Source organism: Rousettus aegyptiacus, unplaced genomic scaffold, assembly GCF_014176215.1.
Source record: "Rousettus aegyptiacus isolate mRouAeg1 unplaced genomic scaffold, mRouAeg1.p scaffold_m13_p_15, whole genome shotgun sequence".
Lineage (NCBI taxonomy): Eukaryota > Metazoa > Chordata > Mammalia > Chiroptera > Pteropodidae > Rousettus > Rousettus aegyptiacus.
Window position 1 is genome coordinate 47,737,787 of NW_023416290.1, and position 72,089 is coordinate 47,809,875.

The following is a 72,089-nucleotide window of genomic DNA, read 5'->3' on the forward strand; positions in this document are numbered from 1 at the left end:
GCTGCTGATCCACACCGGTAGCAAGGATCTGGGTGGCGGAAACATGATGATCTAGTCATAGCTTCACAGGTGGTGTGAATCAAATGGGGCTTTTCGTTGCTATTGGTTTTGGTCTCTATGTCAGGAAGCACATATCTTGGTCAAGGTTGGGTCCTATGGTCAGGATTGGGTCTGATAAGCCAAGGAACATTGACTTTTACATCAATGGGAGAAAGTCAGTTCCCCCAAAGCAAAATTAGGCTGGCGGTGCCATGTGAGGGAGGGGTAAGGGGGCAATGGGCACCCAATGGTCCTGCTGGGACGCAGGTGGTAAAGTGCGCAGCTGGAATTTGAAAACAGTCACTAAATCAGGTCCCTTCCAGGCTGCCTGGTTCTGCCACACCTAGAGTGCGGTGATGAATCGAAACCAGCAACCAGCGCTGTGCAAGCCATTCACAGCTCGTTTTCAAACACTTCTGTCTACATTAAAAGGGTGAAAAGGCACAAACCAAAAGCATCCGGCAATCATTACCAGACGATTACTGCGACAGGACCAAAGGCGTCAACACAAGAGAGTCCACTGCTATCACATTATTCACTAGGTGGCCTTTCCGGCTGCAGTCCCTGTCTGGGAGAAACTGTTTTCTGTCCTGAGAGAGCTCTCTTTTATACTCACAAGGTGAAGCCTTCTTTCGTTCCAGTGAAAGGACCTCTTTTTGCCCTTTCAGTCCTACGCTACACCTTCCACCGCTTACAACTCTCCATCAAAGCCCACGACCCTCTCAGCTCAAGGTTCCATCTGGTGAGACTGATAAAACAACAATAACCACAAGACAACAGCAACATGAAAGCATGACCATTTCACGAACGTGTATTATGTGTCGGCGCCGCTCTAAAACTCTCCATGCTTCATCTCATTTACGGCACGGTATGGGCTTTTCATTCCCTGGAGTCCCTTACCTGTGTAATTGCAGGTGAAGATTGGCCACAGGAAGGATTTGAGTGAGGTTTGGTAAGGTGGAAGCAAAGTGTCCAGCATTATGTTCTGGTCATCATTGGCTAGAGGTGATGAGGGGCAGCTGTGGAGATGCTGGTGGGTTCTAGTCTATTCCTGAACTGTCCTGCTCTGTGCCCAGCTCCCCATCCCAACTCCTGGCCCTGGTCACCAAGAGTGACCACAGACTAGGGTTGCCAACACAGGAACACAGTATAGTATGTTCCATGCAATATTTGAGACTTATTTGTACCAACCTGGCCCTGGTCACCAAGAGTGACCACAGACTAGGGTTGCCAACACAGGAACACAGTATAGTATGTTCCATGCAATATTTGAGACTTATTTGTACCAACAAAAAATTATTTGTTGTTTCTCTAAAGTTCACATTTAGCTTGACATACTGCAGTTTATCTGGTAATCTGCCATAGGCCTACCTCAGTGGTTTTTAATAAGAAGTCACAGAAGCTGCAGCCACAAAGAGCCAAAGACCTTCCATAGACGTCTATAGCAGCTAGATGTATCTAGCTTCTGAAAAACTCCTACTCATTCATCCCTGCCAGGGCTGCAGGCTAACAACTGTTTTCTGCTCTTTTCAGAATGTTTTTCCCCAGATTCCTCCCACGGTTGAGTAAGGCTGAGTCGCTATGGTGCGTTCTTTATCCACAGCACTCATACGTTTCTACGCCCTGATTAAATGCTATAACGCTCATTCTGACTTTAGGAGGAAGGAGCTATTATTATTATCTCTGTTTCACAGGAAAAGAAACTTTGACACAAAGAGGTAAAGTTACTTGCCCAAAGTCACACATTTGATAAGTAGAATTTAAATGCAGACATTTTGCTTTATTAGCTGGCTTAACTACCATAATATTTTGCTGCAACAGAATATATATAGGGAGAGGTATTATATAATTTCCATAATAGTAGATAGATATATCATGTATTATATATATCTAGTATATATGATCTATACACATATCATATAGAATATATACTATATGACAACTATAGTATGCATTATAAGTAGTACATATCATGTGTAAATAAACCATGCAACTGATTAGCTATAGCTATAGATAGTCAATATATAGAAGTTAGCTTTAGGTTTTCATAGAAACTGATTTTTCAACTTTTTTCACTAATGAATATCAAAATGTCACCTGCATATAATTAAAAAAAATACACACACACACACACACACACACACACATATATACATATATATATATATATTCTCAACTGTATGTGTTTGGTATTTTGATATCTATTAGTGGCAAAAGTTGAAAAATCAGTTGGTATAAAATTCTGGAACTAAACTGTCACATAAACAAAAAGGAATGGGTGAAATTGCTTCTTTATAATATTTGTAACTAAAAAAAAGAAAAGAAAAAGAAAAAAGACTGAGCTCATTAAAGGATGAACAGAGAAGTTAATAAGTGTACTCAGTGTGGGAGTGTTCGTGAGACAGTTTAAGGCTGTGAAACGAATTCAATGTTTAGAAGAAAATGAGAGATAATTCCACTTAATGAGTATACAGCAGACTAATTATTGTAATGAAATATGTGTAATTAAAAAGAAATCTGTTTTCTAATGATTTTACTGACTGCGAACCAGTTTGAAAAACACCGAAGATAGCTAAAGACAATACATATAAAGGCTGCAGGGAAAGTTTACACAAGCAGAGTAAATATCTGTGTTTATTATTGTGAATTGGAGCTAGCATTCTAGCAATCCTAGTCTCTTTTAACATAATATACCCTGATTTCTTAAGGCAATGCCCACTCGAAGAGAGAAGAGAGTACTTGGAAATTAAAAAAAAGTCTGAAGGTAATCATCTAAATATGTTTAAATAGAAATTTGGAAAAAAATACATTTTAAAATAAATTTGTAGAAAAATGTAAAGTTATGACAAATTTCTTCATAATCTTCGTGCTAATATCCATTCATGGAATCAAAGCCCAGACAGCCCTGGTTTACAGTGGGACTTAGGGATGATGGATGAGGCATACTTTCGTGTTTCACGTTAGCCACACAACCTCACGCAGCTCAGTGGACAGGGGACAACAGAACAACTGGAGGAGAGCGGAAATGGGAGTTTCGAGCCGGGGCTGCAAAAGTGACCCGTTCTGCCTCTGATTCCCCTGAGCGTGTGATAGTGTGTCCATGAGTTTTGAACGTGGGGAGTGTTATCAGACGTATCTTTAAGAAATTATCAATCTTGGGGAAAACCCAGAGTGACTAATTTTCTGGTATATCCTGTCCTTGAAGCACCCACTTTTCTCACCTCCTCGCAGACAAATGAGAGCTGGAAGGGGAGGCATGCTGGGGCCAGCCTGTGCCAGATCGGGGGGCTGTCTGTTTTTGAAAAGCTGACTGTCAAGTTTTTGAGAAACTTGCTGGCTGCTTATTAAACATAGCCATTATTAAAATTTAAATTAGATAAGCTTACAAGTAAATAATGTATACTAGAAATGAAGATAACAAATATTCAACAATTAGTAATTATTTTAATATTTTTTATTATCTATGCTCTTGAGGTTATCTACATCTGTCATATTGGTGCAGCGGGTAACACTATATATTGCTACACAGTTCTTCATAACTCCATTTTCAGTGGCTTCCTGTTGGTAGCTTGAAATTGATTGTGGTGGAAATATCCGCACCACAGAAATCAACAAGTGCTACAAATTAGAGTCCCTCCCTTACCCTCCCCTCCCGCCCCCCCTCCCCCCCCCCCCCCCCCCCGCCGCCATAAATGGTTGGTAAACATTTACCAGCATACCACTGGGTAGAAGCCATAATGAGAACTGAGTCACGTCATATAGATCCTAAGTCTGGAGGATGGTATTAGAGCTCTGGCTGCTGTGTGGGGTGGAAGAAAGTGATAACAGGTGAGTCTGCAGTAAAAACCACAAAGATGTGGCCTATACAGGCTGTCATTCTTCAGAAGCGAGGCAGAGAGAAATTGGAATTCTGGCTAGGAGCTATTGAGATAAGATCTTAGAAAAGCAAACAAAACCAAAAATGGTGTAAAGAATTGGGTGAGTGTTGATACTACAGAAAAATTATTGAACTAAGGAGACTAGATGTTTGAAAGTGGCTCCTAGGCATGAACAGGGAAGAAGCAGTAAAAAGCAGAAACAATGATTTCCATCTTTGTCCTAAATCACTTCAAACAAAACCTTGCTTTTCTAAAATTATTTCTTTTCCCTCTGTTCAAAGCTCTTAAATCTTCAATGTCTGATCTCACATTAAAAAGGAAAGAAGCCAGATTAAAACAATTTACACAGAGCTATGATTAACATTCTTTAACACTAGAGCAATGTTCACAAACCCACACCATATACACATACGGGTTAGCTAGAATAGCATTCATTGGGGAAAAACTATTAGGGATAGAATTAGCAGCAGACATGAATTAGCAGCAGACATGTAGGTTCCCAGTTGCGCATTCATTATAGCAGGGTCAGACGTAAGATTCAGATGACCCTAAGTCTTGAGCCGTGAACTTTTGGGCTCTATGATTAAAGAAGCACACTGGATCCGTCCTTGTGTATTTTCCTGCTGTGAGGTGTTAGAAACTTGACTTCAGCTTCATCCTGCCAGTTTCGTGGTCATGGATAGTGGGAAACAGCCTCTGCCCTGAACACTGGGGTCCAGACCTTGTAGTTTTAGTTCTATGACACTCCAAACGAGCAGTAGGAGTGGCAACATCAGGGTTTATGGCGGGAAAAGTGTCAGTCCTTCATCAAAGGTTGGAACCCAAGCCTCACTCATCCTAAGCACTGGGGCATAGCCCCATACTGCAGAGCTCAGAAGGCCAGCTCCTTTGCTTGGAGGAAGGTCTGCAGAGTATCATTCTCGGTCACATTTATCCTTATATCTCATTGACACATAGCCTGGATCCTCCAAAAGATTCTGGGAATGTCATAGATGAGTTCATTAACATATTGATTAGTCTGTATTAGATAGAAAGGTCAAAGGTTTTTTTAAGCAAAAAAAAAGTCTTCTAGGATACCTCATCCTCCTACCAGAGCGAGTATTAACAAATTAATATCCCTTTTATGAACACCTACAATAAGAATAAAAAGTTTCTTTTTTTCCCCCACTAATGAGAAAAGAAACTTGGTTATATTTATAGAGAGGGAAAGACTGAATGTAAAGCAGAAATTGAAAATTGAAGAGAGAGAAGGAAAAATTAATGGATTGATTTCCTAAGGGAACTAACTACAAAGGGGAAATAATAAAAAGCAGAGATAGGGCTCAACTTTGGCTAAGGAAAGAAACACTTCTTACGAAACAGGAAGGAAGAAGGAGAGTAATGGTGATGAAGCAGAGAAATTCGGATGTGGATTTTATTGGGTCAGCTAATATTACTTGAGCTCCTAATTATGCAATGTGAATAAATCCCAGCTACTTCCTGCAGTGTGGGAGAGGGGACGGAGGGGGGCAGAGTGAAGTGTGATTCCCAGCAGAGCTCTCCCCAAAATCACCTTCTTTCCAAATTCTCATTCCTGAGCTTTCCATATTCTTGACGGTAGTGAGAGGTTTATAGATTATCTAATGAGTTCTGAATGGGCCCAATTGAAAACCCCTGGTGATCTAATTAACAGCTCACATTGGTATCTGATATCTATGTCTCTTGGTACCGCCCCTGAACTTCTCAGTTTAACATCCTGTTGCACAACACTAGCTAAAGGATAGGAGACAAGTGAAAATACAATTTCAATCGGGTGAAGTGAGTGTTCTGTGTGGAGTAAGCGTATCAGGTTGTAGAAGCACATTGGGTGGGAGAGGAGACCACATAATCTTCCATGGCCAGAGAAAAGCTGCCATAAAGAAATGCCCTTATGACCCAAAAGGAATTACCCCCAAAACATGCGAGGTAGAAGGGTAGCAAGAAAAAATGTCCCATTTGAGAGAGGAGAATGTGTAAAGGTCTGGAGGCCAGGAGAGTTAGAATTGTAGGTAGATTGATAGGACCAGGGAGGTCAGAGAGCTCATGGGAAGCTACGCCCCAGAAATACCTTGAATGCATTCCGGAGAATTTGGAATTGATCCTGAAAACAGCAAGGAATCTTACAGAAGCTTTAAGTAGAGAAGGGACTGTGATCAATTTTGTGTTTAGAAATCATTCTGACAGCAGCATATAGAAGGGAGGGAAACGAGACTGTTGAAATATTCGTCGTGATGAGGGATAGCATCCTGAAATAGAGAACAGGGGGAATGTTCCTTCCAGAGAAGGTAACATTTAATACGTGGCATGGGAGGAGCCACCCAGGGACACACCCAGATGCTTGTCTGGGATAACTGGATTGGTCGTCCTGATTTCCATGAAACAAGTATTACTGGTTAGATGCTCTAACCTTCTTATAAAGTAGGAGGCGGTAGGGAAGGTTGGAATCGTTTAGATTTGCTTTCATTCTTTGGGCTTATTGTCTACTTGTGCCAGGCATGGAGACAGGGAAAGTGAAAGAAGCCATGGAATAATAGGGGAGAGAAATGGGGTGGGGGGGGGCGGGGATATGGAAGAAAATAACAATTGGGAATCCTGCAAGGCCCAGTCAAGGTTAGATAAGATGAATTAGTAATGGAAACAAGAGTCTTGATTATGACATTCTTACGGCAACCTTGGACAATGTGAGAACAGAATCAAAGAGGCAGATGAAGATGGTGGGTTGAACCCAAGCTGAAGAATATGGGCAGTGCGGGTAAGTTTATAAGAAAGTAGAAGATGGGAGTCAGTATCTGGACTAATACATCTCTAAAATTCCTTACCATGTGCACGAGATGAATAGGGAAGCCAGAACAGGGCCAGTAAAAGAATAAGGAAAGAGGAAAGCCTCAAGGCCAATGGACTGAGAATGGAGGAGAGTGAGGCAAACAGGATGTAGCCAGCAGAGAGAATGTCAGCGTTCAAGGGAATGGCAATAGCAACATTCCAAGGAATAAGGGGGATCCAGATGTTGGGAGGCAAGATGGTTGAAAGTGTCAGGAATATGAATGTTACAGTAGAAAAATGAGGCCCAAAGGAAGGCTGGAGGAAGAAAGAGTTGTGCTGGAGGTCAGTAAACCAAGGAGACAGGATAAAGAGCAGAGAAGAGAAACCGTTAAGAGCTCGCCGTCAGTCGTGTGGAGGAAGAGGCAGAGTGGGAGGCCGGGTGGGGGGACGAGTGTTTTCTTCCTTTGGTGCCAGAGGTGTTGCCTGCAGAAGGAAACTGGTATTATCAGGAGAAAATAGGTTTGTGCAGTGGTCAGGAGAGGAAAACGCATTCTAGGAAGGAATTCATTTGCAAGAAAGTAATACGTTGCAGTAACAGAAGAGGCCTCAATGACTTTTTTTTTTTCTTCATTTCACTGGTCATTGTGAGAGCAGATAGAAAATGGAAGGCAAGGAGGGTCGGAGATGGCCATGGTAAATAGCAAGGAACTTCCCAAAAAGGACATGATAAAAAGTTGTCCCAGAGGTGGCAATTTTTTTAAACAAACACAATTGAGGCTCTTCTGAGTCATTGCACTTCTAGACACCCCAAAGTCATTTTAAGTTTATTCTCTAAAATCTGGGGTGGGCATCATAGCTACTGAGCATCTCCACAACGAATTCTCTGAAGAGGTCTTCCCTTTGGACGTTCCTAAGTGCTTGCTGAGGAAATGTCAGGCAGAAAAAATAAAAGAGACAGAAAGATCATTCTCTCCCAGTTGGAATCTGAACACAGAGAGGGTTCATTAATGAAACAAATCGGTTCAGAAAACTTTAAATTTCCTATTAAACAAATATCACACCTTGAATATCAGAAAGTGATGAGTAAGAGGTGAAGAGAGGAGGTGTATATTTAAAAGGTTTCACCCACACCCTGTTTTGTGGTTTTTAACCTGATGTTGCCACCACACCTATGAGTTTCGTTTATTAAAATAATGAAGAAGTCGAATGACTAAAATCTGCTGAACGGTGCATAGTAAACACAGTCCCTCCTCAAAGGCTAAACCTGACAGACGAGATCAGTATTCAATTGGGAGAACGTCTGATGAAGTTAATATTTTTTCCAACCTGGTCTACGTGTGTATGCTGGTGTGTGTAGTTTTGTTTATCTTCAGCTGAACTTGGAGAGAGTTAATCTCATCTTTTTTATTTCACTTACACAATGTTGACATTAAAACCGAAGACAAAATGGGAATAAATTGGGGCAGGGAATCTAAAACATACATAAACATTTTTAAAAATCTTTTGTGTTTAAAAGGCAACAGCAGTTCACAAGTTTCAGGCAGTGAAATCATGATCGAAGCTTTATGTGGTAAATACAACTTAACACAACATTGTGTGTACACAAGAACGTGATATGTGCATGCATAAAAATTCAAAAAATAGCCGTCAGCAGATTAGCTACCATTTAAGGAGCACTTACTATGCGCTAAACTCTTTTCATGTTACATCATGTAATTTGGGCGTCCATACTCGGTGGACACTCATCCCCAGGTCACAGACGGGCACATCGCACTGCTGGTGCGCAAAGCAGCAGGTTACCTGCGCGGCATCCTCCCTCTGCCAGTAGGTGCCGGAGCTGAGCCATCTGACGCCAACGCGACATTGTCCTAATGACGTTTCAAACATCAACTAGAGTCCCATCTAAAGCAGGTCCACTCCAATTTTTAAGTGTGACCGATGACCTTGATTTTACCTTCTGAGTCACGGCTCCAAGACCAGTTTGCAGTTAAATTGAGGAAAGTGAGGTAGAGGACGTGTGAAAGTTGGGGACAAGACAGGTGCAAGAGAACAGGTGGAAACCTGGAAGAGGGGTAGAAGGCCCAGACACAGAGAAGGGCGGCGCGGCTGGGCGCGGAGAGCCTGCAGGTGCTCAGCGCGAGGGCGGGCGGAGCGGACCAGGAAAGCAGAGCAGGAACCGCCGCGCCAGGTGGGGCCGCACCTTCGCACGTGACGCGCGCAGGCGCCGGGGCGGTGGCGCGCTCACCTGGCCCCACGTGACGAGGAGGGGCGCCGCGAGGCCCGGGGCGCGCGGCCACGCCCCCTCCCGCGCGGCGCTCGCGGACCCGGCGGACCCCGGCGGCGGGAGCCCGGGAGCCGGAGGCGGGCGGAGGGCGCCGGCGCGCGGAGACGCAGCAGCGGCAGCGGCAGCGGCAGCATGTCGGCCGGCGGGGCGCCAGTCCTGCCGCCGCCGAACCCCGCCGTGTCCTTCCCGGCGCCCCGGGTCACCCTGCCGGTCGGGCCCGACATCCTGCGAACCTACTCTGGCGCCTTCGTCTGCCTGGAGATCGTAAGTGGGGCAGCCTCGGCGGGGCTCGCGCCCGGGGACCCGGGACTGGGAGCCGCATCCGCGTCGCCGCCCCCGGCCCCCTTCCCTTTAACGTGGCCCTCTCCCGCGTCCCTCTCGGTGCCCAGCGCAGCGGGCCCTCTTGCCTGGCACCTGTTAGCGCTGGCACCTGTTCGCCCTGCTGGCGACTGAGATGGCCCCGAGAGAGCGAGCCGGCGGCCCGTTGGGACCGAGGATCGGGGACTTTGAGAAAAGGGTGTTCGGGTATGGGGGCGCCGTCAGAGCCTCCCCCCCCTCGCCCCCGTCGGGTTGGCCGGGGCCTGCGCTTAGCTGGAGCTGGAGCAGGCGCTCTCGGCCTTGCCTGTTGCTAGCCTGCCATTTTGTTAGGTGGTGCTGAGGGGCGGCCGTGGAGTGGGGGCGCGGAGGCTGTCACCATGTGGAGAACGCGAGCGGGAGGTACCAGGAAGAGGAGGAGGAGGGCCGAAGACCTGGGCATTGGTCCTCTTTGCCTTGATGAGTGATCTTTGGTTTGGGGAAAGGAGCAGGGCTCAGGAGACAGGACCGGAAAAGGTGAAGGATGTACCTTGCCCTTGGCAGTGTCTAGTCAAGTGGCAGTGAGAATGGCGAGCAAAGGGTACAAATGTGGCTGTCAAGTTCATCGCTGCCTGTGTTTGGGCCTTCTTTCTTCCGGGTTTACCTATACCTCTCCGAACACTTTCTCGGCACACTTGCTTGGGCCTAAGTGAAGGTGAGGGCACCTGGCCTGTAGTGCAGACTTCTTGGAGGGGAGACTGGAACTTTTTTAAAAGGAATTTTATGGAGCTGGAAGATTTTGAAGCTCTCTGTGAACCAGGGGAAATTTTGCAAACATGAATTGGGCAACCCGACGTTGCATCATGCCCTGAGAACGACAAATAGAGTGAAATGTCAGTGGCTTCCCTGCAGGCAGGTTTTGTTTGCTCGGTTTGGGCTTTTCATATCTCTCCCCTCACCCCGCCTTTTGAGTTTGCATAACCTGGATTTGGGTCGCCTTCCTTTCCGTTTTGTGCTTGTGGGGTGGAACACCTTGTGAGCATTGGTTTTCTGCCCTATTATGCCAAGGTGTCCAGGGCACCCTAAGTTAAGTTTAGCTCAGATTTGAATCTGAAAAAGGAGACAAGTGAGTTACAGGTTACGACGGCAGTAATTAGATCGTGACTGGCTAGGCGAGGCTGGTTTGGGTCTGAGCCCACTTCTGTAGCGTCTGAATGCTTCGGAAGAGGCACAGGAATCCATGGGAGGAGCCTGGGGAGTGGATGGCACTGGGCTGGCTGCCCTGCTGTGTAGACACATTGAGAACAGTTAAGACCTGGGCAGAAAGATTGTATAGGTTCTGGGCTACTTTAGTTTCACGTTCCCCAAACACCCGTTTTCTGCATACCTCTTTTAGAAGTTTCTGCCTCTCCACATTCCACTTGTTCTAGAATTTACAGAATGTTCTCTGAAGTATATTCACTTTCAAAAGTTCCGTACCTACCTTAGCCGCACCCTAAGTAATAATATCTGTGAATTCTCAAATCCGATATGCTGATTGTTTTTCTAATATTTATTCAAATGTATACTTATCTTTTTACATATATATGTAAAGATATAAAAGATGCATATATGGAAATATATGTGTGTGTGTATATATGCATAGAAGGCTAATACATCAAATCAAATGCCATCTCAAGAATCACCAGTGGTCATGTGACGGTTTCAGAAACACTGCCTAATTCTGAGAGAAGAGAGTGGAAAGTGAGTTATTTTATTCCTCTCCCCCACCCCCATATCTATTTATTTAGCCCAGTGGTTAGTGCTCTGCTCTTGCTATACTTAATTACTGGGGCAGCTTTTTAAAATACTGTTGCCAGCCCAGACTAATTAAGCCAGAGTCCCTGGGGGGAGCGCCCAGAGTCAGCTAGGTGTTTGCAAAGCCTCCCAGAGGTTCTGATGTACAGTCATGGCCGGGAACCACCGAGGGAAGCCTCCACTGGGGCTCTGTGCCCAAGACAGCTCCCCTCTTGCAGATGGGAATCCTCTCTCTTTCTCTTTGCCAGAATTTCTGCCACCCCCATCCTAGGAGGGACCCCAGACTCACAGAAGTATCCAGTTAGTTCCTCTTATTTCTTCATTTCCTCTAGCTGCTTGTTCCGAAACATGTCTAGGACCCTCATCCAGATAGAACAGCATTCCTTCCAAAAGCCATTTTAGTTTACTTTCCACTATGGCCAGACATCCCGATAGGTTTAAATCTTAGGCCTCCATTACCTCTTTTATTTGAATATCAGCCTCTCTCCTTCCCACCCTGCTCCCCCCAAAACTATAAGGAACATAATATTCCAATGAGACTAGTCACCTTAGGGAAAGAAACAAGAGACCACACTGGAGCCAAACTGTGGCTCCTTCTTGGCGCTCATCCTTCTGCACCACTCAGAGATACTGGGTCGTGTGCTTTCAGAGAGCAGAGATGGAGGTCGCCTTGGTACTTGTCTATCTAGAATGCCTACACTGAGCACATGCACAGCGATGAGCTAAGTAAACACTTTGAAGCACCTTTGGTTCCTGCTGTCTTCATTTCCCTCTAGTTTTCTGATTCCAAAGTGTTCGATCTCCCACAGCCTCGCTTCAGAAGCTCCGCACCCTGCAAATTAAACGTGAGAAGTCACCAGGAGAGATCGAAACTCTAGGTGGTCTCCCTTATGGGGACCAATTATTTTAGTGTTTTCCAGTGTTTCTTAATTTTAACCTTTTTTTTTTTTTTAAATCATTTGTCTTTGTAATTTCTCTCTTTATGTCCCGTTGCTGTCTACAAACCTAATAGGTGAAAATGGCATCTGACAAAGATGGAATGAGCTATCAATCAATAGTTGGCAAAGTTAATGAAACCATGATCTTCAAGTTCAGTTTTCGCATTAACCAATAACTTTGCTCAAAGAATTCAATCCCAAACCCCTTACTGTACCCCAGTCTCTCAGGTGAGAGCCGTTTGTTGGGGGAAATAATACAATTAGTGCTCACCTAACAGCATCAGGTAAAGCAATTTATAGTACTGGCTTTATAAGTGGAGGATATGGCAGCCTCACATGCATAGGGTGTTTTTCTGAAATGGGTGTGTTCCGCTCCTAGATACCCAAGTTGTCAGCCCCTCATTTTTGCACTCAGCAATATTTACCAACGCATGCTTTCCATAGAGAGTTTAATGCTAACTTAGTTTTGCAAAGCGAAGCCTTTTAGTTTAGGATGGAAAACATCACCTTCTAAAATTATCATTTTAAAAATCTCTCAGTATTTCCTGAACTAATGTTTTCTAAGTCATTCATCAGGAATTTATCGTCTACCTACTGTGTAAGATGTTCTCCTGGGAACAAAGATGTTTAGATCCCTCCTCACCTCAAAGATCTTAGAACCTGGTTAAGAGGATATGCCCCCAAATAACTACAAACTGAGAGAAGAAAGATGTAAGTATGGAAAGTGAAATAGAGCTAAAGCATTTTCCAGGCAGCTCTATATAAGAAAATGACATTGGAGCATCTGTACATTAGGCCGAAAGAGATATTTTAGGTCCCTGTCCTCAATGAGCTTATCTTGTTTAATACACAAGAAAGAGTGACAAAACAGTATTAAACATGAACGAGAATAAAATATTGAATTCCGTGTGTTTCACAGTTTCAGAATTTAGGAAACTATGTTTCCCGAGATATTCATTAACATTTTATGGGACACACTCTAGGATTCTTACTCACATGCTTTTAACTGTAGTGTTTTGGATGCCACAGTAATTTTCATTTATTCAACAAATAATGAAGAACCTGGTATATATCCGGCCTTATTTTATACACTGAGATATAAGATAACATAGCTCCTGCACTTAATAGAAATTCCTATATAGTGAAATACAAAGTCAAGAAGGCATTACAGTGCTGGATTTGAAGTGATGAAACTGGTTTATGAAAATTACTGTCGAAAACAGTGTAGACTACATCTGGCCAAGGAGAGGCTAGCACAGGTGGCTTTAATGGGATGGTGACATTTGAGTTTAGCCTTAAACGATGTGACATTCAATAGACAGAAAAAGTGGGACAGAGAATTCCAGGTAGAAACGAGGGCATGTGTAAACCCCAGGGACAGGAAAGACATGGCATGAAGGTCCTGGGAATGATTAATTTTTATTATTGGTGTTTTACATGACTCATGAGAAGATGGAGAAAAAAGAAGGAAAAATAACACGTAAGGTTCAAGGTGTTATTTGCTGAGAAATGATAGGCCAAGGTGTAGAATTTATTCTGTCTGTGATAGGGAGCTGCTGAAGGACAGAGATCAACTTGATCAGACTGTGTTCTAGAAATCTTTGAGTAGTGAAGTTTGGTTATGAAAGAGATTGAAGGCAGCGAGGCCGGTTAAGGGGCTTACCGCGTGGTTTGGATGAGGGATGATGAGAACCTGAAGTAGGACAAAGGAAAGAAGCAGAGAAGGAGAGAGACAGATTTGAGGCTTAGGGAGTCAAGCAAAGATGTGAAGTTTGACACGTCCTGAAACGATACCAGGCCAAACTTAATTATACGCTGTAACTCAGAGGAATTACTCCAGAAAGGCAAACGTTAATGAAAAGACGATGGAGGGGCTGTGGAGCAAGCACGCGCGGGCACGCAGGTACATCTATGGACGGCGTCTCAGGTTCCTGTCAACTCAAAGCACTGACTTTAATTGGACTGGCAGATAAACAAATTTTCAGATGCATAGAGTTTTCTTTTCTTGCCCAGAAAATAAATTTTGGTTGCGGAGGGAAATTGTGTGTTTGCAGTGGTCGGAAGAGAAACATATCCACGTTTCCCTCTCTAAAATGGTTTTAATTCTCTAAGTAAGATTTTTCCTTCGCCTCTGGGCTAAATGGCTACATCTCTTTGAAAAGGGTCTTTAAAACTTCGCCAGTGATTATTTTCAGCAGTCGTTAGCCCTGACTGGCAGCCCAGTAAGAAATATGAAGAACTGAAATAATGGAAAACTTTTCACCAAGTTGCTGAAAACCTTGACCTTGAGCTCCAAAGGAAAAGGTCAAGGAGAGGAGGTTTGTTCTGCGGAGCTCGATAGAAACGTTGCTCCTGATACCAGAAGTCATGGACGCGACATATCTGCTTTGAAAGAGGTGAAGAGAAAAGACTGTGTAATGACAAAGGACAGGGACCAGGCTGGTGTACCCAGTATCATGCATGTGCAGTACTTAGCAGACGCTATTTGATTGTTTTGTAAGATAAACTGAACAGTGTGTGGAAATATCCTAGAGAAACTTGCTCGAGTGGAGCAGGGCAGCCCTCTTAAGTCTTGTCCAACCCTGAAAATGTCGTGATTCTTCTCTAGGAATTTATAGTTTGGCCTGAATTTCCTGTGTCCTATTTTAAAAGAGAGGGGCCATGTCCTTCCATAGCCACTGTATATGACAGTCTTAACTTTTCTATACTAGCTTTCAGAAAGGAGGAGGATAAAAGGGAAGGAAAGAGGCAGTGATTTGTACAGTTTTGCTCATGTCAAGGCATTGGCATGCATGAACATTTCTAACCTAGTTACCTACAAACATGAAAAGAGGATTTTAAAAATCAAGGGAAATTATAAATAAGAATAAAAAGGGGCCAGAACATATTTCTCCCCTGTGATATGTGCTTCCCATTTGAGGGCGAGCATCAGCTATTTAAGAAACTGAAATGGAAGTTTCAGTCGTATGGGGAAGAAGAAAGTATAATTCTTTATACTTGCAAGGCAAGAAAAACAATACAAGTTCTTGGAAGCAAAGGGAAATAACATATACAGAAAGGGCTATAGGATATTTTGTACAGAGGCCTCTTCTATATATGTCATTTCTCGTTGCTTCCCAGAACTTGTATTACTTTTCTTTCCCTGATTTAAAAAAAAAAGAAAAGAAAAGAAAAAAAAAAACCTTGCCAACCTGCACCTCTAATTCAGAACTGCGCCAGGGCTGGTCCAAGACCAGGAGGGATGGAAGTCAGCACGGTGAGAGGGCAGATGGGGATTGATGGAGGAGAGCAGGAGGGGGTGGGGCAAGGCACGAGATAAACACTACCTTGGTCAAAAGGCCCAGTGGCTATTACAGTAGAAGAGGCAAACCGAACAAAAATGAGGCGTCGTGAGCTAGACTAACAAAAGGTGCCAACTTTCCCACAACTTTCCACCCTCGTCTTCCGAGTTCTTGTACTCAGTGGCGGGTGTTACCAATAATAACTTGAGCGTTGAGAAGTACATGTTCTTGCTTCACTAGATTCACGCCTATGTTTGAACACCCACCGTGTTCCCGGGGATGAGCTCGGCCTCAGACGGCAGTGTTCTCCTGGCATTTCAAGCTGCGCTCGGGCGCATTGTCTCCCAGAAGCATTCAGTTCATTACGTAACACTGGTTGGTTTCCGATCGCTGCAAAGAGAATGCAATAGAGCATCTTTTGTAGAAAGCACTGTCCTGGGTTCTGAACATTCAGAGATGTTTGAGGCAGTGTCACCCACTCCGATTTCACGATCCAGTGGATGACACCTGCGTGTGAACTCACGATTTTAAACCACTTGGCTATGAACCAGTAGCCATGGCAGCGCCAAGGGATGGCATCCAGCCAAGGAAATCTTTCTGGAAGACTTAGCATCTTTCTGGAAGACACGGAGTTTAGTTGGCCAGCAAAATTTTGATGGCAGCGTGACCTGCAAAATGGGCTCTGTGTTCAGGGGATAAAGGAACAGAGGCCGGAGCGCAAGAAAACAGTGGTAGAGAAAGGAGCACGGCAGGGGCCCAGGTGAGCTTGGAGAGGTAGTCAGCAGTATTCTCTAGTACTGTTACCACTTGGCTGTAGTCGCATTGCGAATGAATTTACTCCTGTAGGCCGCCTCGTAAACACATCTGTCAGTTATTGTGTGTGTTGAATGAAGTATGTTCCCAGTTTAAAAAATAAATCTTTCGGAATACAGGTTGTGTATTAAATGGAGTTAATTGTAGGTAATCGCTTTGCTAGGGGATCAATTGTCAAGCATATTAAACAGTTCCTTAACCGTGTTGTTTAATTTACAGGCACCCAATAAATCAGCATCTGTTAAAAACAGGAGAGGTTATCAAGTCGACAAGGTGTTCTGAGCTTTTGGAGGGTCACAAACCCCTTTGTGATTCTGATGAAAGTTGTGGACCGTGCCCTGAGAAAAATGCATGTGCTCTTATCTATCCAATTTGATGTCATTGCAGAAAATCAACTTTCTTCCCATTCCCACAAAGCCAAACTCTGGCAAAAGGATAGAAACCCTGCTCTAGAATAAACGCTAAAGTCTGAGGGGGGTAGAATGGCGTAATATTAAGAGCGTAAGCTCTGGAAGCCAATTGCTGGGTTCAAATCTCAGATCTAACCTTCATTATGTAATTCAGGACAAGTTATTAATTATCTGTAAAATGGGAATAATAATAGTAATTATCGCTCCGTGTTTGTGAGGATTAGGTTGGTACAAATAAAGCACAGAGCTTGAAACATAAGAGCTTGATAAATGCTAACCAATATTTCAATTATCCTCATTAGCTTCACCCTCTTAATCAAACTTAACTCTATAAGCCAGACTGGGAGAAAAATTTTTTTTGCCCTCTAGGGTTGCTGGTTTGTTGATTCTCACCGCTCTGAAGTGATGAAATACCCAATACGTAAATAGTAGGAGAATTAGAAAGAGAGGGCTATATGTTAAACACAGAAAGTTCTCAGTAATGAAGTATTTTTCCTCAGGGCCAGTCAAGCCAGCCCTTTACACCATCTCATTCACGTACCTTCCCCTCTTTCCATTCCAAAACTGAAAAATAGGTCAAAGTCAGAATCGGCCTGTTTACTTAGTGAATAACAAGAATATATAAGATGAAGGTGTCAACTCGATTTGAAAAGTTTTAGCTAACATGTCGGAGGGCATATTTAGAAGCAGGTTATTAGGAAATGAGTGACATTTGAAAAAGAAAAAGGGTATTCGCAAAGGGAATCCTTTGGGGACATAACAAAGCATCCAAATAGGGAACAACTTGCTGTTTGCTCAATGCCATGTTTTCCCATGGGGTCACCTATTTTCACTGGTCCACAGTTTCTAGTGAAAACATCTTTTAACTCCGGCTCAGGGTTGGGTTCAGCGCGATGTGTGCATGAGTACGGTTCTCTTGTGGGAAGCCAAACTCGAGTGAGAAGTATATGGTAAACCACAAAAGAGATCGTTATTTTAGGGATGTGTGGCCAGCTTAATAGCTGGAACTTAGAAGTATTTGGGCACTTGCGGTGTGTGCCAGGTACACCTTAAGTTGAGCTCAGAAGGTACGGGATAACTTTAGGGAAGGCCAACAGCTTCTTCTAGAAATGCTTGCATCACCTGTTAGTCAGGTTGTCTTTTCGTTAGAGCTCGAGATTCAGAGTCATGAGCCCTGACTTAGCTCCTCAGAGAAATTTCAAAACATGATACCTTTGGTATGAGGTGATAAATTTAACTAAACTTACTGCGACGGTTATTTCACAGTGTATGTAAGTTATATACTAAACACTTTAAACTTATAGTGTTATATGTCAATTGCATCTCCGTAACATTGGGGGAAATTTCTTTAATGTGATACATTTGGGAGTTTTATACATAATCAGGTTTTTTTTTGGACATGAAGAGTGCTGGAAGGCAGTTTTGGCCAAGGAGTCAGAAGGTGGATTCGCATCCAAGATGAGAACAACGTGGGCGGGCGTGGCGTGTCCCACCCTCCTTCCCCGGGTGCATTCCCTGCAGGTGCCGCCACACGTTATCAGCTCTTCTCCCTCGGATTTTAGCCATTTGTGTGCTCTGCTGTTCACCGCTGAAAACAAGACACCCTCGAGAGCCCCGTCTACTGAACAGGGTGCTGATAATGACGATGGACTTGGTAAACACGCTGAGCTTAATAACGCCCGGAATTAGATGAAGTGAACATACTGAGCACTGCTAGCGTTCTTAAAAGCTCAGTTTTGGGGTCTGGCGTGAGATTGGGGAACTCCGGAGAATAGGCAGCTTTTGGCAAAAGGAAATCGTGAAATAGGGAAGAAAGAACTGCGTCAAGGCCCTAGTGACACGAGTGTGACAGTCTTGCAGCGAGGAAGGTGGATCTTCCAAGCAGCCTTAATTCCGTTCTCTGGCCCATCCCCACCCTTCCAAAGCTGCTGTGCTGAGCGGGACCGACATCTGGATTTCCCAGAATCCGTCATCTAGGATGCACTGCGCATGCTTCTTCATACGCCTTCCTCCCTCCACCAGGCCTCCCCACGCAGCGCACACGCCACAGATGGGGAAGCAAATCTGTTCTCTTTTCACATAAGCACCAAGTTTTCTTTCCAAGCCCGTGAGGTGTTTGAGTATGACAGGAACAATCGGAGTACACCATTTCGCATTAGCATCCCCTGTCGAAGCCCTGGCCGCCCCGAAGCCTGCCTTGAGCCGCCTCCCTGGCCCCTCCCTCCCCTGCTCCCCAATTCTCAGAGCACTCTGCGTAGAGCTCTTTTTATAGCGGTCTCCCCGGTCTGCTCCTGAATCGGATTTAACAGTCTCTTTCTCTCTTACTGAGAGCTCTTGCACACGGAGCCTGGCCTTTTCGTCTTTTTTCTCAAGTGTCCTTCTGTTGTAGTTGGCGGTAGGTTTGAGGCTGGACCATTCGAGGGCCAGTCCGGGTTTATTAAATGTTATGTTTCGTTCCAAGGGATCATTTAGCCTCTTCTTCAGAGGTGTAGGTACATCATAACCCCTATATCACATAATTATGCTTACCTATTTGAGTCAGCCCGCCCCTCATCAACAGTGGCCTGTTGTTCTTTATTACCCTTCATATTTGCACTTTCTCAGTAAATGACGAATTAATGGTTAATAATGATGTGTATTTCTTAAATGGTATTTAAAGTAGTGTAGGTTATTTGTAGTAGGAGAATAAGAAAGGCTACCAGGAAGAAGAGGCTGAGAAAAAAGGAAAGATTTCAAGATCTTTTCACCTTCACATATTTATTAAACAGTATGAAAGAGTAGAGAATTTATTTTTTATCAGGAACACTGTTTCCTTCATGGCTACTAATGAGATTATGGCTAAATTTTTTAATATGCATTAATATTTATGATTTAGATTTATTTCACATAACTGTCTGGGTTGATTGTTAATTTTTTATTTGAAATTAGGATTTGAGATATACAACCACAATTATACATTTATTAGATTGCTGCTTTAGTTTTCATTGCTCAACTGATAATTTATTATGCTTTCAAAAATGTTTTTCAAAGTAGTAATGAATCGTATGACTGACGTCCTTTTTAGAAACTTGATTGTGTTTTTAACTTTCAGTGGCTTGTGTGATTGGGATATTATTTAGATACTTATGATGCAAGATGCAGATGGTTATTGGTTTTTAATATTTGGAACTCTGGCTGTTCTCATATGGGCACTAGGAGTTTATTTTCTCACTAAGCAAATATGCGAGAGCCTTCTTCCTGCCAGATGTACATGCCTCTGTGATATAACCTTTGTGTGTGGGAGGGGACAGGTGGGGCGGGGGGAGTCAATTCCCACCGGCCTGCAGGTATCTTCAGGACAGGTGTATAGCTTAGGTTTTTGTGTTTCCAAATGTAAGCATAGTACCTCACTGATAGTTAAGAAAGCGTTATCATGCCGATTAATAAATGGCTTCAGATGCTGAGACACACGAAGCAGCATGCTGCCAAGAAGGTCTAAGGATGCATTTGGACTGAAAGCCAGGGGCGTTCAATTACAGTTTCTCATCAGCGTAACATACCCCAAATGAGGAGCTTGCCCAAATGACTAGGGGATCCTGACCCTGGAGTGGAACTAGGAAAAGACTTTGTGGAGCACGTGCTCTCTGAGATGAGCTGTATAAGTGGGAGTTTCTCAAATACACATGGGGAGGGAGTGACATTCTTGGCTCAGATGTGAAAGAGCTTTGTATTTGGACTGTGGATTCTTTTTAAATCCACAGTATAAAATATGGAGGGCTTAGTGGCAAGAGATAAGGATAAAAGAGACAGGTTAGATCACACAGGGCCTAGCATGCCAGGCGAAGGATGTGTCACCTGTATCAATTTAGGGGGTTGTATGGAGGAGACCGATGTTAGGTTTATAACACTTAGCGTCTTCGCCCCTTAACACTTTCTCCTCCCGCGTTCTCTCACTCCTGGTTGCCCGAGCCAGAGATCTGGGTGTTTCCCTTCTCCAGTTTTTTTGCTGTCATGTCCCACATCTGAGAAGTCCCAAGCTACCATCCTGTATACTTTTTAAATTTCCATCTCATCTATTCATGTCTCTTCGTGCCCAGTGTCCTGAGTCTAGTTTACACTCTGATGCTGCAGCAGTCTCCTACGTGGTCCTCCATTCTTTCCTCACCGGTCCACTGTCACACTCTAGTCAGGGAAAATTCTAAATACAAACCCGATCACGCTAGTCCCTGCTCTGGGTGGTCTGTGGCCTCCTTTTGCCCTCGGGCAAAGTCTGCCTCCTCGACTCGACCTTCTGGGCCCCCAGCTCGGTCCCCGGCTCCGCCAGGCTCCCTCCCAACTCCTACCAGCGCAGCCTTCTCCTCGCCCTGCTCCTCCCCGGGCCCCATCCTACAGGTTATTACTCCCTGAAAGCATTCCCTGCCTTTTCAGATTTGGGTTTAGAGCCCTCATTTGTGGGCCTGCAACACTCAGTATTTGCCAAATTATGACATGTACGAAGCAGGATTTTAATCACTTGCTTAATTGTCTTTTTCCTGTGAATTCTGTGATGGCAGAGACCAAGTGTCGCTTGGTTACCATTTATCTGTAGCTCCTGGCACAGTGCCTGATGAACAGTAGGTATGTCCTGACTATTAGGTCCATGAATAGCTGGAGTACCTATTCCCGTGCTCAGCACATGGAAGAGCATCAATAAATGATGGTAGATTTTATTGTTAATCTCATGCACAGCAGCTGCACCTGTTACTCTGTATGCAGGCAATAATAATTTCACATGCACAGATAGGTCATAAAAAGGGCTGAAACTTGGCCATTAGAAGTGACAAGTTAGAAAGTTATGGCTGATCTTCGCTAATAAACTCGTCACTGTACAGTGATTTGAAGAGTAACTTCGGGGAGGAGGCGGAGGCCCAAGCAAGGATGGATTTATGAAAATGGTTGACTGAGAAGGAGAATATTTTTAGATAATGAAAGGATGCTGGACCTGTTCACGGTGTGAGGATGGTTCCAGCATGAAGACGGCAGGAAACGGGCCCGGAGTCAGAGCAGGCCTGCGCTCAGAAGCTCTGAGGGAAGAAGGCGTCTCGAACGACGACAGAGAGCGGGCGACGGGCAGGGCCGCAGGAATGCGCGCAGGATGCTGGGGGGCGGCCGGGCCCGCGGCCACGGCCGCACCACCCGGCCTGTTCCGTCCTCGTGCCCCAAGCCGTGACCGCCTTTCTTTGTTCGCTCAGCTCTTCGGGGGCCTCGTCTGGATTCTGGTCGCGTCCTCCAACGTCCCTCTCCCTCTGCTCCAAGGATGGGTCATGTTCGTGTCCGTGACGGCCTTCGTCTTCTCCCTCCTCTTCCTGGGCGTGTTCCTCTCTGGTGTGGTGACTCAGATCAGCGCCAACTGGAACTTCCTGGTGAGCAATTTTTAAGTCTTCTTCAGGAGAATGTGCGAAGCTTATCAATATCCCCTTCTGCCCTGTTCTGTCTGATCCCTGTTCTGTCTGTCACCTCCGGTTGGAGAGAAAATGTCAGATGCAGGGTGTGCTGTGCCGTTGTGTGGCCATCTTGCTGGACGGCCAGGTCCCAGTTTGTGACATTTCAGCGTTAACATCGCTGAGCAAGCTTTCTATTGAACAACGCCTTTGGTAGATGAATGCCGTGACATATCTCTGAAATTTTCCATTGATTTCTATTTCAGATATTAAGTACATTTACTCTTTTCAGAAAACAAGTAGCTGTATATTCTACTCCCCAACTACTCAGAAAAGAAAAGAGGATATTATATATTTTCAGGCATACCTCGGAGGTATTGTAGGTTTGGTTCCAGACCACTGCAAAAGCAAATATCACAAGAAAGTGAGTCTCATGAATTTTTTGGTTTCCCAGTGCATATAAAAGGTATGTTTACACTATACTATAGTCTGTTGAGTGTGCGACAGCATTGTGTCTAAAAAAAAAAGTGCATACCTTAATTTAAAAATACTAGTCTACGGCCATGCCACCCTGTACACGCCCGATCTCGTCTAATCTCAGAAGCTAAGCAGGGTTGGACCTGGTTAGTACTTGGATGGGAGACCACCTAGGAAGACCAGGTGCTGTAGGCAAAAAAAAAAAAAAAAAAAATTAAAAATACTTTATTGCTAAAAAATACAGCGTTATTAATTGGCTTAATTTTAATATTGTGGTGTCAGGGAAAAGGGAGGCGAGAGGAGAGGGAGAGAGACAGGTCATGGGGCAGAACACACAATATTTATCGATTCATTTTGCCACCTTATATGGGTACAGTTTGTGGCACCCCAAAACAATTAAAATAACAACATAAAAAAATCACTGATCATAGATCACCATAACAAATAAAATGATAATGAAAAAGTTTGAAATAGTTATCAAATTACCAAACCGTGACGCAGAGGCATGAAGTGAGCAAATGCGGCTATAAAAACAGCGTCGGTAGATACTCAACGCAGGGTCACCACAAACCTCCAATTCCTAAACAACTCAGTATCTGAGAAGCACAGTAAGGCAAAGCACAATAAAATGAGATGTTGCCTGCATGTTTTAATTTCTGTACTATTACCAAGAATTGGTACGATTTAAGAAACAAATTTACAATCAACACAATTCTTAAAATTATGACACCATTGAACTGCATCTCCTGATTTCCCTTTTCCCATATAATGCAGGGGCCTCTTTCACGTTTGTGCTTATTCATTCTCTGAGCCTATCTCAGAACGGCCCAGTGGAGTGTGAATTCCAATCCGTGGTGCCGAGTGTTTTAAGGAGCTTCGTGACAACCTTGGTTTCGATCACGCTTTGGTGGTTAGAAACTTAAATCAGGCCTTTAGTCGGGCTTTATAAATGTCCCTTTCACGTATGGTAGCGTTTTATTCTGCAGTTTTAGGAGAGCTGTTAGAGGAAGGTGTTTGTTCTCGTCTTATTTCCAGAGCATAAGGAGAACCGCCTTCCCAAACGTTATCAACAGTCAGGTCTAGTGAACGTGGCCGCCTGTGCTGAACCAGCCGGGGCCAGTGGTGTGGGTCAGTGGAAGGCTAAGGAGAAAGTGTGGTCAGCGGTTACAGTCACACGCGGCTCTGAGGGTAGGTCCGGTTTGCTTAATAGCTGTAGCCACGGACAAAATATCGAACCTATGTGAAATTCAGTTTCTTCCTCTGTAAAATCGTAATTATCATACCTCCCTCACTGCTGTTAAAGAATAATGGAATTAATATATTATAAAATGCTTAGCTTTGTGTCTAATTCACAGTAAGTGATCGATAATCATAATTCCTTAGACAGGCTGAGGCTTGCAATATGAATTTTTGAGAGTCCTTCTGTTTCTTAGGTTGCTGATACGGTGTGTTCTTACCTTTTTGCCTTGATTTCTCATTAATGATGTGAAAATATTTTTAATAGTCAAGTGATAAAGATCAAAGGCCCCTATTTGAGTTACAGATAGATGCTTAATCTCCTCTTTTTAAATGCCTGGCTTTCTCATTATATGTACAAGTGAATGAGTCAGTCCCTAATATTGGTAAAATATTGGTAAGCAACGCTGGGCTCTTTTAGTATCAGGCTCAAAGATGCTATTTGACCAGTATACACCAGTATAGAGCTACTGCTACTTTGCTACCAGTTAATACACAATTGTTGCCCCAAACTACTAACTCTTCCTAGGTGCTGTGCCCCTATTACCCTGGCCCTTCTCTGGGCCTTCCTGGCCCTCTTAATAGCCCAACAGCAAAAGGGTTCATATCTGGCAGAGCAGCAAGTCTCCAGGATCTTGCAGTGCCCAGCATTCTGTATAATTGGTGGAAGCACATGCCTTAACAATGCTTAAATATTTTTTTCAATGTCACTTTGTTTTATTGGACATATGTTCATACCATCCTTTTTCTTTTCGCTTACACATTCAGTCGAATTGTTGGTATTGAGTACAATCGCTCATCCTTATTAATTTATTAGGGTTCCTAAATTGTACCATTACATCTGATGTTCAAACAATAGCATGTAAGAATTTCTTTTCTTTAATTAAATCACTTTATGAAAGGGGCAGTTGAAATTGGAAAGACCTACCAGTCTGTTCCATAGGTCACCTGCAAAGTTTATTTGATTTTTTTTTTTTCCAGTGGGAGTAATCCACTCTAAACTGGGAAAAAAATGTTAATAGCAACACACAGCACATAGAACAGTGGAGTCACTGAATAGACTTCTTGCATGGGGGCATACTTTCAAAGAGCCAACTCTTGCCTTCAAGGAGTTTACTTAAATGCTTGGCATCTTTAGGAAGGGCTCATTGTTTTCTTTTAAGATTTTCTACATAGTCAGTCATTTTTGATCACAAGGTTGCTTTTGATAGATTTTGTATTATATCTTGTACACTCTCAGCCAGGAAAATTTTTGAGCCATGCATATCATAGTGTCGTCACCAGATGGTGATCATTTTTACTTGCTGCATTCTGGAATTGTCAGACATCAATTGCTCAAAAATAATTGTTTTCCCCAGTGATAATAGTTTAATGTTGCCTATGTACTATGCATGAAGGAAGCAAGAGTATGTTTTGATTAATAATTAATTTTCTAGAAGTATTTGTTGTAGAATATTACTAAAATATTTATAGCCTCTAGCTTTTATTGATCATAGTATTAAATTAACATATATCAATTATGATATTCAATTAACATTCATGGTAGATGTCGTCAGTATTTTTTCCCAAGCTTTCTAGTGTTGGTTTAAATGGTGAAATAAAAATAAAATGTAGTAAAAAAAGAAAATGGATTCTGGAACCAGGCAGACCTATGTGGGTTCTTAGTCCTCCCTTCAAAAATTCGTTTTTGTATGGCTTTGAGATAGTCGTTTAACTGAAAAAAAAAGAAGAAGAAGAAGAAATTCTCTATTTTTAAAATGGGGATAATAAACAGTGGTTGTAAGGGTGAATGATAATGAATGTAAAGTACCTGGTATCTGGGAACTAATAACAAAAATACAAAGCTAAATGTTGATGATATGTTAATTCAGGTAAGGTGATGTGAATATTAGTAGAGTTATGCTTCATATCGATGCCAGCAACATATGAAATAATCTAATAACAGATGAGTTTTATGTGAAAAGTTTTATATTTTTTGTAGAACTATGTGATTTTATTATTTTTTTTTAGAATGTCAGGAGATATCAGATTTTATAATTTCATAGGTCTTCTGTATCTTTCAATGTATGGGGTGACAATCTAACAGAAAAATAATAATTACTCAAAAATAAAATACTTAATTATAAAATATGTTATTATATAACTATGTAATATACTCCAGTAATACAGTTATCGTAAAATAACTATAAGATGTAATCGAAATGCTGTTTCACTTGAATTTGAAGAACAGCATATGTTATTCTTTTTTGTTATGTTCATTAATATCCATCATCTATGGCATCTTAATCTAAACTGAAATTGTATACTTTATTATAAAATTCAATATTCTAGGAGGTTTGCCACTATGCCGATTACAGTGAGCCAGTTGATTTTCATTCGGGTTCTAATAGCTTGGCATTGCTACAGCAGCCAAAAGAAATGGCTGAAGTAGTTAAAGATGAAACAAATGTTCTTATCTTCCTGAACCGCAACTTCATCATGCGAAATAAGACGTCGAAAAAACATCTTATTTTTTTTAACTGCAGATGTCTCTCTCTGTCTTCTTCTTCCAGGATTTTGCTTACCATTTCACAGTGTTCGTCTTCTACTTTGGAGCTTTTCTCTTGGAAGCGGCAGCCACATCCCTGCATGATCTTCGCTGCAATGCAACCGTGGCCTTGGAGCCGCTCTTGAATGATAACCAGTATAACATAAACGTAGCAGCTACGGTACGTGTCGATGACCGCGGTCTACCAGCACTCCCCTGCCACTGTCGAGGTCTCCAAGTAACTCCTCAGGCAACAATAGTTTTCTTTAATAGTAGCCATTAGCACTAAACATATAATAGTGATGTATCTGTGTAATATCCTTGTGAGCACAGTACCATTATTAGCCCTAGTGTTGTGGACGATGAAGCCGAAGTGCCCTCAGGCAGTCAGTGGTAGTGCTTGGCCTTGCACAGCAACGTCTACTTCATAAAAATGATTAATTGTGCCTTTTACTTCTTGTAACTTCAGACATGGTGAGGGAGATTTATTCTTTAATGCTTAATACCTATTTGTAATTCATTTTAATTCAATGAATATTTACCAAGAGCCTACCATGAGACAGATAATTTGCTGGATGTTGGGGACAGAGATGAATAAAGCACAGTTCCTACCACTAGGGAAAGTCCAGGTGAGTGGGGGAGGGAAATATACCAGCCATTGCAATAGGTGCTATAGAGATGAAATGCGTTCTACGGGGAAATTAAAAAAAAAAATTTTTTTCTCCTATATGTTTATCCTTAAGTAAGTTTATTGCTTTGCATTGACATAGACACTTTTAATAAATGGCATAGTATTTTTCTTTTTATAGATGGTTCTAAGGTATCGGAAGTCTAAATTAGTCTCCGAAATCACTTGACATTTAATATGACTACATAGCAGGTTGGTGATCCTGATGTTTTACTATTCTACACAGACAGCATATAAACAGCCCAGGATTCCCACAGAGCCATTAAGATCTGTCTGGAGCGGTTCTGTCTGGCAGAACTTTCTAAAATAATAGAAATGTTCCATATATGAACTATCTAACATGGTGGCTGCGTATTAATTCTTTTATTAAAATTGTTTAAATTTAGCCACATTTGGCTATTGCATTGGACAGCACAGGTCTAGAGTCTGGAATTTGAAGGGTAGAGGACTGATGTTTCCAAGATTTACTATCATAAGTTCCCCAGGTCTCTGTTACAATCGTCAAAATTCACTGATAGTCTACAGTGAATTAGACTAAAGGTGTAATTACAACAGAAAGGAGGTGTGATTCCAGCTTTGAAAGACTTATAGTTTAGAGTGTGATTTTGTACTTTCTTTTTTAATAAACTGTCTCGCTTAAAGAAATCTTACTTAAAACCCAATAAATGTAGAAAGTAAAAGCATACTTGCCCTAGTTGGGGTGAAAGAAAAGGGTCTTGAATGATGCCCATCCTTCCTTCTAAAACCACCTCTGTCTACCTCATCATCTCTGAGGTACTTTCATAGAATCCTCGTGATCCAAAAATCACAGTTGGAAAACCACCGGTTTTAACAGTTTTATGAAGCAAAGTTCAGGGACGTAGAACTGACTTTTTTCCCATCAAGTGTTCCTCCTATTAGTCGTTAATTCCTCTCGGATTTTCCTTTGGCACTTCCATCCTCTCCTTTCCAATGGTGCAGGCTAGATTGTCGTTCCATCTCTTTGATCCTCGAAGTAGCCCCATATTTATAGTTGCTCTGATAGCCTCCTTTCATAAAAATAATAGGCGCTCAAGTACTTGATGATCAGTGGTAGATGACATTAATTTCTCACTAATAGGCCTTTGCCCTAAGAGCCCAATTTTCAATGTTCTCCATAGTACGACTCCATTCTAGCTGTCCCTCTTCTGTGACTCTGCCACTGTTTATCCTTCTTTTTCTCTGTCTGCCTAAGTGAAGCTGCCTTAGTAAACCTGACTCAGGTCCTACATTCAGTCCCATTTCATCCCTACCCTCCAGTAGAAGTAAATCTTTAGTTTCTCAGTTTTAATAACACTTAAAAAAGCATGGCCATTCATTTGTGACATTTTGGTGAGTCCTTCACTTTTCTTTTTATTTCAGTATACCTTAGAGAGAGGAAAATCCCTGTTTACTAATAATAGACATCCAAGGTGGTCGTTCTCATTCAGCAGACAAAGTCTAGATTAGAGTGTGCCAGGGAGACAACTAGCAGAAGGGTGGGGAGAAGAGCAGAATAGTCATTACACTCTGAAATGTTCTCTAGGTGAACCCGATGTTCTTTCTCAGATCTAGAGTTTCCTGGTAAAAGATCCCTGCACTAAATTATAACATTTTATCATATTTAATTACTTAGTCTTGTAATTTTCTACAGACCATAAACCCCCAAAATGGTCAAGACAACATCTATTTTTTTGTTTCTATGTACCAAATATACTGATGTGCACAGAGTTGGTGCTAAAGGAATTCTCCTTGAATACTAAGAACAGTAATGCAGAACTGAGCGCAGACCTGAGGACCGTCTCCCATGCCAACTTGATGATTTATTTCTCTGCGTTTTCTGGGTTAGTGATAAACTCACTTTCCATCATCACAGAAATTGGCGACATCCTCAAGTTCTGATAGTTGCATTTTCCTTGACTGTAAAATCACTGTAAGAGTGGACACCTCATAATGAACCTTTGACTTCCACCTTGGGAGTATCACAGATACTTAACAGCTGAGTCCAGTGTGTGATCAAATGGTCAGCCTAAAGCTGTCCACAAATGAGAAGATTATTAGGCCTAGAATCCTTCAAAGAAGAGTTAATGATGCGAGGGAAGAAAGCAGTAGTACAAATCACCAAAGGAGGAGATGAGTAGAAACTGTTTTCATAAGTGTCGCTGTATCTTCAGGTAGGTTGGTCAGTCTTCAGATGGTAGCTCCTTGGGGATGAGTGTTTTCTTAAAGTCAGTGTTGTAAACCTGATGATAATTTTTGTTTCTTTTTTCTTAGATTTTTGCTTTTGTGACGACGGCTTGTTATGGTTGCAGTTTGGGTCTGGCTTTACGAAGATGGCGACCATAACACTCCTATTTTGTCTACTTTATATGTCTGATCAATTTGGATACCATTTTGTCCAGATATAACAACATTCCCAAAGTAATTTGTTTAGTATGTAGAGAGAATCTAAGTACGAGTTTGGTTTATTTCGTGGATAGAATTTTAATTTTATTATGATGTTAAACAGAGAAATCGCCTTTAAATTTACTTCTGTCTCCTTCTTTTCATTTCTTTTTTTAAAGAAAATTTCCTTTTATATTCATAAAACATACAGATATTGTTTATAAAAAAGGGATATCTCTTTTGTTTAGTTGCTAATTCACATGAACCTGCATTTTAATAGGTAACTAAAACTCCCTAAAAAACACATTTCAAATAGTCTTCCTACTGAACTCTTTTAGTGTAAAACAGAGATTAGCACTCTTTTTTTCTATAAAGGCCCACATGGTAAATGTTTTGGGCTTTGTGGGTCATGCAATCTCTGGCAGTTACTCATTTCTGCTGTTATTACATGAAAGCAGCCCTAGACAATTTGTAAATGAATGAGTGTGGCTGTGTTCCAATAAAACTTTATTTACAAAAACACACAGCAGGCTATATAGTTTGCTGATCTCTGGTATAAAAGCTTATGTGTTCTGTGCTTTACTGAACTGATCCTGAAAGATAAAAAAACTAATTAGACAAGCCACATAACAGTCTCTTTATGCAATAATCACATTGCCTTTGTGTTAATGGTCAAATTCTAACCCTTGAAGGGGCTAATAGTTTCTCAAGCTAACTCAAGCAGAATCTCTAGTATAAGAAAAAGTAATTTATGAAGTGAACCGTCATTGCTTAATCAATCTTAGGGTCTCTAAACTCTTATCTGGCATCCTTACAATGAGATCTTCAGAGATCATTAACCGTTACTGAAATTGGTATCTAGCTACTTATTATGTCTTTCTTTGGATTTATTTATGCTTCAGAATACAGCTGTTTGCCCTGTGCATGAATATACAAATATATATGTGTGGACGTGTGAGGCTTTACCAAATAGAGCTCTCTGAAGAGTTAACTTTTTACTTCTAAGTATTTTACACAATTTGACTAGAGTGTTAACTATAACTTTAAAGTTGTCAATTCTTACACGTTTCAGTAATAGCCCTGAGATTTACATTGTTTCTTCATCGGTGACAGATACACAAAATCAGTTTTAAAACAGCAGCCATCGTAAAAACTGTCTCTGGCTGAATAGCATTTTCACACAAAGTATTTGAACACACCTGTAAAGACTCTGGTCGAGGAAAGGTGCCAAAATGGTTTCAGTGGGAGAATAAGTTGAAATTCAGCCCCAGCTTCCACCATACTCTCCAAGCAAGGTACTTATCTCTTGTCCCAAGAGGGCTACCTCTGGAAAAAGAGGGCTTTTGATTGTCCTATATTTCAGCTCTTTTTCGCTTTTGTGGCTGAATCATCTCCTAAGAGTGCCATGTGTAGTTTGGGCTATTTGATTTAGTGGAACATAGAATAGTGTTGAATGAGTAGCATGATCAATGCTCAATGATCAAATGCTATTTATCTAAGAATCCCCTAGAAAGAAGAATCTCAGAAGAGTCTGGCTTTTGATGTAATTACAAAGATAGAAGACATGTTTCAGTATGTGGCAAGAGGAAATTGGTCTTATGACTTTATACTCATGTTGTATCTTTTCTATAATATTCGGCTTCCTTTTTTTTTTTTTTTTTTAGCTTCATACTACACACTTAAACCTGTATTATGAATTGTATATTACTGAGTCATAAATGTGCCATAAGGATATATAGTCCATTCTTGTTGGACTCATTTAAAATTAGTCTGCTAGATTTAGTTGTGAGATTTTATTTTCTTTCCCAAGGTATAACAGGTTCATGCTTGGTGGCATTAAATTAAATGATGTCATGAAACTGCTTTGGTGGCACTTTTGTAAATTCATTGCTTCTAGATCATTAGGAACCAAGCCTAAAACTCATCTAACTGTGAAGCCTTAGATTTGTAGATTAATCGTGTTCTAGATTTGTGAGTTGAGTGACAAAGCACTTGAACAAAAATTATGGCATTTGAGATTTTGTTATATACCTTAGCTGTAAAAATGAGAAAGTGTTGGTTGGTTTTAAAATCTGGTAACTCCATGATGAAAAGAAATTTATTTTATAAGTGTTATATGACTCTAATAAAGTATTCATTTGATAATCTTTTTTGGTCATCTATTTTTTATACAATTCACTTTGAAATTCAGGTAAAGGTTTGTTATAAACTCGACAGGTTTGGAACTTCTAGTCTTCTAATACATAAAAGAGTTCTGCTTTAAACATTTCTTCGTTAAAGATAGTCTCTCAGGAAATGTCAGTAAATTTTTTTTTCCTTGATAAAGGTTGAAGAGGTAAGTCATCGGAAGTAATATTATAAAGGAAGTTTCAATTATACTCTTTTATGTAAAAAGTATTTATATAGTGCTTAATATATTCCTGGCAGCGTTCTAAGGACCGTGTACCTAACAAGTGGGAAAGCTGGATTTTAAACCCCAACAACCTGCCTCCGCAGTCCAGGCTCCTAATGCCTATGTATCCCTCAGTCGTCTTAGGTTTTACATATCCAAAAATGTGGCCCTTTTTTCCCATAAAGAAGTTTTTGACAGAACGTTTAAGAACATAATTGTTTATGGGAGATGTCATCTTTTAGGACTCTCTTTGTCATACCCAAGGGCACCTTCTGTGATCCTTGGCAATTCACCATCCTCTGGAGTCAAGAAATGATTTTTTATCCGGTCTCGCTTGATCACTCATCCTTAGAATCCAGTGCATTGGTACTCTCCTGGCTCCTGCTAATATATGCTAGTTGTTTTTCGCAGCCTCCTTGGGCCATCCTGAGACTTAACCATAGTTATCAGCCTGGCATCCAGGAGAAAGGTGGGGCATATCCCGAAGGAAGCCTTCAGGTGCCTCACGGGAGGAAAGCACTAGCTCTGAGTAAGGAAGAACGAGCCACCTCTGTGGCTCCAAGAGATTCTGGGGAGCCACAGTCTTTCGGGTTTCCCTTTAAACACCCCCATCCCATGTTTCAGGGTCCCAGGCTTTCCTCAGCAGGGTGCTGAAGTTAATATTTCAGATTTGCCTTGGTGGGACATTCTACTTACTATCTTGTAAGTTCAGTAACTCTGTCAAATCTTGAGTGTGCTCTCCCACTGCAAAAAAATAGAGTCCTTCTTAGAAACTATGGGAGAGGCCCTCTGGCTGTGACATTTAGTTTTATCCCTTCGTTAGCTACCCTGAGTTTTCTCATTATTGATGTAGAACATCAGTTGCAACTAGTCACCAGCTTTTGCTGTTGTTTGTAATTTAATGTGTTATTTCATCTGTGTTTTCGTAGACCTGAATCATTTCAAAATAAAAAGCATTCTAGGGTGGTCATTGGCTTTGGGGCTTTTAAAGTCTTGACATTTCCTTACGAAATGCCCAAAGGGTAACCTCACCACTGAGGTAAAAAGCAACCACCAAGCGAACTGCTCAAGTAGAAGTTCTGCGTTATCTCTAGGGAAAGTAAGACAGGCCGTTCAATTATTCAAAATATATACTGAGAACATATTTCAGGCCCAGCATCGTACAAGAGAAGGGACTATGATGATGAAGACCCAGTAACTGTCCATAAGGAAGGAGATCTACAAATACACATGAAAGTAAGATACAAAAAGCTGATTTTAGAGAGAAGCATAGGATGCTGTGGAAGCACAAGAAAAGGCTAATGGGTCGTGGAGGGGAGGGGTATTAGAACGCGCCTCGGTGCAAGTGATACGTAAGAAATCCGGAGGATGAATTCGAGGCAATCAAGAAAGTATGAAGACAATGAGGAGGTCATCCCAGGAAGAGGGACCCACTTGTAAAAAGGCTCGAGAGAAGAAAAGATGCTGTGTTCAGAAAGCAAAGTGTTTTGGGGTGGCCGTAGCTTGGAGGATAAGAGGGTGAGGCAGGTGGGGATGATGCTGGGGCTCTTAGCAGGGCCCCCGGATGAAGGCCGCCTGTGTTCTGCTAAGGAGTTTGGGCTTTGACCTAAGAGGCTCGGGGCTACTCTAAACCAAATTGCACCTGCCCAGCTGTCTCCTCATAAGTTCTCTCTCTCCACCTACAGAATTTTCTCAGTTGTCATAGAAGAGTTTGTCCAGATATCTTGGCTATTCCACTTTAGTCTGAGAATTTTAGTGCTTTATTTCAGGAACATACGGCAGTTCATCCTCAGGCAATTACAGGTAGCAGGTCCTATTTTTAAAGTCCATTTTCCTTTCTCTTTCTATCAGCTCTCCTAATCCTGTGATCTGCTGCCAGGTGTCCCACGAAATGGTAATTTCATATCATGGCGATCCCACCTAGCCTGCAGCTGTCCCATTATTTCTGAAATGAAGAGCCAGATTCAGAACCGATTCAGAAACAAAGGTGCACATCTGTTACGTAAACCATTTGCTAAGTTGTCTTTAGTCAAAACTGCTGGGATGATGTTAGATGAGAGAGGCAAACAAATGCAGGAGCCGACTGACTGGGTGCTGATCATTGGCCATTTAAATGTGTGTTTTTCCTTCAGTCTGAATAGTAAGCTTTCTCTTTCTGTATATCATAGGCTAAAAGGGATAGCTATATAACAGCTATCACGAAATTCCCCATTTATCTATAATAAATTCTAATCACTGACATTTCGAGCTATCTGTTGCATACTTGGCCTAAAGACACTTTTCATGAAGAACTTACTCTGCTTCAAAACAGCAGCAGCAAAAACATCTACTTGTGTGGGTCTCAGTCAGGAAAAAGGTATATAAGGCTTTGGTTCACAGGCTAGGAAGTTCCCTGGGTGAAATTTGAAACTGTCCCATGTACACAGAGGGCAAGGAGAGACCTAAGAAAGAGACAGATCACTCCGGATTGGTGGGTGGCAGCTTTAATAAAGAAGGGAACTTACACGTGAAGCTTATCTCAGGCGGCCATGAGAGAGTAGACCTTGGCGCCTGCCCACTAGAACCTTAACAAAGCCGGGGGGTCTCAGCACCTTACTCTCTCAAGACCACGTCCTTGAAACAGCTCCCTGTTTCACAGGCAGTGAAGGGGCCGAAGAGCCTCCAGTAGCTCAGGTGCAGGTTGTGGATCAAGCCGCCATCTCCTCCATGACCTCCTCCAACAAAGGCAGGTCTGGGGAGAGCAGCAAAGATCTATACAGTGTTTTGAAGTCAGTGTAGTTCTGCTCTCTGAAGACTAGACATCTTGGTGTCAAGGAATGATTTTGGGGCTTCTCTGTGAATGGAGCTTTTAACAAAAGCTCCCGCTCTTTTGACTGTGGAATAATGTTCCCCGCTAATATTTATTAAACATTTACTATGTGCTAATCACTAATCTAAGAATATTAGATGTATCATTGAATCGTCTCAAATAACCCAAGATAACGCCCTTAGGATCACTATGTTCCAAATGTGGAAACTGAGGACGCTGAAGCTTGGGGACTTGTGTAAGGTCGGAGCTAGGAGCACGGCCACATTTCACACCCAAGCAGTGCGGTCCGAGAGGCCGGGAAGTGCAAGTGTTAAAGGTTATAGTTCTGAACCAAGTGCAAGGAATCGAGTAGATTTACACGATTTTGGTTTTATCATAGCCATGAATTTGGTCAATAAACACCGTGTTTTATAATGAAACACAGAACATTTTTCATTTTCCATCTCCGGCTACCTCTGTTGCTGCCCATCAGCCTTATTATCAGCCTTTTATCTGCCCCTGGGGTACTACGAAGGGCAGCAGGCTATGAAGCATGTAAACGAAAGAAAACCAAATGCAGCACTGATACCCTCAGGCTCCACTGAGTCCTGTTTCACGGTTAACACGGTTTACACGTCCTGAGACAAATCTACCTGGAACTCAGATGGGCTCTGGTCACTCAGTAGATAGCTGTGGGACAACCCTACTGATCAAGGACTCTAAAGCAAGACTTCAGTCCAATGCTGGGATCCTTTTTTAACAGAACTGGTTCTGTCTAAGCTCACATTTGTACTGCAGAGTCACAAGTGAGAATTATTTTTTTTTTTTCTCTTTTGATCACTTGGTAATTTCCATTTTGATTGAGTTCAGAATGGTCAAAGCGCATGTAATGCTAAAACCCATGTTAACTTTCCCTTTAGCTGTTCTTCCATCCAACCAGGAGAGGGCAGTGCAAGTACACTTTAGCTACTTAGAAGCAGCTGCTCGGGCGTGGGAGACTTCAGCGTTTCTATTTTAATGTGATGTACTCTTGAGTCTCTTCCCTCAGGGTAACGTGTAAGCCTAAAGTCGAAGGCCATATGTGGCATGCCGCTCTAAGTACGAGCTGAGAGCTATGGCCCCCTTTTAAGGCACCAGCTAAAACTCAATCACTAAAAGCATAGGTAGCAATAATTACCATCGGAATGCCTGTTTCCACTGGGGAAGAGTGAAACCAAAAACATCAGTGCCTTTCATGTCCTTGAGATATTTGCTATATTACAATTAAAGCTCATCTTTTCAACACCTTTCAATATCTTCCACCGTTACTCAAAAAACAATTTTGGAACATACTGGGCTCCATTTGCAAAACTTGGCCATCCTCCTTCTGAGGTTGGGCACTGCTCTTTCACTTAAAACCTTAGCGGTGATTGAATTATTAATAACAACACATACTTAAGGCCATCGTGCGTTTCCTGCCATAATCAAACATCTTTTAAAAGTGCTGCTCATCGTAGTGAACGTTCTATTTCTGTCTTCTTCTTGATTAAAGTCACAGGTAGTCTCAGAACCAGCTTGGTCAGGTGGTACCGTGAAAAGAGCAGAGAATTTGGAGCCAAGTGGGACTGGTTTCATATTTTGGCTCAGTAGTGAGTTTTGGGGCAAGTCTTTTCATTTCTGGGTCAGAGTATTCCTCCAGTCTAGAAGACAAGTAATGCCCTGATTCTACCAAGCAGTTAGAATCGAAGCAAGAGCTGCTGCTGTTATTGTTTTTGTTACTATTATTTTGACCAAATAACCCAAGTATTAACCAGCAGCTTCTGTCCAAAGGGCAGAGGAGCCTTTTACAGACATTAGTCCAGATAAATCTGGTTGTTCTCAAAAGACCTAGGTTTCAATGTTAAGAGAGAAAATTCCAACTTTGTTTTATTCACCAAAAAAAAAGTCATATCTCAAATTTCCTCTTTTATATAAAATCACTTTCTTCTCTGTGCCCTCTTTCCCTTCAAGAAAACCAGCACCAAATAATAACATTCTCAATACTTGTAGTTGGCTCTGAGTGTGTCATAGTTACCGCTTAGAAAGGAACCTAATTTGGTCTTAAAGAATCTTTTCAGCAAATGCTACAAAAATAATTAACGTCCTATACTCTGCTTATTGCACTATGTTTTATATATTTAAATCGCATTCAGAAATCAAATTATCAATTTAAGTAAAACACTTTCACAACTGTAATTTGTTTTTTACAATGAACTTCTAAGAAGGCAGATATTATTGACATGTACCAAGTTTAAATAAATTGATACTAACACATCACCATAAACTCTAAACAAACCTCAGAAGACAGATTTTCAGACTCCTAGTTCAGTACTCTTTCTATAATATGGCATCATCTTTATAGTCCAGTTTCTAGCAATTTAAATTACGGTACATTTACAATGGATCAAAGAGTGTACCACCCTGGCCCTCAGCAAGTGCACCGGTGGTGGCCGGGGTAGCATCCTTAAACCACCTTTAATACTACACAGCATAGTGGATTTGTAACACATCCTGCAACCCCAAAGGCAACCAAAGATCTTTGCAAATTTTTACGCTCAAAGGCGGAATGAAGTTTAGCCTTTGAGGAGACCCTAGCAGCTTAAAAAAAAAAAAAAGAAAAAAGAAAAAAGAAAATTCTTTCATCTTCAAGTCAATAATACCTTTGAGTGGCTGCTTCACTATTGGAGTCACAGTGAAACTCAGCAAGACTAAGGACCATATATTTGCATGACATCGTTTGCTTAATAAGATCTGACATTATTCATTGCAAGGAACTGAGTTATAACTATCGACCTCATTTTTCGGCATGAATGATTGGCATCTAGGTGTTTATTAGTATATTCTTTATTCTCTGGGGATTCTAAAGAGCAAAGGATGGCGCTGGCATACTACACGGGCACCAGCGATTATTAAGCATTGCTAATGAGAGTGTCAAAAAAGTGTTATATACATGTATTTTTTTTTTTAACATGTGCCACAATAATATCAAAAGCTGACTATGTGTCAGGGTGGTGTGCTAGGGTTTTCATTCGATCTTCATGACAACCCTGTGAGATCAGGACTGTCGTTATTAAACCAGTACAGATAAGAAAGAGAAGGCTCAAGGAGGGCCCCTTTGCATGAGCCAAAGTCTTTCACAGGGAGATAATGAGAAAATGAGGTCACAGCGGAGGTCAGGAACAAATTAGAATGGGACTTGGATGATAAGCTGTGTTTAATATTTTATTCTGTAAGAAACACTGAAATGCAAAGAGGTCTTTTAATAGGATTATTCTAGCTGCAATATACAGGGACAGATCCAAGGAGAAGAGACTGGGGTAGCCAGCAAACTAGAGCTCTGTGTGTGTGTGTGTGTGTGTGTGTGTGTGTGTGTGTGTGTGTGTTCATTCATTCCTTCATTCAACAAAAATTTATTGAGGGATATTATGGGCCAGGCATTTTTTTAGGCAAGGAGGATATGAATTTCTTGGCCTCCGCTCACAAGAAGCTAACAAATAGACATGGTAAGGAAATAGACATCGTATAGTATGTTATAATAGGGTCATGCACAGAGTGCAATAGGTGTGTAGAGGAGGACGCCGATCCCATCTGGGCATGATCAGCATACCTTCTTGGAGGAGCAGGTGTCTGAGTTGAGTCTAAATCACAAATATAAATATTAATTAGACATTTGAGGGGATGAGCAATTTAAGAAAGTAAAGATATGATGTCCAAGAGAACAGGTAACATGGCTTGAGCATGTTGGGAGAATTATAAATGGGTTCTTATGATTAGGGCACAGCATGGGAGCTGGAAGGGAGCCTACAAATTAGAGGCTAGGTCACCTGCAGTACAGTATTTATATAAAGAAGTTTGAACTTGATCTTGAAGTAAGCCACAAGATTTAAAGAAGAGTCGTGACTCGATCAGATTTTTGCTTGAGAAAGATTTCTCTGATATTGATGGGAAGAATGGTTTGTGGGAGTGGTAACTGGACAGGGAAACGAGCTAGGAGGCCACTGAGTGATTCAGGCAAAAGATGATGAAGTTACGAATTAAGAGAGAGGCAGAGTAAATGATGGAGAAAAAGAAATGCATAAGGAAGATAAACCGGGTATAATTGATAGAATTTAATAACTCTTAGGATTCTGTCTCAAGTACCTGAATGGAGGATGGTAGCTTTCTCTAATGCAAAATATGTGTGCGAAGAGTGAGGGGAAGGGAAGTAATAAATTCTATTTGAAACTCATTAGTACATTTGAATGTGGAAATGCCTTGTCAGCTAGAGGTCCTGACCTTCGGAGGTATCACCATACAAGCGGTAGGTGATGACTGGTAGGTGATCTACTACATTAGCTCATCATTGAGAAATGCACAGAGGAAAAGGGACAGAGGAACGCCCACACATGAGGAGCAGGTTGGAGAAACACAGCCCAAGCAATCAAGGAGAACCATCCAGAGCCTGAGATACAACGTGGCGTGGCACGAGTCAGTAATAGAGAGCCAGAGGGAGAGCGATCGCCCCCATCAAAAGCTGCAGAGGCACGTGCTTGATGTGAGACACTTAGCAGAGAGGTTAGGACACGGATGAGAACATAGCCAATGAGCCAAAAATGGATAGGAAGTATTTACCTCATAAATATTTACTAAACACTTCCTAGAGAATAAGCACAGGGGGAAAAAAAAAAAAGAAGGAGGTAAATTCTATGTTCCTTGACATTAATAAAGAAAAACAATTCAATTTCTCCATTGACATTTCAGATTCCATCTCTTTCCTTTATCTTATCCAAAATAATCTCAAAGGCTCTGGTACCCAAGAGTCCATGGTTCTTTATCCACAATCTCAGAATCTAAAAAGCTCTGGAAACTGAATTTTTTTTTTCCCGAAAATTTGACCTGAACTAACAAAAAACTCTTTTTTGTTTTTTATTTCTCTCTCAGCATGAATATTTATGTGTTTTCCAGCAGAAATATTGATATAGATGATTACAAGTTACCACATTGTACTTCATTTTTGCTTATATGACATGTGGTACATATTCTGTATTCACTTTTTTAAATTTCCTAAAACTTGAATTCCAAAACACACAACCTTAAGGATTTTAGGTGAGAGCTTATGGACATCTAGACTCCTAGCATTTTATTAGAACACCTCAGAAAATACACATTTTTTTCTTTCCGGACGAGGCCCTGCTGATGGGAGCCATATATAATATTTATTTTGAATGTGAAACTTCCTGGCAGAAACCAAGTTGTTGGACCAAACAACGGTCTATTTACCCCTCCCTATGGCAACTATCACCACCACGCCAGCGTACTCACTCATGGAGTGCTCAGCGGAGACTGGAGGGTGCTCCTCGGCCCGCAGTGAGATGGCCTGTCCCAGAGCTGACCTCGCTCCCCCGAGTACCCTCTTCGCCTCCTTCGCTCTCCAGCCTGGGTCTGCTGGCTCCCTGTTCTCTCCTGCACCTGGCTGGCCTCTGTTTTCTCTTCCATGAACTCTTAGGCTGGGAGAACCTTCCCCTTCTCCTTTGGCAAGCTAGGGGATCATTACCATTTCAGAGCTGGAAAGAAACTCAGAGAGAGCATTGAGTTCAACCCCCTTCTTTTATACATGAGGATGCAGAGGCGCAGAGAAGTGAAGAGACGTGGCCTAGGTGATTTATGACAAAGCCGGGACACCGATCCAGCCTGCTATTCCCCTTTCTCAATTCAAAGGCTTCCAACACGAGATGAATGGACGAAGCAGGTTATATACCAGATGTTTTTGTTTGGCTTTATTTGCTGGATTGTTTGTTTTACTGTACAGTTTTCATGAGGAATACCACTTCCCCATTTTTATCCCTTTGGTTCAAGCGAAATTCATTCATATCTTAGCTCCATGGGTAGCACAGAAATGGAGTCATGCCGGTCAGAGAATCATGTCCTTCGAGCACAATGATTGGCTCAGAAATGAACTCTTGACTGAATCAATCGAGAGTTGGGGCACAATTACTGAGAGGGTGGCATATGCACATGTCTTTAATCCCCCATTGGATTTCCATAGAACCTGGGAGCATTTGGCTTCCAGTTACTTAAAACCATCTTGCCATCACATGAAACCACCAGGAAATCAAAGCATAGAGGTAGAAAGACCCAGAGTTCTGATGACACTGAGTTTCTAAATGCTCCGATCCCTGAAAGCCCCTTCACCTCTGGCTTTTCCAGTTACAAAACAAACAAACAAACAAACAAACAAACAGTTAATTTCTTCTTTGGTTCGAGCCCACTCTGGGTATATTATCTGTCATTGGTAAACGTGCCTTAACAAATAAAATTAACTTGCATAAAGTCTCTTCGAACAGAGTTTACAATTTGATGATTTTTTCCTAAAGGTCTGGTATTTCTGGAATCTATGAAATTCAAGAACTTGATGAATTGAGGCGAAGTGAGGAAATATGCAGAGTGAAATTCTCACGTCTCGATAATATGCTACAGTTTCCTACTCTACATAAAAGACACCATTGCTCATCTTTCCACAGGCTGATTTTCTCATTGTATTGTGGATATGTGACTCCATTAGACTAATTTGAAACTTACACAAGCATCCCAACTTTTTATGTTGCAACCTGAACTCTAGCTTCGGGCTTTATTTGTGTTTATAAGATCATAATTTCCTGTTTTTAAGAACTGAGTTAAAAGGGTTTTTAAATTAGTTATTTTTTAAAATAAACAAATCTCAAGGGGTTTCTTAAACTTTGAACCGCTGTAAAAGAATGATATGGTAATGAGCTACATGTAAATGAAATGGAACTTTCCAGGTTAAATTTGCCTTCAGTTTATGAACCAAAGGAAAATTTTTTTATTTGTGGGAAAAAAAAAAAACCCATGGGAGAATGAATAATATTTAACATGTTTGTCTATGCTGAATTGGGCCATTTTTATTGAATAATTGTTTCATTTGCATATGGAGAGTGTCTTCCCATGGCCTCCCAAACCGGCTGTTTTCCTAAGTAATGAGTAAAGGAAGATCTGAGCTGAGTTGAAAGCTCAGACACCACTGTTCAGATGAGGCGAGCCAACGCTTACAAGGAAGCTTCCGGTTTAGGAGAAAAGGCCATGGGTTGCTTAAAGACAACAGTAATTGGTTATGTTCATCTTCTTTTAAAAAGAATATTAGATTCTTTCATTCGGTTTCCAAATCACCTGCCTGCTCACCTCTGTCCCGATTTTGACCACGTGCTTCCCCAGCTGTACTCCATACCACTCTCTCCTTTCGTACTCCTCTTTAGCTATATATCATGCCCCTTTCTATATCTTGGATTCGGCAAGCTCTTTTGCACCTCAGGACCTTGGCACTAGACATTCCCTCTGCCTAGAAGATTCTCTTCATGGCTCTTTGCAAACCGAGGTCTCTGAAAGACCTTCCCTGCTCATTCTGTCTCGCGCAGCCCACACCCCATTATTCTTTCTCATATCACCCTTTTACCTTCCTACACAGCTGTTACACAATGATTGTATGCATCTTATTTATTTACTTTTTTAAATCTGCCTCTTCCTTGGAGTTTAAGCACCTAAAGTTCAAAGATAATTTTCTTTTTTATTTGCTTCTGTATCTCCGGAGCCTTGAATAGTGCCTGTAATATAATATCCAAACAATAAATATTTGTGGAATGAGTGAGAAAGGCCAGGATAAAATTAGACACTTATGCTCCTTTTCCATCTTTTTTCACTAAGATTTTTCACCTCCACCTAAAGAATTATTTATAGAGGGGGATGGTTAATGCGCTTAAATATTAGCTACCCCAGCTAGGGTTGGTTGAGAAAAGTCTTTTCCTTATTTGCTTAGCTTCCATTAATTTTCATTAAGGCAAGTAGCATGCCTCATGACTTCATGATTCACAGACTAATCTAAAAAGATAAATACAGCATAGTGAACTGTGCTCTGTTTAATTATCTCTACAAATTTGGAAAACTCAAATATCCAGAATTCTAGGCTCCTAGAATGAGTTCTACAATTCCTCACCCCCTGAACTTTCACTTACAGATGAACCGATATTATATATTTCCCTACACTCCTCCCCACCCCAGGTTTAAGGACGAATACCAGTTGCCCAGAGGAAAAGTGACTCGGTAATGATGGAAAATAGGAAAGAGATCAGGCTGGATATTGTCCATGGTGAGGTCAATTATTAGAAAAACTATATTAACTGACCTTACATCTAGATGCACTCACAAAATAAGTTCAACATAAACCATAATACATTATTTAATTTGACTTTATGATAACTCAGAGGACAGACATAATAGGCATTTTACATCCCCAAAGTCCCAAACCAGGAATTTTGATAAGACCACAAAGGAGCTACTTAGAGACCAAAGCACTAATCTGGAAGCCAAGTGAAAAGAAAGGCCAAGGAGAAAGGGATAATAAGCGGCTTTTCTTTACTTTTCTCATATACTTCCAAGTATATAAATCCATAGCATTGTGGATCAAGTTTATACCAGGTTTCGTGGGTGATATAAGAGCATATAAAACAAAAATCTCCTGACCAAAAGCCGTCAACCTGGTTAGTTGGTGAAATCAGGCGCACACACACAAGATGGTTTTATAACAACACAGAGCATAACTGCATATTGTAAAAAGAGATTCAGATTTTTGGCGCTAAAGCAACTTGGGAGAAATGGGGGAGAAGGGCGCCATCCCTAGGCTAGAACAGAAAACAAAAACACTCTTTGGAGACCACGGAGATTCAGCCCAGCAGAGTCCGCTGGGACACAAAGGTAAAGCCTCAGCACACACAAATGCAGTGACGAGGGGGTATTATGCCATGCTTCAGGAAAGAAACTGACTCAGACACAGGATCTACATTGATGGAGAAGAAATTGGTTACAAATGACCTTGAAGCCAAGCTACAGAGGCCCAGTCATCCGTCATTAGAGGCAAACATGTATTCAGCAGAGGAAGGAGAAAGTGAGAAAAAGAAAAAGGTGTTGATAAGAGATGGAGAAAGAGATAAAGAAGGAACGAGGAAAGGAGAGGGAGAAAATAAAGAGGTGTTTATAGAGTGTAAAGGTGATTTTCTTAAAAGCCATCTTTCTTCAAAGACGCCAAATTTTCTAAACCAAAAACACCAGGATAGGTGACTGGGCAGTTTTAGGAAATCCTGGGCTCACAGCTACTATGTCCATAGGGCACACTGCTTATGTGGATAGCCTTCAAGGCACATGTTTTTAGATTAAAGCCTAGGGAAGTCTTTTGCTGTCATTATTGTTTTTCTGGATACACGCCTCCTTCAAGCAACTATAAGACTTAAGCACATTTCCAATAAATGAGGCTCTTCTTGGAGACACCCGCCTGGTATCTGGATATTAAGGGAATGAGAAGTGAGGAACTGGGAAGTCGAGAATAAGGTTAAGGTCCCCTGATTTGGCAGAATGGAGAACAGAACATGGGAAGTAGACCTGGGAAATCCCATCATGCTACTAAGATGAAAAGCTTGGTTGACAGGAAAAGGGAAACAATTATTGAGGACCTCACAGGCTGGGTGCCGTGTGCTCTAAACAACTTGCTTTTCAAAGTCTTAGAAAAATCCAATGAGGAATTTTTGTAACCTCTATTTTATAAATGAAGGAAAAATCATTAAGTAATTTGTCTAAGATCACATGTTAAATGGTATATCTGGTTTGATTATTCATTGATGAGGACTCCATTCCCTTCTGCTCACCTTTCACTGCCATCATCTTGTTCAACCCACTAGCATCAGCTCTTGCCAGGATTTCTACCAAACAACACCCCTGACTCTAGTCTTGTCACCCCACCATCTATTCTCTATACTGAGAAGAGATGTCTAACTAGAGTGAGATTGTCAAACTAGAAATCAGATCGATTCACTCTCCTTCTGAAACCCTTCAAAGACAATCTATTTCCCTCTGGACTAAAAGGCCAGTCTCCTTAGCCTTGCCTATAAGTGGGTCAATCATACAATGTGTCATCCAACCATAAAATACATCATCTTTCGAGAGTGAAAGGAGAGACTATTAAAATTAATCTGGCCAACAAGCATGAACCAGGACTGCCCACACAAACAGGGAAATGTGATCACACGACCATAGAGCCTTGTTTGACCTGGTCTTTACTCTCCAGTCTCACTCTTCGCCAATTTCTCCATGGCCTTCTCGTACTCTCGCTGTCCTAAGCTACCGGAAGTCTCCTCCGCATCGAGTTTTCTCACTTCCGGGTTCTTGGCAGATATTTTCTTATCGTCTCATCTTCTTTACCAATTTTTCTTTACCCAGCTAAACCCTACCATCCTTTTGAACCTAGATTAGAGGTTACTTTCTCTGAGAGATTTAACAAACATGTTGAATAGACAGATGAGTTTACTGGTAAATGAAAGAATGAATAAATAAAAGATATTTTCCAAACTTATAAACCACTAGTGCGATTCAGCCTTGCGTCCTTCAAGGCAATGATTTACTATCCTGGCTATGCATCTGAATACAAAGTTGGGATAACAGATATTGGAACTAAAAAAATCTGTAAAATCTGCTGAGTAATTCTTCTGCAACCCTAGTCCAGTTGGTCTAGATTTAAGAAACTACATCTCTGCAATGATCACAATATATATATTTTCTTCATTACAATACACTTAATTCTGGTGGAGAGAAATATTAACCTTCTATTTGAATATTAGGAGGTATTTGCCTTGGAATTAATTAGGTTGCAATATCTGTAGTCCCAGAATCCTTGGTACACTAATGTAGTTCTCTTAGAACAGTTCAGTATATGCAAATGATATGAAATGAACAGAGGAAGGTCTATTCAGATACGTGTTCTAGGGCTCTACTCTGGATATTTATCTCTTCGATATGGAGCTAGCTTCTACTGGCTCACTCCTATGGTCAACATTTTTAAGATAAATATAATTTCTTAGGATAAGCTAGCAAGTAGGAGTAAGAAGAAGGCAAGAGTTCTTTTTGTTGAATATATTGCTGACTATTTTTTTAATTGCCGCATTTCCTATCTTTAGCATTTGAAAAATATGGACTCCAGTGAAAAGTTTTAAATTTATGGCAGGTTACTGGGGATTTTTCAGTGTAGCCTGATCCAACTATTCCGTTTGAAGTGGTGCCTACAATACAGTGCACTTCACCAAAGAGGAGAAAAGAAAAATAGCCTGTCTCCTTGAGAACAAGAACAAATGTCTCACAAACATGAGGAACTGAGGAACCGAATTATTCAGAGCTAGCGACTGGCAAATCCACGCCTCGTTCAACCACAGCTGGGAGACAAGATGGGCAAAGACCCTCTGGTGACTTCTAGGTATCATTAGCCTCTGGTTATCAGCCTACAAGATAAGAAATCTCAAAAAAGGGAGAGTGGTTAGAAGTCTAAATGAAGGCAGGAAAATGAAGGTCAGAATACAGGCTCCACCACCTTTCCTGCTGACAGTTTGTTGTAAGTGTTGGATGAAACACTCAAGTTCTGAACTCAATATCTGAGCCCTTCATAAAAATAAGTTCTATAATTACTTGCCCAACATGCCAGACCTAATTACCACAATTTAGTGCCATAAAATGTTTTGCATTCCTTGGTGAGAGCTGCTATATAAAAGGTCAAGATACCAGCCTGGGCTTGTTTTGTTCTCCGGATTAAATTTTTAAGATGAAAATTTTGATGTTAATATTTTTTTAAAAAATCTCTCATACAGGCTAAGATAGAGGCCTTGGTGATTTCACCCATAAGCACTTGGATGTATAAATGAGGATAATGATAGGCTTTGTATCTCCACGTAGTAGGGAAACGGTTGTACATAAAGCAGGAGAGCCTCTCTGTAGAATAAATTAGAGGACAATGGAAATAATGAAGAGCTGTATGTACACCAGGAACGTAAAAAACATGGGCAACGGTGAGAAAAACAAGACGACTCTATCTAAGTGGAAAATCTAGACTAGGACAGAGAAAACCTCTGAAGCAGAGATTCTGAAAAATGTATAAGTATTTGAAGCTTTCAGGCAAAAAGACCATATTCATCAGTCCAATTAGAAAGATTTATTAAGCACATATTTTTTTAACTTTTCGTTTCGAAATAATTTCAGATTTACAAAATAGTTGCAAAAATAGTAGAGCGAGTTCCCATATACTGTTCAGCCAGCTGTCCCTAACATTAATATCTTATATAATAGTACAATTACTGAAGCCAGGAAATTAATGTTTATCCAATTTTATTAACAAGCCTACAGTTTTTATTCAAATTTCCTGGATACAAGTTTCCCACTGTATCCAATTATGATTCTACATTGAATATTATTGTCATGCTTCAAACTTCTCTAATCTGACAGTTTCTGAGTCTTTCTTTGTTCTTATTACCTTGTCACTTTCAAAGAGTATTCATCATTTATTTTGCAGAATCTCCTTCAGTCTGAGTTTGGTCGATACTTCCTCCTGTTAGATGTGAGAGAGTGAGGGTATTTGTTTTGGACAAGAGTACCACAGAGAAGTGAGGCTGTGCCCTTCTCAGTGCATCAGATCAGGGGGACATTATGTTGATATATCTGATTACTGGTACTGTAAACTTTGATCACTTGGTTACCATGGTGTCTGTCAGGGTTCTTCACTACAAAGTTATTTTTTTTCACATTGTCATTAATGAGTAGATTATGACGAAAGACTATGAGCTAATGCAGATATCTTTCTCTTTAAAGAAAAAAAACAACTATGTTTTTAGAGTGGTTTTAGGGCCAAAGCAAAATAAGGTTTTTGTATATACCTCCCCCTAACACGTGCCTCCCCCCATCCACATCCCCCACCACACCCCTGCAGAGTGTTACACTTGTCATAATCGGTGAACCTACAATGACACATCTCTGTCACCCAAAGTCCATAGCTTATGTTACGGTTCACTCTCGGTCTTACAGATTCTATACGTTTGGACAAATACCTAATGACATGCATGTATCATTATGGTATCATACAGAGTCGTTTCACTGCCCTGAAAATCCACTGTGCTCCTCTGCTCAACCCTTCCCCACCACACCTCCTGGTGTGTAATAGTATCGCATTGCTTTAATTTTCATTTTCCTAATGCTATATGATGTGAAGCATATAAACATTGTTTTCATCAAATACTTTTGCCCACTAATTTCAGCATTTATTAGGCGTTCCTATCTGCACAATTATTGCTGTCATTTTTGCCTAATAATAATTTTTCCAGTTCCCTCATTTCTTCAACATTTAATAATTGGTATTGTGCTCCAAGGAAGAGTATAATATTATTTCAGCAAAGCTTAAGAACATGACTTTCTGAGACTAAAAGTTTATACTTTATAGCAAGAGTCTCATTCTAGCTCCATGGGAAAAATCTTTCAACCAAAGATAGTATTTTCAAGCTCTCCTGATACTTGGAATAAACACAATTCATTATGCCCACTGAGAAGATAAATGAAAGTTTTGTTTAAATGGGCACATGCTACACAGTCTAAAACAGCAATTTAATGATACAATTTAAATTATCATTTAAATTTAGGTCCTCATTTATCTAAACATTTAGCAAATAGCCATGAATTCCATATTCAGTGCTAGGTACTGTGCTAAGCCCTGGAGATATGGTGGATACTAATACAGGACAAGCTCCCTAACCTCATGGAGTTTTCAATCTAGTAGAGAAGGTAAATGGTAATACAATTAATTGCAACTGAAATGAGTCCTTAAATGAAGAGTGGACCTAACCCATTCTGGAGGGGTAACTGGTCTGATCTACAAGGCTGTCTCAGGGAAGAAAAAGCTGGAAGAGCTGAGAAGGATGCTGGCGTATAAAGCTACATAAGGGTGTAAGGAATTGAGAAGTCGTGAGGCTGAAGAAATCATGAAGGCGAAAATCTTACAGGCCACTTGGGATGTATTAGAACTGTTAATATTGACCAGATGAGCAATGAAAAGTCACTTCAGGGCCTTTAACAGAGGTGCAACATATTCGTATTTGTGATTCCTAAAGGCAACATTGAGCGGCTGGCTGTGTGCAGACAGGATTTCAAGATGGCTTCCTAGACGCAGCGACCCAGGACTCATTCTAGCTCATCTCTTCTTCCCTGTGTGCACCCGCCCTTCAGGTAGCTCATCTAGAAGCACAGCTGCAAATCCCACCTATATGCTAGTGGCTCTAAAACTGCACCTCCAACTCAGACCCTACTCGACTCCAACTCGTACACCTGCCTAAGCGCTTATCGTCGCTATGTGATTGGTGCTCAAGCCAAGCTCCTAATTTCCCACGTTCCAAAATAAACATGTTATTTAAAGAAGGCACTACTAGTTGTTCAAGCTCAAAGAAGAGAAGTCATTCTTTATTGTTCTCTCTCCTGCACCCTGCCCCACGCCTCATTCAATTCATAAACAAATTGGCTCCATTTTACCTTCTAAGCGCATTTCAAAGCTACTTTTCTCCATTTCAACCGTCACCACCCTAATCTAAGTGATAATCACCACTCATCTGACTTCCTCATACTCCCGACCACTTCTAATATTTTCTTTATATACCAGCCAGAATAAACATTAAAAAACCTAAACCAGATCCTGTCTAAAAGCTTTCAACAATATTCTACTGCACCTAGAATAATTCAAAATTCCTTACCCTGGACTTCAAGACCCCAAATAGCTCACCTCTGTCTACTCCTATAAATTTATATGATTTTTCCTCTCACTCACTTTGCTCTAACTACCCACCCCTCTTTTATTTTTATTTATTTTTATTTTTGGGGTGAGGCAACCCTTGGTTGACCTCACAGATTGCAAGGACCTTGTCAGTTTACATTCCCTTATTTTTTCAATTTGTATGCCTACAGCACCTGGTCTTCCTAGGTGGTCCCTTATCCAAGTATTAACCAGCTGGACCCTGCTTAGCATTCAAGATCAGACGGGATTGGGCTTGTTCAGGGTGGCATGGCCACAGACACCACCCCTCTTTTAAGTTTCTAGAACCTCTGAAGTTCTTCGTTCCTCTTGGTTTCCAGAGTTTGTTCCCTGCCTGTGACGTTCTTTCTGACTTTGCCCGTGATTTTGGTCTCCTTCGCATACCGTTCCTTCCCGTCACCCTAAATGCATTCACTTTACTCTTTGCATTTCTTTCTTAACGTGATCGATTGAAGTTTTTAATGAGTTTCCTTTTGAGAAACTATTTTGTTATTCATGGAATGTAAGCACCATTTATCAATTCCACAAATATTTTCTAAGTTCGTACTGTTTCTGATATTTTTCAGGGCACTAGAATATGGCAGTGATCTATGTCCTGCCGTTTTGGAGATTACATTTGATTTTAGGTCGTCAGTCAACCAATATCAGAGTGTGACAGAAAAATTCCATTTTAATTCCAAATACAACAAATAACGAGGCCTAAATCAGGATGGAAATTGTTCATCTTGCTTAGATTGCTAAGATTCTTTGATAAATCTCTAATGTAAATTTCAGCAATAATCAAAGGGGCTCCAGTGGGCAAAGAATCACCAGCTTGGAGACACTGAACATCTGTGGGCATGTTTACATCTTCTATTCTGCTTTTAATCCATAAGATGACGGTGACATTCACCTGTTTCCTTTAGTTGTTCTTCCTGTGCATTTATGTAGGTGCCTCCATCTGGAACTTTATTTCAAACCTGCTTTGCATGCCAGCCAGAATTTGCAGAACACTGTGACTCTCTTTTACAGCAAGTGCACAGAGAATGGTGTCAGGGTAGGGAGGGAGAGCCACCCGGGCTTCCATCCATGTGGAACCCAAACTCACCGAAGGCTCCAGAGGACAAACGAGAAATGCAGTAAGAGTGGACACGCAACGAACACAACACAACCTAGCACCACAAATGAGATAGAAACTCACATCTTGTTTAACTAGATGAAAGGACAGAACTTTCTAATTTTACGAAGCTATTCACTACGAATTACCTGTTTACAGAGTTGACCTATATAAAAAAATTCTACTTTAGAAGATCAAAAAGTTACATTGTGTCACACTGAACCCTAGAATCGTAGACTCGTTACAGCATAAAGTGTCACAGATAGTATCACATCCAAAAATCCAAAGCATGAATTCCCCCACACAATGTGCCTGACGAACTTCCTCTAGGTCATGTTCACATGCCTATTGTGCCAAAGACTCATTGCTTTTTCATCTAGACATTTAAGACTGTGAAAGAAAGAAAGAAAGAGAGAGAGAGAGAGAGAGAGAGAGAGAGAGAGAGAGAGAGAGAGAGAGAGAGAGAGAGAGAGAGAGAAAGAAAGAAAGAAAGAAAGAAAGAAAGAAAGAAAGAAAGAGAAATAAAGAAACCTCTTTCATGTGAAAGTCAAGTGTCTCTAATCTTAAATATAAATATTTCTTGATATCAATTTTCCTTAATGCAAGAACAAAATGACTTGAGCGTCAATCTTTTATATTTGGAAAGGTTAGTTTTCCTCTGATACCCTAGAGATATTTCCAGAACCCTGTGGTCTCCTGGACCCCTCTCATCCTGGATTCCTGCTCACATCGAATACATCTTCCAGATTCTTTTGCCTTATTTCCAGAGGCGACTGTCCACTTCTAACATGATTGTGCCTTAGGTGCTGATGGCCTTGCTCACAGTTTGTTCCCCTAAGTACCAAGTACCAACTACTAAAAACTGTTTATGAAAATTTTTATTGCAAACTGAAAGAGTCACAGAAAGAGAGCAATTATTAGACATCACAGTTTTGAAGACATCTGGTCATCTCACCCAGTCTAAAAGACCTTTTTTCCATTCTCTCTGTCTCTCTGTCTCTCTTTCTCTGTCTCTCTTTCTCTGTCTCTCTCTCTGCCTCTCTGTCTCTCTCTCTCTCTCTCTCTTTTCTCTCTCTCTCTTTCCCTCTTCCAATCTAAAACATCCAGGGCTGCCATCTGAAAACGCTCAATTCTGTCTCACTTTAATATAAGGAGTAATTCACTATGTATCTGTCTTCTTCCACCCAAACTAGTTTGGGGTGAGAAATTATATTTGTAAAATAAGATTCTGTTGCGGGGTATTTTTTTGTATGCAAAAGAACTATTTTCTCACTTAGGTTAACTCTCTTTCTTTGGTTCCTAAGGCAACCAACTCGAACTGTAACTAGACTTAAAATAACACAAATTTCTTCCTTCAATCCTTTTATATTGGCCTGAAATGTGTCTTCTTAATGTTTCTTTCTATTAGTCTTAATTCTTTAATTCAATGACAGTTATTAATTTTTTTCTACGTGCCAGGCATTGTGCTAAGTATTAAGGGACGTGAAGACCCAGTTCCTGCCCTCAGAGATCTAGAGGAAATGCAAAGGCAAAGAAAATGTAATAATTGCTCTTCTGGAGCTAAGCACAGTGTTTATGGGTGACATATAGGAGCACTTAACCTGTGCTTGGAGGGTGCACTGTGTTAAATTATGCTCCACCTCCCCCCCTCCACCCCCTAAAAAGTTATATCCAAGTCCTAACCCCTGGTACCTGTGAATGTGACATTTGGAAATAGGATCATTGCCGATCTAATTAAGTTAAGGAACTCAAAGTGAGATCATTATCTTGGATTTACAGAGGGCTCTAAGTCCAATGTCTAGTGTCTTTATGAAAGAGAAAGGGTGAGGACAGAGAGACACAGGGAAGAAAGCCATGGGAAGATGAAGGCAGAATTTGGAGTTATGCTGTGCCGAGTGGAGGAATGCCAGAAGCCACCAGATGGTGGAAAAAGCAAACGAGCATTCCCCTCTAGAGACTCCGGGAGGAGAGTGGCTCCTCTAACACCTTGATTTTGAACTCTGGCCTCCAGACTATTAGAGAATAAGTTTTTGTTGTTTTAAGCCTCTGCATTTGTGGTAATTCATTGCAGTAGCCCTAGGAAACCAAAAGAGAAGGTCATCTAGTGTTTTGCTCAGGAATATGATACTTAAACTAAGGAAATCAATGTCAGCAGATTAGTGAAGGGGGGTGGGGTAAAGAGGGATTAAAGAATGTCCCCATTCAGAGAACAGTACATGTGTAATATGAATATGTCAAGTGATGATTGCTACTGTTTTCCTATTTTCTATGAGAGCAGGATTTGCCATGGAGATGACCAATGAAAGAAACCATATGCCTCTATGGATGTATAATAGATATGTGTGTGTGTGTGTGTATATATATACACACACACATATATATGTATATGTGTATATATATGTGTGTGTATATATATATATATATATATACCCATGTGCTCATGTAATATGAGTAATATTAGCTATGAGTTATCAAGTTTAATACTAATATCTAAACATTCCATTTCAAATATAGGGAGACATTCCTATAGGTCACATGGAGTAAAATATAACCTCCTGTGTGTTTTAAATGTTGCAGTTCTATCCAGAAGGAAAATGCAATGACTTGGGGGTCACTTCACTATCCACAGCACTAACAATGGCAGAGCGCAGCAGAGGCGAGCTCCCTCCTCCCCTGACCTAAATCGAAAGTGAGGCTGTTCGGTATCTCGAAGGTTGAGTGTGTTGGCATCAGCTGAGAGGTCTGAGAAATTGCCTTGTACAACAATGTCGAACTTTTAAAATTCAACTACCACCATTTTTAATGGTAAAATTGAACTTTGGAAAACGTAATGTTTATTCTTCCATCCGGGAAATTCATTCCGTGAGGTGATATTAGTTTTCAGTGTCAGCTCCAACAGAATATTGATTTTTAACCCTTGGTCACTTGACATTCAGCCCAAATGTGTGTTTGGTGACCCTATCTCATGTGTTTCGTGAACTTATCCAGGAGGGTCTACAAGGTAACGTGGTTTATACTATGGTGAATAATTGGCAAAGAGCAAGATTCTTGACCAAACACAAAAAAAGTTAATAGGTTTAATTAACATACTAAGCACTCTATGATATCCTGAAATAGGTTTAAGAGAACCATCTGGGGAAGGATAAAAGGAAGCCCAGAGAAAGCCCTTGTGTCTAGCTGAAGCGCCAGTCCATTCCAATCAGAGAAGCACTTCCATGAAGCCTGAAAAGAAACAGGTCCCTCTGAATTCATGATATGGTATATGCCAAAGGAATAAAAAATATTAGGTTGTGAGAAAGCAGTACAGTGCAGCTATAAGGACAGGAAAGAGAGTGGGATAACTCATGAAGGTAGCTAAAGGGGGGATGATTGATGGAGGGCAGAGGGCGGATTGGCCTGGGGTAGAGAGAGGTCACATCTTCCTAGTTATTGGTCAGACCCAGGGATGAGGGAGCTCTGTCTTTTATCTTGTTTTGTTTTGTTTCCATTTTGAGATTTAACAAAGTCGAAGCTGGGTTTCTGTCTTTTGAGGGCACAGCCTTGAAAGGCTCCAAATTCCAGTTATTGTCATTCCGGCTGTACGTGTAGCCAAAATGTCTGCTTTGCTCCTCAGTCTCTCTGCTGCTTTCAAGAACCATATGATTTCACACATGTGGAGGAATATAAAACTGAAAACAACAAATTAACAAAGAAGACAAACAAAAAACTCAGACAACAGTGTGGTGGTACCGAGGGAAAGGAGGGAGGGGAGAGGTAAAAAATGGTGACAGGTGTCAAACACGGTGACAGAAGGAGATCTGACTTTGGGCAGTGAACACACACAATGCAATATGCAGATGATGTATGATTGAATTGTACACTTGAAACCTATATAATTTCATGAACCAGCGCCACTCCAATAGGTCCAATAAAATTTTTAAAAATTTGCAAATGCCTTGGAAGAAAAGCAATGCCTAATGTGATACTTTCTGCCCTTCCTGGCTCTCTTGGGTCTTGCATCCACAAATCCTGGCTGCCTTTGTAGCTCTCAGGTATCTTCAGATGTTTTGGTTTTTTCTTTCTTCTCCTTTTTTCAACCATTTTGGTTACTCTCAGAGAGAGGTTTGATCTGATACAGCTAGGCAGTTTGTGGAAATCTAACAGTATTAATATTATTATTATCATTATTTTACTGATATTACATATAATTCTAACTACACACACTCCAATTTTTGATCTGATAGCCTAGATTCTGCTCTGGGATCATGTAGAGTTTTAAAAACCCCATGGGAGATAAATGGCCATCTTCATCCTCCTCCATTCAAAGATTCTTTTTGAGAAACACACTGAGAGTCAGTCAGACTTTGGCAGAGGCTTAACGAATGATCTTTACAGCAGCTAAACTTCACCTTCTCTTTAGACTCCACGTGTCTGTGAATTACACTTGTCACTTGAGGTAATTACTTCCAGGTAAAACCGGGCTTTAAAATAGCCTCTAACATGCAGGAGAATGTTTTCCTTAAATAACTTATTCTTTCTATTTCCCAAAAGCCTCCAAGGGAAGTTTCACATTTCCCTGCATAATTTATACATTGACTTATTTGTCTAAGGATTTTCAGCTAAAAGGTAAAATAAATATTCTTGGATTTGCATAAACATATTCTGTGGTCATCATCAAGTCTGAAATAACCCTGTTTCCATGGCGCCTGGCAGGTGACTCTGAATGTGTCTATCGGCTGTTCAGAAAGGAAGGACATGGACTCAAGAAGAGGCCAAATGGCCAGTTACTCAATAGGAAAATACGCCTTTCGTCGTAAACATAAAGATTACAATTTCTAGCTTCCCCCAAATTTTCTGAACAACTACAAAAGAAGAATTATTACAAAATAGATGTTTTTAAAAATATATTTTGAGAAAATCCCCTAGAACCTTATCAAAAATAAATACGTATACTACCCTGAACTTTACACCTTGATAATGCAAAGCAAAGCTATCGTTTCTCTCAAGAGCTGTGCTGTTTTGGGGGCTCAGTTCAGATTATATTTTATTGTTAGTGTGTGAACTATTACCCCTGGGATAAAATCTTCAATGAAAGACGATCACTGTAAGTCCTTTCCTTGAGATTTAAATTAGCCAACGACTACTGCATCAAGGAGGTGAGCCTGCTTTTCTAAGGAATAAAAAATTATGCCATGATGACCCAAATTTCATTGTGACACAGAAAGAAGCTTTCAACAGAGATCCTAAAATACACAGCAGGCATGAAAAAGATCTGGGAAATTTTCTCTCGAAATCATACATATTTTTTTCATAAAACTATATATTTCAAGGATAATATAGAAGAGCACATGATGGTAACTAGCACTGTTTGTTACTACAAAATGTTCTTATTTTTATAATATACATAGACTATCTCTAGTTTCCAATTTTCTCCAATAAACACGATTTTACATTCATAATGAGGAAAGTTACATTGAAAAGCCTTTGAAAGCTTTGAGCTATTCCTCTTGGCTCCTTGCTAACAGTTTGTATTGGGTCTGAGTGAGCTTGGCAAGTTGACTGAGAGAAGCCATTTATCACCGGGTTATCATTTGAAGCTGCTCCACCATGTCCTGCCTCACACTGACAGGACATCCATGGGAGTTAATTGCTTGTCCAGAACTTAAAAATATGTGATAACCTCACCCATCAGCAGGGTGACTCTTTCTCATCTCTTGAAGTAGAAATGAACTTGAACTCTAGCCTATTGGACTCTGAACAAGAAAAAGAAGTCCAAGAAGTCTGTTCTCTGCTTTGTCATCATTGTAGAAAAGTGCTCATTCTAAAACGTTCCATATGCACATTATTTATAATGTGGATTAACCTGGAGTCAGTCTATACATAGGGGCCAAGTGGACTATTTAAACCTAAGGGTACTGGGCAAAAATATCTTCCCAGTAGCTTATCATTCATATTAGACATTCATTTACATTACCCTGAAGTGTTTCCTAGCTAACATTTAACGACACGAGGTCTTAGGCATAAAAGAATGGCTTTATACGCATTGTTTCATTTCTCCTCCAGAAGGGGGGGTGCAGGGCGGGGTGGGGGGGACCTGTGAAATTAGGCGCTTATTAGTATTGCCATTTTTCATAAGGCTTTTGAAAATTAGAGAGATTAAGTAATTGCCCAAGGCCACAGGGTTAGTGCATGGCTCTCTGAAACTCAAATTCTGGTCTGGCCCGATTCCTGCACCTTACACTCATAACCAATTTGCTCTATAGCCTCTTATGCAGCCCCTAGGAAATTTCAGGGAAGCCAGTAAGTGTGTGGGCTACTGAATGACATTGGCAAGTTACTTAACCTCTCTGAGTCCCAGGTCCCCTAGTTATGGAATTGGCATAGTAACCATACTTATTTGAAAGGGTCGTTGTGATGATAAAAATGCAGTAACACACACAAAGCACTCAGAATGCACAAAATAAATGTAAGCTGCTATTATTTGCTGTGAATACTAGCCTATTAACCCATTCTTAACAATTGCAATATAATGACTCTAACGAAATACCTTTTAATTATTAGAGACATCTTTGCTGTTGTTATTAATCCACTGAGGGCTAAACTATAACTAATCTGTTGCAAAACCTTGAGCATAGCTAACCAGACTTCCATTTAGTTCACATTTTCCACCAGGTCTTTAAGGCGCACAGGGAGCTTCATTACACTCTTTATCAAAGTCTAGACATACTCTGTCAAGGCCATTCATTTTCATGATATGCCTAACCAGTCTAGAAAACTCATTAAAAATAAAAGACATGAGTATAGCTTGCTCTGTATAGGGGGCTTTCTACACTAATATATCCAAAGTTTAATCCCTTATCCTGGCTTAGAAATCAGTTTTTCTCCTTCTCTTCTGTCTCACACTGAATGATATCACCATTACCTAGGCACTCAGACTAGAAACAGGGAAGTCATAAAGTCTGCTTTTTGTTATTTATTTTCATAGCAACACTTAGGTTAGTGTTTGAATGAATAACGAGGACCACAACCTAGCCAAGCTGGCACGTAAAACCAGTCATCATAGCGATGTGTGAATTTCCTACTGCTTCATATTTGTGTCAACACTGAAAACTGTCAGACCAAGGGAATATGTGTGGGAACGAATCTTAATGGTGTTGAACCAGGGCGAAAGAATTACGTTGATGTCATTCATTGATAGGGAAGCACTAAGTGGAGTCTGGATTCAGTACACAATCTCAAAAGTCAGGGACTGGCTTTGTCATTTTCCTTGGTTGGTTGACTCAACCTGGATCCAACGGTAGCCTACACAAAGTAAAATTTAAAGGCCAGAATATTCTTATATATTGTAAAATAAGGTATTCCAAGATGCAATGCCTTTGAAAAGCTAGAGTTGATTTTTTCAAGTAAAAGATGCTCACCTAACTCCTAACCACCTTCCTCCAGTGGCTTCATAGCACACTCCCTTCACCAAGGTTGTGAGAAATACATTCATGAGGCAGCCCCGACATCCTTGAAGCATTATGTGGTGGCTCTTCTCTGCAGCATAGGAATTATGAAGGGTAGCCACCCTCAAAGTGTGCTCCCTGGACTCAGTTAACTTAATTTTATATGATATACTTTTAATTTATTTTTATCATGTTTTCTGTAATATTGGTCTGTGTGGGACTGGAAAAAATTTAAGTGGGTCTTTATTCTAAGCTGGCTTTAGAAGTACTGTTGTAAATATCTGTACAGCAATCCTTTAAGAATGATACAAAGCATACAAATCACCAATTATCAAATTATCTAACATTTAATAGACACAATAGATTTGTTTGTTTGTGGTAGACAATAAAGTAAATAAATAATGAAATATGTTAATATGTTTAGGGTGCATAATGAAAGCAAATAACACTTAGATTTTTAAAAAAGAAAATTTAAAATGCTTAGAACAAATGAGTTGCCTGTGTTGGTGTTAAGGAGATGGAGTTTTATAGTCACTGGTGCCATTTGGTGGTGAGTGAAGATTAACTAGTGTGAGCTTGTGGGAAAAAAATGAATGAAAAAGTAAATATCTGAAGTGTGCAGACTTTACTTATTGGTGCCCGATATTTCAAAAACTGAGGGCCATCTGAAACCACAGGCAAAGTGTTGGGATGGAAGTCTCATAGTAATCTCGTTGAAGTCCTTTATAATTTTACAGCTCCCGATGGCATTAGTTGATGCATGCCATCACATTTTAAAATATGACATTGTTATTCAGGTCATGTTCATGTATTCATAAGCAGCAGCAATAAATGTGTCGGCATGACCTAAAGTTTCTGCAAAAGGTTTGTCATTTACTATTTCACTGAGAAAGATTGATTTGGTCTTACTATTATAGAAACCACTTTGACCATAATCGATATTGCCCTTAGATTTCAGCAAACTTACCCTGGGCTTAGCTCTGGCTCTCTTCTTGCTAGACTCATCCTCATAGAGATCAGCAGGATATGACCACCTAGTGTCTCTAGCCCTCTTTTAGACCAAAATCAAGGTACCTAAGACCCTAGAATTTCTTGTCCTAATGGGCACAAGTCCACTTCCTGGGTCAGCACAGGCCTTTATCCAGATTGATCTTGTAAAAGTGGATACCACTTGAGGGGGGGTCATGCCATAACTCTTTGCCGAGCCTGGGTTGGGGAGACAGTGAATGGATAGATTTGTGAAGTAGGGGCTGGAATGTCCACATTCGTGTGTGCAAGGCCTCTCACAGCTTGTGATGGAGCTGGGTGGGCTGTGGGCTAGAACCTCCATTTTCTTTACCTCAAGCTCTGCAAGTGTTCGGAATGGGCCTGCCAATGGTCCTCAAATTATAAAATCGTGAAGTTTCTCAAATTTCTCAAACCATTCCTGATTTGCTTGGAAACTCGACTCTCCCACCTAATCACTCCCCTGCTCCATCGCCTTCTTCAAATCTTTCGAGATACCTAGTGTCTTCTGTGAGCTCAACATGGTGCTAAACAACCCTCTCGTGCAGAGTGCAGCTCCACCATCATTACATAAGGCATTTCTCTAGTTATTAAAAAATATTATGCTGTACTCAAGTAACAGAGTGAATCTTTCCAGCATCAACAACTCGTTCACAGTATTTATTTTCTTGTCATGTGCACAATAGATGCAGACGTGTGGATAGCCAAGCTTTATGTATCTAAGGCATTCACTTCGCTCAATATCTTTTATCACCTCCAACATTTCTGTTAAGTATATGAGTTTTCTAGATAATTCCTTTCTTCACAGTTTTTCTAACTCTCTTTAAAAACATTTTCCTTAATAATGTAGGGAAGATGATATCAAGGCTACACAAAATGGTTAAAAATAGGAGCATGAGACATCATCTTAACGGAACAAAGAGGATATAGGAGAAGTGACCTCTGAATTCTCTAGTCCAGATTTCAACCTAAACAATTTTTTTCCAGCACATGTATGCACAGTCATTAGCATGGATTGCAACTAAAAGAGTAGATTTGGGGTATATATTTTACAAGCAGTTATTTGGATAGTGAACATTCACGTAGTAAGGGATACTTATTCTTCTCACTTCAATTTTCTCTCTCTGTTGCCAAAGACTTATGTTCCCAACATAAATGCTATTCTAACTAATAAATTCCTCTCTTTAAAACAACAAATAGTTTTCACAATTTATGAAAAATAAATAAATCATCGATATGCCATTCGAAGCCATTCATAACATAATCTCACCCTACCTTTCTAGACTTACCTCAAACTCCTTCAATTACACTCTAAACCACACAAAGCTACTTCATCAAACAACTCGTACACACATACTGGTTCCTCTGTTTGGAATGTCTTTCTCCATTTAGTACTTACACTTACTTTCACTTTTCTAGAGCCTCTAATGCCTTCTCTCCCATCCTTGCAGTCAGCAGATAACTGTGCTTTCTATGTCAGTTAAGAAAATTGAAGTCAGTGGAAGAGAACATACACTAATTCTCATCGCCACAACTATATTCCCTCAGTATCTGTACTTACAAACCCTGACTTCCTTTGTGTTACTACAGATTAACTGTCCATGTTTCTATGCAAGGTCATCCTCTATATATTTGTGCTGGGTCCTCACATTCTTGTTGACCCAAGGTCATTACTCCACTGAGATCTCCCGTCAAGAAAAAACTTGTGGTTTAGTTACAAGAAGGGCAGTTAGATAATAACCTTCGACTTCAGAGTCCTTGGATCTGTCCTAGCTGTATCTGACTGCATCTGCATCATGAGAATAATGGCTATTTCTCTTCCTCTTTCCAAATCTCATATGAATTTCATTCATTGGGAAACTCTAACCAAGAGCTAACTAAAGAAGGGAATGCAGAAAATGTGGTTCTCACCTTTAATTTGGTGATGTAGAGAAGATTTTAACAAGTGATGGTGATGAGGCCAAATTAACAACAGACACTTGTATATCCTTCATCCCTGTCACCTTGGCATTTATACGACACCCTATTATCCATAGTTTAACTTCTAATTTAAGACAATAACATGTAAAGATGAGAATGCTGATGACTGACTTTATGTTTATCTTAAAGTATGGCATGAGTATTAATGAAAAAAAAGGAAGAACTTGACCCAGGTAAAATAATTTGTCTGTTCACAAGAGACTTATAGATGGTCTTTCTTTGTCACGTTTAAGTAGACTGAACACCTTTAGAAGAGGCAAGGGAGCATAGATGTTAAAAGCATGGACACGAAAATCAGATTGTTTAATTTTAATCTTATCTCTCCTCCTTGCTAGCATGTGGCACTGGGCAAGTTACTTAGCCTCTTGGTGCCTTGCTCTTCTTCTCTATATAAAATGAAGGTTAAAACAGTACCTATTACAAAGGATCAATGAGATAATAAATTGTTCAAGAATGTAAAAACACCTAGATCAGTGCCTACCACAAACTCTACTAGTTTGGCTGTGATTATTTCTATCTTGAGAACAGTTTGTGGCTATGTTTGCAACCAAAACAATGGCCAAATGACCCCTCATAATCTTTTTTAATGCAGTTTGAGAAACTTTGTGATATAACAGTGGCTGAAATTGCCCAGTCATAAAAACTTCCCCACCCTTTCCACCTCATCCTCATCCTCACTGTTCTCACCATAAAAAGAATGCTCTTAGAAATGTATAGGCAAAATCACTGACACATGCTCTCTGCCACCATCTGTCCTCCTTCACCATTGACCAGTCTACCTGGTCAAGTCACCTTCTAATCAACCTACCCTTATTTTCTTCACTGTTTCCCATTTCAAAAAATTTTTTTCCATGCCTCTTCTGGTTTTGAGGTTCTTTCTTAAGTCTTCTTCCTAGATAGTAGTTCTGGTTTGGTCAAGGAAGAATAACATCAAGCATACTCCTGGGATGGAAATTTCAAAGGCTCAAACGTAATGCCAGCTTTCCGATTTGGAACTAGAGGGTCAGAGGTTTCATAACTGGTGCACACTCGGCACTTTACTCCCTTGCGTTACTGGTGCACATCAGATTTAACCTCTTTTAAGGACATGGCTTGTGTTTTACTCATCTTTGTATCTTTCCTAGTATCTGGCACAATGTTTTGCTCAATAAAGGATTGGTAAATGGAAATAAATAAAATAAAATGGAACTTAATGTTCTTGGGAACTCATGAATAGTTTAATTGCCTAGCAATGAGGTTATTTTCTGAGGTTACTTTCTTTTTATTTGAATAAAATTTATTATGTTTTAATGTAGAAAAATTGTCAATATGATAAAAATTATGATACCGTAATCCAGAGAGAGCCGCTGTTGTCACTTCTTTGGCATTTTATTCTAATAGTTTCGATATATTTTCTATTTAGCTGTAACATCTTTTTTTGTATGCTCAGAAGAGTTTTTTTTTTTTACTGAATTTATTTTCTATTATTTACCATAAGAAATAATATTGGCTACATCAGAGCTAACTTTTTAAATTTGATAAAAGCTAAATGTCAAAAACCTACTGTGAACCTCCTATAATCAAACAGATGTTAGATGAATTATCTTCTTTATCTACAAGACAAGAATGTCAATAATATTTATTCATTTATTATTTTATTTGCTTTTCAACAAGTAGTTATAGGATCCCTTTGGTAAGCTAGACACAGTTATACATATTAAGGATGTAGCAGTAAGCAAAGCAGTAAGCAATAACAAAAATGCCTGCCCTTATAGACATAATATTCCAGTGGGACAGAGAGAAGTAAATAAATAAATTGATATATGTCACAGACTGTATTAAGTAGTTATAAATGCTATAGAGAAAAATAAAGCAAGAAAAATGGATAGAAATTGTTCACATAGGTATGCAGTATCCATTTTAAATGTCCTGTTAAGGAGATATCTAAGCAAAGACTTGAAAAAAGTGAGGAACTAAGCCTTGCAGATTTTTGAGATAAGAGCTCTCCAGGCATACTAAAATTAAATGTAAAGCAAAGCTCTGACTAGTGTGAGACTGTGAGGGGCATAAGTTGCAAAATTTAAGGGAGCACACACTCTCAGCTCATGTGAATGCAGTCAGTCCTAAGGCAAACTGTACCTGGCAAGTTTCAGGAATAGTAAGACCTCAATCCTCAATGTGCTTGGAGCAAAAGGACCAATGTGGGCAGCAGCTCTCTGAGGTCAGAGGTGTAATGAAGGCATATTACGGTCGTCTAAGTATTGCAAGGATTGTTGGCTTTGAGTAAGATGGGCAACCATTATAGGATTTTGAACTGAGGAGTACTCTAATATAACTTAAAAAATAAAAATGATGAATAAACATATAAATAATGAGATAAAACTGATAACATTTACATATGATACAATTAACATAGAAAACCTAACAAAATTCAACAGAAAAAAATGTTGGAAAAATCAGATAAACATGGCTGTTGAATTTGAGATCAACTTATGAAACCAATAGTGTTCCTTTATGACAAATATTAATGTCATAAGAAAATGCTATGGAAATCAACATGTTATTTATAAGAGCAAATTTTTAAAAATTGTACATTTTCTAGGAATTAATTGAACAAAATTGTCCATGGTTTTATGGAAAACATTTTTCAATGTTATGGAAGACATAAATAAAGATTGGAATAAATTGAGATGTATCTTAATGTTCAGGATTTAATATTTAAAGATATCAATTGTATTTCAAGAAATCCATAAATTTAATACAAAAAAAATCAATAGTTTCTTCTATCAGTAACAACAATTTAGAAAATTTATTAGAAATTAAAATAGCAACAAAGCCTATCAACAATTTTATAAAAATTTATTGGGATACCATGGAGAAACATTTAAACTCTTAAAATATGTAAAAGAATATTTGCAAAATATAGCAATACACCATGTTTATGAATGAGACTAATTAGCATAATAAACATGTTACTGTCAAGTTATAAATCTAATGCTATTCCAATCAAAATTCCATACAAACTCATTCTAAAACTTAGATAAAAATATAAAGATATATCAATAGTTGCCAGTTTTAAAATGAATGAAGACCTATAATAAACCCATGGAAATGGGTTAAGGTATATAGTACATAAGAACAAAAAAATAAACCAAGAAAACATGATAAAGAGTCAAAAATAGATCTATGTAAATATGAGAAACTGATTTATCATCAAGGTGGTACCCACTAGCCAATGAAGAAAGTTGAATTGTTGAATAAATTAAAGAAGAGTTGGATGGGGTAGAGTTGGTGAATCCTGAACTCACCTCTTCCCACATACATCAAAATTACAACTAAATTACAGAACAATCATCACTGAGAACCACCTAAAGACTAGCTGATCCCTATAATTAAGGATATAAAGAAGAGGCCATGTCAAGAGAGATAGGCGGAATGGAGCTGTATACAGTCTAGTCAGGCCCTACATCAACCATATGCTGATTAGTAAATGAAAGGATATCTTGGAACAGGAGGTTTGAGTGCCACACCAGGCTCCCTAGCCTGCAGCACCTGTGCCAGGAAAAGGTCTCCCCATAACATTTGTCTTCAAACACCAACAGGGATGTCTTCGGAGAGACTCAAAGTGCAGTGAAAGACTGAGAGTGTGTTCTTAGAGGGTTCTCACATAAATTCACTGTCTTCAAGCTTCGGCATGCAGGAGGCAGCAGTTTGAGAAGTATATGGGTCATACGGGGAGGAACTAAATTGACTATAGGAGCAGGGACCAGTGGGAACTCCCTCAGAGTACCAAAGTACTAGAAGCACCACTGTCCCTTTGTTTCCTCGTTTGAGCTTTTTTCCACCTAGCTGGCCCAGTGCAGGAGGGAGCAAAATCTGTTGCTCTCCATTAATCTGGCTAACCCCATTCGCCCACCCTGGCATTTCACCGAGACCCTGCCCTGTCCAACCCCCTCACCAGCCACTTCCAGCAGCTCCAGACCCTCCACACAAGCCACAGCCAGCCTTGGCACACACCACAGTCTTTCCCAAAGGCCTTCAAGCTTGGCACAAGTAGCAGCCAGCCTCAACTCATACTGGAGTCCATCTTAAGAAGCTCTAGACCTAAAGAATTCAGTGGCCAAACTCAGACTGCATCAGAGCCTCACTTAAGTGGCTCCACAACTGATATATCCACCTGGAAGCCTCAGCTAGCATCAGAGTCTCACTAAAGTAACTTCTGCTTCATTGGGCCAGTCCCATAAAATAGCCTAACTATTGTAGTTGCAGTAGGTCCTCATAGACAGCCACCCTGGCCAAATCCACCCACCGACATGCCTGCAATGATCTTGGCCCAACTACAACACACATGCAACCCACACTCCTGGAGGACCTGGCTCTGATTACCAGAGGGAACTGTGCCACCGAGCCCCATAGGACATCTACCTAAGGCTATTACTCTTTCAAGGCTAGTAGACTAGTGGATCTACCTAATAAATAGAAACACAGAGATACAGTGAAAATGAGGAGACTGAAATTTTTTTTCCAAATGAAAGAACAAGTCAAAACTCCAGAAAAATAACTAAATGAAATGGAGTTAAGCAATCTATCAGATAAAGAGTTATAAAACAATGATTATAAATATGCTTAATGAACTTGGGAGAAAAATAAGTGAACTAAATGAAAACTTCAACAAAGAAACAGAAAATATAAAAAAGAACCAATCAGAACTGAAGACTACAATAACCGAAACAAAAATATACACTAGAGGGAATCAAGGACAGATTAGATGAAGCCAAAGAATGAATCAGCAATCTGTAAAACAAGGCAGTGGAAATCACCCAATTGGAACAGCAAAAAGAAAAAAGAAAAAAAACCTAATGAGGATAGTTTAAGCTATCCTCTGAGACAACAGCAAGCACACCAACATTTGCATCATAGGGGTCACAGAAGGATAAAGGGAGGGGAGAAAAAACCTATTTGAAGAAATAATGACTGAAAACTTTACTAACCTGGGGAAGGAAATTGACATCCAAATCCAGAAAGCTCAGAGAGTCCTAAATAAGAAAGATCCAAAGAGGCCCACACCAACACACATCAGAATTAAAATGCCAAAAGTTAAAGATAAAGACTCTTAAGATTAGTAAGAGAAAAGCAGCTAGTTATATAAAAGGGAGTCCCCGTAAGACTATCAACAGATTATTCAACAGAAACTTTGCAGTCCAGGAGGGAATAGCACAATATATTCAAAGTGATGAAAGATAAAATCTACAATCAGTAATACTTTACCCAGAAAGATTATCATTCAGAATTGAGAGATAATTTCCCAGACAAGCAAAAGTTAAAGGAGTTTTTCACCTCTAAACGAGCATTACAAGAAGTGTTCAACAGACTTCTTCAAGAGGAAAAGAAAAAGCCAAAAATAAAAATAAGAAAATATAAGAAAAATCTCACTGATAAAGGCAAACATTTAGTAAAAGTAGTGGATCAGCCAATTATAAAGCTAGTATGAAGGTTAAAAGGCAAGAGTAGTAAGAGCATGTGTAAATATAATAAATTAAGAGATACACACATGAAATGTAAAACATGATGACAAAAACATATAATGGGGGTTAGTAAAAAAATATAGTGCTTTTAGAATGCATTTAAACTTAAGTGACCATAAACTTAAAACTAGAACAAGAAAAAAAGAGACAGAGAGAGAAACCACTATGGAAAGCCATTAGTGTATAAGAGAAGCGAGCAAAAAGAAAGGAAGAGAGAAGAATGACAAATGCAATTAGAAAACAATTAACAAAATGGCAATAACTATATTCCTATTAATAATTAGTTTAAATGTAAATGGACTAAGTGCTCCACTCAAAAGACATAGGGTGACTGAATGGATAAAATAGAAGACTTATAGAAGAGAAGACCTATAAGAGTCTCTCAGTCTCAGTTTCTCTCTCTCTGTGTCTCTCTCTCTGTATCTCTGTCTCTGTCTCTGTCTCTGTCTCTCTCTCTCTCTTTCTCTCCCCTGTGAACTCACTGTGTGGCTGTGAGAATGCCTCCAAGGTTTATTACTTGTGAGTAATAAACCCTGATATTTGTCACCAAGGTGTGTGTTGCAGTTATAAGAACCGCAAGGGCTAGCCTGGTCACAACATTGGTTCTGGTCTGAGAAAAGTCTGTAAGTTCTTACCGTGAAAAGTGCAGGCTCAAGTGAGTGTCCCCAGGCCTTCCTGACAGCATCACTATCCATCGACTGAAATGACAAAAACCAAGTGTAAATGCCACATTTGACATAAATATGAAAAAAGGACACTCACCTGCAGGTAGGCTAATGCAGTCACTTGAAAAGCAACTTGAAGTACTTAATATAATTAAATGTTAGTGAACCCTAGTAATACCCTCCTTATAATATATCCCAGAATTTCACAGGTTCATAAAGAGGCATATCTAAAAATGATCATCTCAGCATTGTGTGTGGAATTGGAGAATTGATGACAACCTAGGTATGTATCTACAATGGAAAGAAAAGTAGAAAGTAGTGAGTATATTCGATGGTTTAGTAAGCAGCTCTAAGAAGCAACATGGAATACAAACATATAAAAAATGTTAATGGAAAAAGAACTAAGAATTCTAATATCTAAAGTGCCTTGTTTTTATGCAAATTTAAAACACATACGTACACAAAATAACATTCATTTTTTTTTTTCAAAGAAACATACATCTTTAAGGACATTGGAGTGCATGCCATCTGGGGAAAAGAGAATAGAGAGAGATTGAGAAAAATAAAGGAGAAAACAATAAAAAGAAATAAGAGTAGGGCATCTCAGCATCTCACCTAATGATATTATTGAACCTCTAAGAAATAGGATTAACTCAATGCTTTATACTTGAGGTCTAGAAGAAAGAACAAAAATTAAATAAAAAAAATAGATAAAATTGAGGGAAGACTAGGTCAACTTTTAAGTTACTTCTTCCTCTAACATTCTGGTTTTCTATGATACATGAGATCCTTCTGCACTGAGTAAGCCTTGAGAGACCATTTGTATCATTTTCCACTAATGGGATAAAGCCAAACACCTGCAAATCCAGTAAATTCAGATCAACTAGACTCAGGGGAGCTAGTTTCACATCATCCGTCAACACGGACATCAAAGAGAGGTGGGAAATCAAAATCATCTGTCTCTGGGCTACGAGCCCTAGCTATGACTCCCCAAATACCAATCACAGAAATTTTGACTTTTCTTATAACTCTCAGCATCTGTTAATTGTTTAGAGCTCCACATTCTACCCTGGAGGCCTATTGGTGTTTCCAGATTAGTTGAAGAGAACAGAAAGAATAGACAGGTAAGTTAAAAGCATGGAATCCCTGAGCGAGCGTTCTGCCTCAAGAATCCATGGTGTGCTGTGTGGAAAGCTACAAAAAGTGAGTTTTTATTGCTGATTTTAATCCAATAAGGTTTAATTAGGACCCCAGAGAGGAGTTTGTGGGGAAATGAAATTCTGCTTAAAATGATGAAAACAAAAATTTTTAACAACTGGAATGGGCAAAAGTGAAATTTTTGAACACAGGATAGACTTAGGTTGCTATTTCTGTTCGCCTTTCTGGTAGAATCAGGTGTTATGAAGAGTTGGAGATAATTTGAAGGCTATTTATCCCTGGGTAAGGCTTTCTGGACTGCAAATCTCTTTAAAATCTCTTCACACATTAAGATTAAATGTTTCCATGATGTGTATGTTGTAGATGTGCACACACACTCAGAGACCATAGGACATAAGAGATGAAGTGACTAGCAGGAAGGTACTACTTACGAGGATGTTGAGTGAAGCTACATCTTTCTTCCTTGTGGAGTTTTCTAGCTTTGTGAAGCTCTAGAGGGTTTTGGGTTTTGTTTTATAATTTTTTATAAAAACTGCTATTCAGCATACGACATTTTCCAGCAAAAAAAGCACTATACCGGAAGAGCTGGTGTACATTGCTGCTACAGAAACAAACAAAAAAAGTACCAGAAAGGGATGAAAAATAAGGGTGATTTGATGATTCTATTTTACTGCACTCAAATTAGACATGCAGCTGGCATCAGCTCCAAAACGAAAGGAAATGAGGCCGGGACTGAAATAAAACCATACCATCAATATCAGTGAAATTTACTTGCAGATTTACCCAACAAAAAATCACTTCCTCCCAGTGGTGTGGGGTCCACTAGAGAAGCTTCAGGGCTTGAAAGTTGAAGAATATGAATCAGAAAAGGAAGCATTCCCTTGATAGATTTATAAACCTCAGAACTTGACATCAGTGTTATTGGTTATCTTACGAGTTGATTACCTATTGTCCCTGGGTGCATTAGCTTGTAAGTGAAGAGGAATGCAAGACCAGATTTATTACTTAGTATGTGCCCTTTATAGTTTCTTATCAATATATGTGGAAACAGTACACTGCTGTCTCTATTGAGTGTTGAGTCAGCCATGTTAACAAATATTTATGTCATCTTCATAAAACCCTTAGCCAGAAACCTATTGAGGTAATGCCATATACACAATTCTAAACATCACTGATATTTAGAATCAGTATTCTGTTACCCTAAGAAAGAGACAAGTATTACCCATTAGGTCCAAGATTCTATTTCAAAAAGACACATCTATTTTTCCGGATGTGCTATACACTGTACTAGGAACTCCATGGTCCTTGGGCTCAGGGAGCAGATTCCAAGTAGTGCGGTACACTTAGGATTCTTGCCTTTCTTCTCTGAGTTTCCTTAGTGCTTCTCTGAATGAGCAAACCACAGTCATTCCGCAGACCTATGAGCATGCAAATTACTGACTTTAAAACTGTTGACTATACAGCAAAAGAACAATTCATACATTAAGTAGTTTGTAAATTCTACCTATTCGACCCTTCGCAAAACACAGCTCTTTGAGAGCTGGGTGCTAAGGCTCCTGCATTGTTGCTGCAGCTAAACAAATTACCCCAGTAGCTATCTTTGGTGATAGAGAAATCCTTCTCCTGCCCTCCAAAATCTCCTTCAAAAGTCCAATGAAGCCCATCCTGCCCATCTCTTCATAAAGGAGAGGGAAAGAAGAGAGGAGAATCAAGAGTTAAATAAATTTTCCTTTTGGTGGTGAGCAGCAGCAAGATGGCAGGGTAAGTTTCCAAGAAGAGGAAATGTGTTGCTGGTGGCATCTCTAAAGCTGAACTGAACAAGTGTTTCAGTCAGGAGCTGGCGGAAGATGGCCACTCTGGTGCTGAGGTTGGAATTACAGCAACCAGGACAAGAATCATTATCTTGGCCACCAGGACATAGAAAGTTCTTGGTGAGAAGGGATGAAGGATGCGGGAATTGACCACGTGGTTCAGAAAAGGTTTGGCTTCCCTGAGGGCAGCATAGAACTTTATGCCAAAAAGGTGGCCACAAGAGGCCAGGGTGCACTGCCCAGGTGGAGTCTCTGTGTTACAAACTCCTAGGAGGCCCTGCCGTGCGGAAGGCCTGCGTGTATGCTGCGCGTCACTATGCAGGGGGTGGGGACCGAAGGCTGCGCAGTCCTGGTGTCTGGGAAACTGTGAGGACAGACCTTTAAATAAAATCTTTTTAAAAGAAAAAAAAAAGAGTTAAATGAGCACGATAGTCTCTGAGAGTATGAACTATTGTTCTATGATGCTCGATTTTTGATGCTTTTCTATGGTCTTAAGAATTGAAACCCAACAGTCATTAGTTTTCCACATCTCTCCACCAGCAGAGAGAGAGCAGGATCTCCCTTCAAGTGAGGCCACTTGCAAAACCTAGTCTGAACGAAACAGGATCAAACTTCCCATGACTTCGTCACCAGTAGGTGACATGGAAATGTGAAGGCACAAAGCCAACTGTAAGAAGGAAGTGGAAATGGTGCCATTTAGTGCTCTCCCTGCCAACAACATAGAAGTCATAGTGAATCTCAGAGTCTTGGTGAGAGAACACAGCTCACCATAGGTGAAAATCTGCGTGTGCTCCAGTACCCAAACCACATCTGTTTATTTACTACCACCGAAGCCAAGGTCAGCCAGGAAATTAGACTGAGAAGGAAGTAGCTATGTTACTTTTGAAGATATGGATTAGGCGAATCTCTTCACCTCTCTGAGTTATAATATCTTCAACTGTAGCTTAGGGATAATGCTTTATCAATACTGGATTGACGATTGAGGCAAATGAGATTTTAGAAGACAAATTTGAAGGCTGCAAGGAACTCTACAAATTAAATAAAACACGACAGCAATGATTAGGAAATTTTATATTGTATCTATTCCAACATAGTGCTATATTTAAACTCTTAGTTCTATATTTAAATGTGTTAACTCCTGTTAGTATTTTGAGGGGAAAAAAATTCTTATTGGAAAAAAATAAGTAAAAATAAATTAAAATGAAAACACATATACTAAAAAGAGGAATCAGCCTACATTATCAAACAGTTGAAATTTATTTAGTGGAATTGATTGACTCTGCAAGAGTCAGTGCAAGATAATTATAAGCCAATACCATAAAATTCAACTTTGTTTCACTTCCATTTCAAATGTAATTCAAGTGCCTTTCAACAAAGATTTATTTTGAAGCCAACTCTTTCACATCCCATTAGGTTAGTGTATTTTATTTGCATGAAAATCCAATTTGATCTGATGTTAATGTCCAGCCACTCCGTGAGTAGGAGACAGAAAAGATCTGTTAAAGATAAAAATGGCCAAAGGGGAGATGGACATAATTTTTGAAATTTAGCTGTAAACAACACTCTTTTTCCATTATTACTGCTGAGGAAGGCCGGGTCTGTGTCTTGCTTAGATTCCAACCTTTTACCCCGCTTGACATCATTCTCCTAGTATATGCTCCGTCCGCCCACCACCAGAACCACCCCCTCCCAAAAAAAATATTGCATCAGCTGCCATGGATGAGGGAAACATTAATAACAGTATATGGAATATTTCCACACAATCACGACATTTAAAAGCTTCCAGGGTCCTCCCAAGTTCTGTCAATGGTTATTTTGCTTTCAGTTTTGTTAGAATCTGGCTCTTCAACAACATTGTTTGGGTGTACGATAATGTAGTAATTGGGTTTTGGAATATATAATGAAAAGGCTAGAATTCGTCCTCTTATTCAATAGCACAAATATTCCCCAATATTCTAAGCTATAGATCAGGATATGGTTATCAGATATTGAGAAAAAGCTGGAAAGAACAGTAATGGATTGATTCTAACATAATAGAAATAAACATTTATTGAGAAGTACTTACTTGAACAATTTGTGTACATATGCTAAAATAATTTTTATAATTATTCCCTAAGGTAGAAGTTAACTCCATTTGATGAAGGCAAAAGGGGCTCAGAGAGGTTGTGTGTCAATTGTCCAAGGTTATTATACAGCCATTAAATGGCAAAGCAGGGATTCAAAACACAAGCCTCCCATCTAACTCCCTACCCTCTATGATCAACAGTTCAGATTTAATGATATAGTGATTAGAGATCCTCATTCAGATGACCAAACTGAGATATTGGTAGGAAAAAAAAATATTTTAACAATTGACACCTTGAATCCACTTGGGGAA

The 72,089-nt window shown here is 40.3% G+C and overlaps 1 protein-coding gene and 1 non-coding gene across 2 annotated transcripts; both read left to right on the top strand.

Annotated features, from left to right (window-relative positions):
• Positions 1–9,085: 9,085 nt before the first annotated feature.
• Positions 9,086–31,369, top strand: MAL2 (mal, T cell differentiation protein 2). Its single transcript, XM_016156816.2, has 4 exons — positions 9,086–9,246; positions 21,726–21,896; positions 26,180–26,335; positions 29,114–31,369. The coding sequence occupies exons 1-4, from the start codon at positions 9,115–9,117 to the stop codon at positions 29,183–29,185; spliced, it is 531 nt and encodes a 176-aa protein (XP_016012302.1). The 5' UTR covers positions 9,086–9,114; the 3' UTR covers positions 29,186–31,369.
• LOC118612146 lies at positions 22,468–22,586 on the top strand. Its single transcript, XR_004954794.1, has one exon. It is a non-coding gene; the product is annotated as a 5S ribosomal RNA (ribosomal RNA).
• Positions 31,370–72,089: the final 40,720 nt, after the last annotated feature.

Excerpts from the sequence above, each read along its gene's own strand:
- MAL2 (XM_016156816.2), top strand. The coding sequence starts at position 9,115 with ATGTCGGCCGGCGGGGCGCCAGTCCTGCCGCCGCCGAACCCCGCCGTG. Across the intron at positions 9,247-21,725 it reads CCTTCGTCTGCCTGGAGATC|CTCTTCGGGGGCCTCGTCTG; the intron begins GTAAGTGGGGCA and ends TTGTTCGCTCAG. Across the intron at positions 21,897-26,179 it reads GCGCCAACTGGAACTTCCTG|GATTTTGCTTACCATTTCAC; the intron begins GTGAGCAATTTT and ends TTCTTCTTCCAG.